A 70,279-nucleotide genomic window follows, 5' to 3' on the forward strand; every position below is an offset into this window, starting at 1 on the left:
CCGTACATTACTATTATATAATACTATTATAATATTATTTGTGTAACTATTTCTTCATAGAGGGGTTGACCGGCCTTAAAGCTGTACATCCCGCTTTATTTATTCAGAATAAATATAAGATGAAGAGAAGTATTCATCATCATTCTTTTTTGTCTGTATTCTTCGTATTGTCACTGTGTATTCAAGAGCAGGATTCACAGTACAACTAAAAGTATTACACTAGCTGTAGTCCTGTGAAAGATTCAAGATTGAGCCTTGACTGTTATTAGACTGCTTTTGGAACGCACAGTTTTGTCAAGAATCTGGTTATAAAAAACAGTCAATTGAACACAAAGATAAGACGACAATTCCTGAAAATGTACTTCTATGTTTATGGTTCTTAGAAGTTAACGCAGGAATGTCGATCTTCATCGTTTCCCAGTCGAGGCCATGACTCCAGTTAAGCTCTAGCCGGGTCTAAGTTAAGGTAGATATCGTCGAAGATTCTGAAGTTTGGTGCATAAATGTTGCCACGTCCGTCTGCAGTTACAACAACTCTGGGTCACTTCCACCTCCCCCCCCGTACCCTTTGGATATTTACCTCCAGGTCACCGTGAGCGAGTAACAAAACCCCCTCCTGTTTCTTTGTGTTGCGTAACTGCTCTTGTGTTGTATTATTGAAACGTTTGGCTCTGATTAAAGCTTCAGATGAAACGGCTAAATGCTAATGTGTGATTTCCCGACGGGGTCTTGGGGGGCTGCAGGTGTTTTGCCGAGGAGGAGGAGGAGGCGGCGTTTAAAGCGCATCAATGGCAATTAGCCGTCATTGTTTGTATTTCCTGTAACTTATCCTGGCAGGTAAACAAACCTGGTTTTCCTCCGAGCTCGGCGGCTGACATGAAAAACCTGACAGCATGCGACTGTGAACTGTGGAAAATGTTAACCGTGCGACAAATTTCGTAGTTCACGTGGTGACGTACGGCAACACTATGACTCTTTAATTCAATCCTCTCCGTCGACCTCAAGGTCCGTTCATTTACTTTCATGCTGCAGCTGATTTATCCGCCGAGTGATTCATTGAAGGGTCCTCGGGCTGGAGCGAGGGACATGGAGCAGAGAGGGTTGATGGAGGAGTCAAGGATCTGACTAAACACCAGCGTCGAGGAGGAGCTAATTGATTCTGAGGACCGTGGTTATGGTTTGAGGGTTTGTGTGTTTCTTTGTGTGTAGGATGGGATTTGTCCGATGTTTTGACTGCTTGATGCCGACCCAGACGCTAATCTGGACCTTAACTTCATAGCATTCTATCGAACAATCGTCAATACATGTGGAAAACAAAGTACAATTCTTGAAGAAATACCTGTGAAGAAAAACTATGATAATCAACGAGAGTTTCGGTTTAAGTGAGAAATATCTCTGTAAAAAAAGACAAGGAAAATATGAGGGACAAGAAAACAGATGCAAAAAATTAACTAAATGAACTCCTACATCAACACAACGATTAATTTATGCGTATAATTAATATTCATGAATTACAACAAAACATCAATATAGATACATTACGGGGGCCGCAGTAGAAAAAGTAGGACCCCGAATGTGGCCCCCAGACCTGCATAGACCCCTGGTTTACACTGTAAGAAGAAAAAAAATTGATACACTTGAATAGCTCTACATTTTTTAATTACACAGTTACACCGTTATTACTGTGCTGTTCAACAGCACCGTATTATTATATATTATCAAATAACATATGAAAAATCTAAGCTGAATGCAAATTTAATGTTTTTAGGAATTAGGTAATAAAAGTAAAGTAAAAGTAAGTAGGTCCTTTGCGGCTAAAGTAACAATGAAACCCCTCATTGTCAGGCCGATGACTGAGGACGAGAGGATACAATCGACCCCAGCATGTTTTAAAGTTGGTTTGAAAAGCAATTACGACTTCTTTACGACTTCTTCACGACTTCTTTGACTTCATCATGGGGTCTGTAAATTCTGCAACACCAGAGTCAAGTACTCGGACAATACTACAAATAAACACTTGTTCCTACAGTATCCACAACATTTTGCAATTTATAGTATTGTTTCCCCAGTACTGTTTTAATACACAGCCCTACATGACTCTGGATTTTGTTAACATTTAAAAGAAGGAGGGAGGGAAGGATGAAAAGTGGGATATACTTTCATTTGCTGCCTACAATTGTTGGATTCGCTGCTGCTGACGCTGATTCAGAAACAGTTTCCCTTCAGACTCTCCTTTATTTAAGATAATTAACTCTTTAAGTCAGAGACAGACCGTCAACTCAGGCTCGTGTCTTGAGTTAATTGCAGGTGGGAGAGAGCATCAGTGCGGGGGGATCGAGTGTTTCTATCACACACACACACACACACACACACACACACACACACACACACACACACACACACACACACACACACACACACACACACACACACACACACACTTTAGAGCAACATTCTTGCTCGTATTAGAACACGCCCACGACTCCTCGGAGCCAGACTCAATAAATGAATTACTGATTCTGATGCATGCTCACTTGCTAACCTTGTTAGCATTTGTGCTGGAGAAAACAAACCCATCCTTGTTCATCTGTGTGTGTCGGTAATGATTGTGTCATTGATGCTCGTGAGTGTGTGTGTGTGTGTGTGTGTGTGTGTTCCTCCTCCACAGGCCCGATTCATTAACCTTATGTGTACAGCAGCTCCGTGAATGTAGGTTACTGCTCAGGCAGACGAAACTCCCCAAAGGCAGAGCGCGGCATTAGCATCTCGCCAGATTACCGCGAGCGAGAATCACTACGGAAAGATGCTCCGCGTCGCACTTTTAAGAGAAAGCAACGCACCAACGCCGAGTTTCGACACAACCTGCCGCACTATTGATCAGCGACTCGGGTTTCCGTGATCCCGACGAGACGTGATGCTGGTCTTCACTCGCGGAGGCCCGGAGTCATGTGAGAAGTCGGGGAAAGATGGCGGCAGATGGCAGAAGTCCCCTCTGGGTAACAGCGCCAACCCCGGTCAACGCCGGGGGCTCTGGACCATCTGGACGGAAACGCGATGAGCGTCATCTTGGAGCAGAAGTTCCCGTTCAAGTAGCATATGAGCGGTGTCTTTTTTCTTTCAAAATAAAACATCCATTCATTTTCTACCGCTTTATCCTTTACCGGTGTAGCAGGGAATATCCCAGTATTACAGGGCGAGAGGCAGGGGACACCCTGGACAGGATGCCAGTCTGTTGCAGGACACACAAAGACAGAAAACCATTCACACACACTGTCTTACCTAAGGACATTTTTTCCCAAAGTTCTTTATCCACCTCTGTATGTTTTTGGACTGTGGGAGGAAACCGGAGTGCCCGGAGTAAACCCACGCAACACAGGGAGAACATACAAACTCCACACAGAAAGGTTGGCTCGGCCTGGAATCGAACCAGCAACCTTCTTGCTGTGAGGTGACCTCACTAACCACGGCGCCTCAAATAAAACATTAGCGATAAAAAAGAAATGCATTTTTCTTTTTGACCTCTACTGAGGTCGTCAATGAGTCGTCGATAAACTCCTTTAACCATCTGAAAACCAAGCTTCAACTCTTGCTATGCATCATGGGAAATGTCTTTCATAGTTCCTGAAAAGGCCGTTAAATACAATTTCAAAATAAAGTCGATATGAAGCGGTAAAATCTGCGATCTTATCTAGGCCGACGATTTTTGTTTATGTATTGATGCAATTTTTAACATCCAAAATCTTCATTTTAGTTGAATTAGTTAAAGCAATAGTTCAACCAAAATTCAAACTTCACTCAGTTTCTACTCACCCTCATGTCGACTAAGAGTTGGGATTATTTTTTAAGAGTAATCTGTTCCTTTTTAGAGTAATAGGCAAAAATGTTTGTTCATTTTAATGTAGTTCATTTTAGCCCAGTGGTTTTCATCTTATCTTCCACCAAAAATAAGCTTAAAAACAACCAAATACCTCCGTACTGCTCGTCTGTGGCGTCCATCTTTATTGAAGCCTCGACGAGAAGAATTGTTCCAAAAAGATTCAACAAGTCTACAACTGTCTATGGCTTTAGGTTTAGCAGATTCTCAACTATTCCCCGACACCAAACCATATTTGATAATTGTTGAAGGTGTAGAGAGCTGCATGTGGCACGTTTAAGAACAATGAGCTGTAACTGTTGCAGTGTATTATGAAACTAGAAGTTTTAATGGTTGGAGAACCTTTTGAACTGAGATAACCAATGGTACATGTTGATATTCAATAGATTGTCAAAGTATATTTTGTAACGTGTCTTTTACACAGAGGCCGTTAGCTATTTGTGCCGCTAACGCTATTGACCCATTTATGAAAAAAGTTTACGATCCCAGGTACCGTCTTTTCCAAAGACCATTGTTTCAAACTTGTTTTTTAGTTGCACCAGTTAAACAGAACAGAGGTTTTCTCAAGACGATCGTCCCAGAAACATATATATATATATATATATATATATCGAGAAAAGATGCGTTCGAAAAAGAGGTTGCTAGAAAAGTAAGTTTGAGTTTGTCAAGCAGATTCCAGTTTCATGTATGAAGGATTCCCACCATGTTGTATGGTTTGTTTTAACATTACTACGGTCCGACATGTAGTTCCCGGACGAGTGAGATGTCAACGCAGTCAATCACTCGTAAGAACTCGACACCCGCTCTGTACGAACTCATCTCTGCTGTGAAGTCGGTCTCTGACTGGACGACCGCCGAGGGAACTTGGCTCCGAGGATGGGATGAAGAAATCATCAGGGTTCAGGCGGGCGAGCCGAGCACTCATCGCTCTTCCAGTCCGGACGATTGGATCCAGACCGACCTGTCCGGCTCAGAAACTTCCCCCTGGACTGTTTTTTCGCGGAGAGTTTCAGGCTGAGGAGGGAGTGACGCTGGCGGCAGCAACAGCCACATTCCTGACGCCGCGGAGGGAAGATTCGTGAACGTACAAAGATAGATTCTGAGGTGTGTTTTCTTGAGTTCATGTTCATGACAGTTCATAAAAACACTGCAGGGGGCGCTCTGTCTGTCTCTTGTTAGGTATGTGATTGTAATTGACAAGAAAGTCAACCATTTAAATACTTCTTCTCACAATTTGATGATTTTAGGTCACAAAAGTACAACAACAAATACACTCATCTATATAACACCTGCAGTGAACCACAGTCGTATCTAAGTTGTAGGAACAACAAATAACAACTGGACCTGAAGTTGATCAATTGGAATCAGAAATGGCTTCTACGAAAGACAAAGGCCTCTAGATTATGCTTATCATACCACATAAGGTTTTGTATTATTCCATTGGTTTTATCATTTAATTAGGGAAGAAAGGTCAGATACAAAAATGATGTATAGTACAACTTACATATACATGTTTACTGTATTTTCAGAACACAAAAATAGATGGATGGATGGATGGATGGATGGATGAATGGATGGATGATGTAATCTGGAACAGCAAAGAAAGCAGTCCCAGAGTTCATTAAGATTATTTGGTTTATGCTCAATAATGTTCATGTGACTGGGCCGGCCAATCCTGGAGCACCTTGACCTTCTTTGCTTTTCAGGAACTTTGGAGGCTGAAGTATGAGAAGGTGAACCATCTTGCTGAAGAATGTGCTCTCGGCTGTGGTTTGGAATGTAATGGGCAGCAAGTAAACCTTCATGAGCCTGATATCAATTATAGCATAATATGTATATTTTTTAAATATGTTTATGTGTTTTTGATGTACATTAGGATAATGCAGATGGAGAACAAATGCTCCTCCCATGATGCAACACTAATAGACTCAGGGACTCATTCATTCCTCATGCTATTAGAATGTTTAAGTCTGAGTTTGTGGGCAGGAGTGGAGTAAAAAGACGATTCTATTCTATGTTAATCTTTGTATCCTTTCTTTTGCGTTACTTCCTTTGCTCTATGTTCTTTATATTTGCACTTTGTCATTCCTTGCACTTTGTTCTTTTTATTTGCGCTTTGTACTTGTTCTTGTTTTTACGAAACTATTGATTGCCGTGTACTCTAAAGGAGATGTAATTGTAACCCCAGCAGTATTTAACACTCAAACATGTGGGTTTGTAATCTGTACTTTGCTCAAGATAAAATTAGTTTATCAAAAAATAATTAAAAGTAAACTTAAGTACAAGTTTGAGTATAAAACCACAAGTCAAAACATCAATGAACCTTAAAAGGGTGTTGATGAGGTTTTATGGTTCAGTGTTGTTATTTTATGTGCTCAGTAGGGGGCGCTCTCAGTTTATAAATGATGTGAGGTTTCTTTCATAGCCATAGATGATCAGGCAGAGAGCGCCATCTAGTGGCTCTTGAAAATGATGACACTGTATCATGATTGAAGTCAAGAATACTGCCTCAGCTCTAGTATAAAAAGTAAATAAACTGCTATTGTAGGTTCAGTTGAAGAATACTTTAAGGTGTTCTCGGTTGGATGTGGACCTGGATCCTGAGCTCCAGTCGTGTACCTGCCCGAGCTGTCTGCTGCTCCATTTAGAGCCTCCACCGGATCGATGGCTCTCTCCAGCCGAGCAGCATCAATTATTCAGCTGATCACTCCTGCTGCTCATTAGATGACTAATCTGGGGGCGCGAGGAGGGACGGGGCCCTTTGAAACCCGAGCGCCAGCAGGGCAGGAACAGGGCGGATCTCCAGCTCCGGATTGGGACGGCTCGGATGTGGGATTAGCCATTTGTAGATCTAAGTCCTGACATCCACGAGGGCCTATAAATCTTTGATGGCATCGTATCTGCGCTTTGATGAGCCGCGGAATCGCCGCCGCGGCGCTCGTGCCGACAGCGCCGTCACGGGTGTAGCCGCCGAGCGACCGGCATCTGAGCGAGAAAGAAGATAGTCCTCGGCGGGTCACATGACACCTCCAGAACATCTGTGGTCAGCCAGACTTCTGTAGGTGCCATAAATCACCTCCAGCACCCGGTGACGCCACCTATCGGTTCCCGGGGCCCGGCGTCGACTCCGACGCATCCGTCTTGGAAAAACATTCCTCGGCGTTCTTGGAGGACAAAACAACAACACGAGGGGAAGAAAAGAAAGCAGGCGAGCAGCCCCCCAGTTCTTCCCCACTGATGGTGTAGGAGTGGGGGGCGCCTTTGATCTGCAGTGTCCCCCTGAGAGCCACGCTGAGGTGGGAGAGCAGTGTGACGGCTTTTCTACATGTTGGCTGTGATTAAAGGGAAATATGCAGGAGCGTATAGCGCTCTTCGTTTTATCTGCTCCGCGGTGCGACGCTGACGCTTGATTGGGGCCTCGATCTGTAGCGGCTCCTTCCTGCCTGCACCGGAGGTTGAGTCATTAAAAAACTTGAGGGAAGTTTGACGCGAGTTCATGGCTTGCGATACTGGGTCAAGACGCTTCGCCCGACATTAGCTCCTCCCTGGAATTCTACCAGTTCCTGATGTGAGTTTTTGTTTTAAAATATGACTTGAGCTTTGCACTTAATATTTAAAATATTATGTATTTATTCTATTTATAACATATTAGCACTATGTTTAACTTATTTATATTTACACTTTTATATACATTCATTATTATATGAAATGTTTAAAGCGCTATTTATTTATTCTGTTTATATTATACTGCACTATATTTAACTTATTTATATTTATTCTTTTATATACATTAATTATTATATGCAATGTTTAAAGCGTTATTTATTTATTCTGTTTATACTATATTGCACTTTTTTTAACTTATTTATATTTATACTTTTATATACATTAATTATTATATGCAATGTTTAAAGCGTTATTTATTTATTCTGTTTATACCATATTGCACTATTTTTAACTTATTTATATTTATACTTTTATATACATTAATTATTATATGCAATGTTTAAAGCGTTATTTATTTATTCTGTTTATATTATATTGCACTATTTTTAACTTATTTATATTTATACCTTTATATACATTAATTATTATATGCAATGTTTAAAGCATTATTTATTTATTATGTCTATACTATATTGCACTATTTTTGACTTATTAATATTAATATTTATACTTTTTATATATACTGTACATTCATTCTGCTGTTCTTTTAACGGTTGCCAAGCAACGAAATTTCATTGCCAGTTTCACTTCTGTGTTTTCTGTGCAATGACAATAAAATAAAGTCTAAAGTCAAAGTCTAAAGACTAATATGACTATAATTTAATAATAATAATAATTCATTTTATTTGATGCCGCCTTTCAAAACACCCACTCTAGTCTTGTATTGAATGTGTTAAAAGGGCAAAACAAAAACATATTTAGGGGGAAAAAAAAACTATTTTCGTTAAAATGCATTGCTAGCTTGAAAGCCAGCACAACAGGAAAACGCATTAGCTTGCTATAAAAAAGGGTTTCCAAAGTCACAAACTTTAAAAGCGCACAAAAATTGCAAGAAAATATAAAACGACAATCGCATAAATAGGAAATAACAACAAATCAGTTAAAACGAGTGCTAGCTCGAAGCTAACACCAATGGAAAATCTCATTAGCATGATAAATAACAGTATCCACAGTCACAATCTTTCAAAGTTGAAAAGCGCTATATAAATAAACATTACTTACTTACTTACTTACTTACTTAAATGGTACTAAAACAAATATAAAACGACAATCACACAATGGTAAAAAATAAATAAAACAACAATTCATTCAAAATTACTGCTAGCTTGAAGCTAACACAGATATGAGATCTCATTAGCTTGCTAATAGAATCAGTCCAATGACACAAACCTCTAAAGTTAACTATTAAGTACTCGGAAACATACATTTGTTAAGAACACCTAAGCTAGCATAAGCAGCTAGCATACGTTTTTACGTCAAATTTAAACTAATCCCACTGAAACCTAACCTGAGTGAGGAGAGTATGAAACCTATGAAGACGTCACTCAAAGTCAGTCAGGTTGTTAAAAATATTGGTTTGACAAGTCCTTCACTACAAAGGGAAAATAAAATGAAAGCTAATGATCCGACTGCAAGATAAGTGCTGAAAATATAAGAGGGAAAATCTGTGAGTGTCAAGCCATTTAATTCATGTCATTTTATAACCCGAACAAAAGCAGAGAAACAAGAGAGACAGCTCATATTTTTGAAAGACTAAAAAGTTCCTTTCTAGTCTCTTTTCGAACTTCATCACAAACTGAATGTCGGATTTGACGGAGCAGCGGAAAAACTGACGAAGGCGAATCCATATCATCTGTGAGAACAAAACTACTGTTGACCTCAAAAGGGCCGTAAAATACACTCACACGGGCACAACTAATAAGTAATTGCCGTCAGCTTCATGTCGATGTTTGGATCTCAAGACAAGCTCTAATCAGAAGCTCCATCGGTGGAGCTCGATATGTTCTGATCTGGATGGTGGAAGATGATCAAATGTTTTCTGTGGACGCCTCACTGCACACCGAGTGTCGACACAAGTCAACAAACCAGTTACACCTTTAACGTCCTTTAATCACAAGTGACTCTTCTGCTTGTGTCTCCTACAAACACTCAGGTTTCCTCCCACAGACCGAAACTGTAGAGAAGTGAACGTGTGACTCTAGATGTAAATGGTTGTCAGTGATCTGTGATACACTTTCAATTTCAATTCGATGAATTTCAGAGCAATTTCCCGAAGGAGACCTCCTGAGGGATCAATAACGTTCTATCCATCTTGACTTGTGAGTGTCCCCCGAGTAGCTGGGATAGATTACCACACAAAACGATGAAAACAGTGTATGAAAATAAAATATAGATTAGATGCAAATGGTTAAATATGAAAATTATTATTTAATTTAGCAAGAAACTCAGGAAAAGATATATAATAAATGAAACTTTTAAACATTAAAATAATAACATGGACTCGTATACATTAAAAAAATGCATTTTAAAAACTGTAATAGTTAAATGATCAGTAAGATTTGACAAAATAAATAAATATTACATGAAAAATACTTTTGTGAAAGAGAATTAAGAGTTTAGATTAAAAAACAAAAAAACAGATCACATTTATAATTAAAGAGCAAGAAAATATAAGCAGTTATGAATTATTGTATTTTGTACAAATTTGAAGTTTTAAACTTCTGTTAATTGTATCAAAATATTCAAATAGACTTCACAGTGATCACATAGAAGAAATACATAAATAAATACAAAGTAAAAAAAACTAAATCAATTAGAAAAGTCTATCAAACTCACCTAATGCTTAACAGTATTTTGTCAAAGATCTTAAATATCAAGATATCTGCGACTACAGATGGACACGAACAGGAGCAGTTCTCTGAGCGGCCACTAGAGCGCTGAAGATTAAAAATCCAACCCGAGTGAGTCAACAAGTCTCTTTATTGTCAGTTCATCACCAACCGTCACATGGACAAACATTCAACCATATTATTTCCTGTGAAACACTGAATATCTAGACAGCCCGAAAAAAAAAACATCGCGCAGGTTTGTTTGTCAGAGGTTTAGTCATTGAAGTGAGGCGAGAAGCGTTTGACCTGAAATCCTGTAACGACCTGGTTTATCTTGAAGATGAGTCGGTGAACACCAGAGCTGCACATATATATATAGTAGTAACATATAGTAGTACACATCATAGGTTTTAGTGTGTGTCAGTGAGAGTTCTGAAATGAGAAATATACGATTCTGTCACGATCCACTTCCTTCCATCATCGGCGATATTTCGGGACTTTTTTCTGAAGGTTTAACTTAAACCGAGTATTTCATTAAGAAGCTCATATTTGCAAATGAAACCTGGAAAGACATGCAGAGGTATTTATAGTTTGTGAAATAAAATAAAGAGTTATTGAAGTGGAAATTAAACTATATTTCTTTAAAAATAAATGTAGCTATCGAAGAACGTTTGTGCTTTAAGTGAGTGACGTCAGTTGTCACACTGCCACCTACAGGTGTGGAATGCAATTGTGCAACAACTGTTAAAAGATTTATTATAGAGGACTTAAAAGAGCGTCGGGATTAAAATAAATATCCGCCACTGTGGCGAGACCCTTGAGTGTGCAGCTCTAGTGCGTCACTTCCTCCACTAACAGTCCTGTCGGACACATCATGGCTTTTACTGCATCGGCGACGATATCTGCTTCATCTCTGCACAGTGACCGTGTAAATAAACGTCCATTTCTTCATATATTTGCACTATATAAGAACTTTATATTTACTTTATATATACTATAAATTTACTTTTGGTAGCTCTCCTAACAACTTCAATTACATTCCATTAACCCTGTCATCTTTTACTTCTTCTTGAAGATGAACGCTTTAGCTCCAACACACACAAAAGCATCATCACACACACACACACACACGCACACACACACATTTGTCAGTGCTGGCTCTAACTGGACGGCAACACAACAATAAATACACTTTAAATCTAGTATAAAATAGCATATAATCTGGACTTGACGATATACTTCCTCCCTCCGTGCTATAAATGGAGAGAGAGGCTGGTTGCACACGACTCCACAGGGGGCGCACAAGAGTAGGCGACGATTTCACTCCGCAAGCTCGTATGAGGTGAAAAGGTTGACACTTGTACAATCGCGAGCGTGACTCGGTTCTGGTCGTGGATCTCGCCACGATCTGGAGAATAACCCGCACTCAGAAAAGGCAACACGCCACGTGTTCAGGCGGAGAGGAGGTGTGAGCAGCAGACCTCGAGATGTTCAGTTCTTTGCAAGGATGCTGGTTAGTTTGTGCTCGCAAAACTCCAACAACAAACACAGTCTTTACAGTTTGACATCCCACCATGCAGTCCTGAGCACCTCAGCAAGACGTCCCAGGCAACTCCGAGGGGTTCCAGTGGGGGAGCCATGACACCTCAAAAGGACACGTTGAGTGGAGAGGTCTGGGGCCTCTCTGGGACGCCAACTAGCTGACCTTGGGTCAGTGAGGGAAACGGCTTTTTTTAATCTCAGATACATCTGATGTGCTCGATGGTTTGTTAACTCTTGTAAGCTTCTGTGCACGACAAGCATCACGATACACATTAAATATGACACTGACTCAAATGTTTCTTTTGGTCTAAAATCAGACTCAGTGCTCTTGTCTTCGAGGTGCAGAACCAGACCCTCCAACAATACTACTCTAAGTGATTAAACGTCTCACTTTGACACGGGACATCAAGTTTTTGCCACTGACCAAAATGCTTTTGGCGAGAAAATATAATAAAATAAAATGAAACTGTGCTCATGGGGTAAAAACCTATGGAAACACAATCCTGCCAGGCAAATAAAAGGTTAAGTTAAAAGTTACTAAAGTGTAGTAAAAACGGTTTCCCCATCAGTTAAGTGATCGTAGCCAATTGGTTAGTTCCCCCTACATTTTAGGGGCATCTTTTTCTACTAGTACGAATGGAATCCCATAGGAAATACATGTGTAAGTAAGAAGTAGAAAACCTTTAAATAAAAAAAATCATATAAATACTAAAAGCCGATCATGAACTTGAGATAAAGAAAATTGAAATTCTGAAGTGTATTAGCGACAGTGAGTCTCTTAACCGCCATCCAGATCAGTCTACGTCGACCTCATCGTGGCCGGCGAACGAGCTCAGGGCGTCCCAGAGTAGCCTGGGCTGCTCGCAGTGGTGTTGACTCTTCCAGTGCTCCCAGACGCCCTCCTTCGTGTCCAGCACCTTGCTGCACAGCACGCAGTTAAACCCCGGTCCTGCCGATAGCAGACCGCCGCCACCGCCACCTTCGTCTTGCGAGACCGCCCCGTTGTCGTTCCCCCTGTGGTGAAACGCGATGTGACGCCTCAGCTTGGAGAAGGAGAAGAACTCCTCGTCGCAGCTTCCGCACTTGACCAGGTTGCGCTTCTCGTTGAGCTGACGCCAGTAGTGGGCGGCGTGCTTGACCAGCTCGTCCTCGGCCTTACGCCCGCACCGGGAGAGCGGGGCGTCGTCGCGCTTGATCTTCACCTCCTCCCTGTGCACGTAGAGCAGGTGCATCTTCATGTCGGCGAACGTCGGAGTGATAACCTGGCAGCGGCCGCACTTGATCTGGAGCTCCACCGGATCCTCGCAATCCTGCTCGTCTGAAGTCTCGGAGGAGTTGGCCCTGTAGGGAGAGTAACGTTTAACCCTTCAACGCCAACACGGGTAGCCTGGGTTAATAGAATTGTTAATTATTCTATTAATTCTATTAACAAACATGCGTTTGTTTCTTCTCGTCTGGACTATTGTAACAGTTTGTTTTCATGTCTTAACAAGAAGGATCTGTCTCGCCTGCAGTTGATTCAGAACTCTGCAGCGAGAATTCTGACCCGCTCAAGTAGAAGAACTCACATTTCTCCGATCCTTAAAACTCTTCACTGGCTTCCAGTTTCTTTCAGCATCAACTTTAAAATTCTGGTTCTTACTTTCAGATCTATTCATGGTCAGGCTCCTCCTTACATCACTGATCTGATCCAGCCTTACACCCCAGCTCGGGCTCTGAGGTCTGTGGATCAGAATCTACTTATGGTTCCACGCACACGGCTCAGGACCAGAGGAGAGAAATCTTTTCAGGCTGTTGCTGCTAAGCTTTGGAACGATCTTCCTCTCTCTTTGCGCTTGATGGATCTACTGACTCTTTTAAGAAACATCTTAAGACGTTTCTATTTGTTCAGGCTTTTCCTTGATTTTCTGGAACTCCTGTGTTGTTCTCAGTATTATCTTGATCTTTAAAGTATGTACTTTTTTGAGTATTGTTTTGATTGTTAAAGCGCTTTGTGACCCTGGTCTGGAAAAGCGCTATACAAATAAATATTACTTACTTACTTACTTAATTCAAGAACGCAAAGTTAAGTGAGTGCTTTTGTCGCATTAGTTACTTCATTCAACACTTGATTTCTACTTCAAGACTTCCCTCACCCTTCGGCAGACGCGTGATCCTCGTGGTGGCTGATGGACGGTTCCACCGTGAGAACCACCTTGTGCACCTCTCGGAGGTGACTGAAGTACACGCCCACGTAACCGAAGGACTTCTCGCAGAATTCGCAGCCCAGAGCCCGTCGCGGTCGGACCTCGCAGTGGTGGAGCTTCATGTGCGTGCTGAGGCTGCCGGAGTGGGCGTAGGCCTTCCGACACACCGGGCAGATGTAAGGCCGGCGGTTGGTGTGGCTGTTCATGTGACTCTTCAGGTGGTGCTTGAACTGGAAGCAACGGTTGCAGGTGGCGCATCGGTAGATCGGACGACTGCCTAAATATATTTTCGTTTGGGAGGTGTTTTTTAGGGGGATCGCTACTGGGGTCCGTGTAAGAGAACAACTTAAATCATTAGCCGTCAGTGGTTGTGGCTGAGAAAGTATTAGCTCTTGATCTTTTCCATCAGCGGTGATGGCAGGTAAGCTAACCAGCTGTGAAATAGAATCCGCGACCAATATTGGCTTCGGTCGGATGCTGCGGTACTTTGAAATGTCAATCTCAGTTGGCGTTGAACTTGAGGGAACTGGCGGTTGCTTGTCAGGAACCCTTCTACGGAAGAAGGACAATGATCTTTTCCTCCGGGCCTCAAACGCATCATCTAGTGTCTTTCTTTTCCGTCCTCTTTTCTTTCCAGTTGTTTTGTGGGGAAGTCCTGTGACTGCAACTATTGCTGTCTTAGCATGTGGCTGTACAGTAGAGTTGGGTATTGGGTTGTGACACTGCGATGCTTCTGCGGTCTGGAGGGCTGACACAGGATCTAAACTCTTGTTGATACTCAACTGGTTTGGGAAAACATTTTTGTCTGTGGATAAATTAAGTGTGCCGGCTGGGATAAGGGTGGACTTTACCCTTGAGTATGGCAAGATAGGAAGTTTTCCTTTACGAGGTGAAGGAATAATTTGAACTGTTTTGCTAAAGATAGCTGGGGACAAGACGGTAATACTGCTCGGAGGCTGGGCTGCATCAGTTTTCATGTGGCTCACCCTTAGTGTGTTTTCTTCTGTGGATTTGGTTGGGGAGGTTTTATGAGCAGCTACAGAATTCTGAAGTCCCTGAATGACTCCAGTTGGAGATGCTTTTTCAGAGGCATCTGCCAGAGTCTCCAGCTTGGAAGAGGCAAACAAGACAGTGTTCTCAGGGATAAGAGCAGTCACAGAGATGTCGGATGAGGCAGGGTCGATAAGAAGGACTTGTTCAGAAGGTTCCTCTTTGGGAACTAGTGTTTCTTTTGTTGGTTTGGGGGACTTCTTTTTCTTTGAGGATGGCAGACTTGAGGACTCCGTCTGTGTTACCCTTGATAGATTCTTCCTCTTGGACCTTATCTTCTCTGAGGCAACCTTACTCCTCAGAGGCTGGTATCTTGGGATGGGCAACTTCAAATTCTTTTGAATTGAGGGAGTTTGTTGTGGTTTCTGCGGAGTCTGAGAAGGGACGGGGGGCAGCGCCACCAAAGAGAAAGTCCCATCCTGGCCTGCTATTTGCATCAGTGCATAGTTTTGAGTGGGTACAATTATGGACTTGGGGCTGGTGGCAGTGGTAGCCTCAGGGAGGGCAGAGGGAGGCTGGCAGGACAGGACCGCAGGAGATGGGGAGGGTACTGCAGCAGGAGCCTTGGGGGCTATGCTACGAAACTGGAGGCTCTTCATTGGAATGTCTTGATTTGGGATTTCCAACTGCAAAACACAAATTGACATTTTGACTTACTGTCTGAACATGACATCCATACAAACAAACAAGTATGTTATGTCCACAAAAAAACTTTGTTTTTCAAATATGTGAATCATGATAGGTAGGAGTGTAGTGTCCTGTTCCTTATTTTATTTAATTACTTGGCGTAACATATTGACTACTTATTAACTACATAAGGTAGAATTCGAACTATGCCTCATCTCTGGGGAACAAATGTAATGATAATCATGTAATGATGCATGAAAAGATTTGGTAAATTGTTATTGTTGTTGTTATTAAGTGTGTTTCCCCTCTGGGGATGAATGAAGATTTTCTATTTCTTATTTCTTATTTCTATTTTCACCCAGTACTAATGTTTAACTTAAAGAATGGAAAACACACAAACTTTGACCATTTACAGTTAGTTCACAGGCATATTTAGGATTGAAGAGGTAAGAAATCTATGAAAATGAGTTAATTTCTAAGTAGTGACAATGAGTCAAGAGACACATATTTTGAAAGTATTCTGCTTATTCACCACATGACAACCGCTTAATTACACAATCTATTAAAAAATGTCTTCAGAAGTATTTTTTATTAGATACTGAACATGGTTTTATAAACAAGCTTTACAGTGTATTATTTCTCTATACTTTTATTCATATTTGTCAATACATTCCTGTGTTTGTACAAAGAATAAATACATATTTTAATTAAGAATTAACAAAAACACCTACATCTGTACCGTTTTATACTTTGGTTACAACCTTTAATGTCATATACAGTTCTTATGAATTGTGGAAAATATGGTTAAAAAAAAAGAAGTCACTAACACACATAGTAAAGATGCTTTTAAAAGGTTAAAAAAACATGCCCTAAATAGGAGGCTGACTCAGAGAGGTAAATACCTACTTGAGATGTGCATGACACCATAAAAATACAGGCGCCTGAAGTCACATGACAAGCCATGTTATTGCCATTGTCCCTTTGGTCACACTTTGCCGACTCCCCCGGGCTACGGACCGAGTGTCCCCTTTGATTTGGGCTCAGCATGCAGCCCTGGCACATGCTGGGGCTCTGTGGTGAGCTCCTTGTACCCCCATCTCTCTTCCTGAAAGGATCAGCCAGCAGTGCGTGAAAGCTGCCCAACGGCTGGATCTTTACCAGATGAAGAGGGGCTTCCTGCCCATCTCCCCCCTTCTCTCCCGACTGGCCACCGTTACATGTACGAAAAGCCACGTGGTCGCCTCTGGACAGAAAAACTAAAGCTTTACTTTATCACCCCTTGATGGCAAATGACATTTCATGGTTATCTGAAGGGAGAAGACTTTTCCGCGGTGAGCTCGAGCCTCCCGGAATATGGCACACGTCGAGGAGAAAAAAACTGAGGTTTTTCGACTTTATTATCTCAATGTACCGTAGCCGTTCCATCCATCAATCAAAAGCCACAGGTATGACTGTTCAAACAAAGTCCTTCTCACCCCTCTTATATCAATACTGTATCTTCATATCAAAAGGTGGTCGAAATTACAGCGCTTCAAAGGCTCTAATTGTAAGCAGACTCCGGCGTTTGAGTTCCACGTTACGACCTGGCTTTCAATGACAACATTAAACAGGCGGATTTCCAGCTCCGCTCTGTTACTAATCAGCATGAAACGCAACAGTTTGTAGGTGTCACAAAAGGCAAATATTCAACATTGTAATTTGTCAAGACAAGGGGAAACCTTGGGAAAGAGACTTTATTTATCCTAGAGGAAGAAAAGAGAAACGGCAAAGGGCATATTGTTTAACAGCTGGAAGCGTTTCAGTGCGAGGGGATTATTTATACAGTACCCCTGCCGAATTACGACTCCATAAAACCGGAGATATTTCTTCCCTGCGTGGATGGTTGATTTCAGTTTGACTGTGACTCTGGCTAAAAAACAGAGCGGAGTAAAACCGCGAGAGGTGCGCTCCGGCGTGGAGTTTATGTGGCTGGAGGAACAAATGTGGCAGGGACAGCACTTGGCATTTCTATCATGGGAATGTTTACAGTGGGGCGTGAGGGAGATAAAAAGGTGAGTATCCACAGCTGGAAGGGGAAGGTGGGAGGATTACAATCCTTTAGTCACAGTTTATGTCACCCGACTATATATCAAACATGGTGGGGACTGGAAAATGTGAGGCGTCTGATGAGTGTCGGGAGTAAATTATTAAACGTATCCGGCGCTACATAAAGAGTTACTCGGACACTTATGATCCGAAACAGGAATAAAAACCAACCAGTGTTTTTTTCGCGAGTGTCAAAATGTAACTTTCTCCAGAAGGTGTCGGGATCTTTCCCTGTAGGCGCCATTAGTTTCGACAAATGTGTGCGACAACATTATAGCGGGAACAGCTTCAATGTGCTTTTTCTGGTTGACTACAGAAAAAAACTACATCAAATATGAATTGACAAGAAGAAACAAAAGGGAATGAAACTCACCGAGCTCATGAAGGATGAACGGACACAAAGAATAGGGCTGTTGCAATACGATACGTTATGATATATTCAGCTCATGATATTGTATACATTGCGATGCAATTGAATACTTTTATGGGACACTGAATGACAGCAATGTTTTGTATTTGTTACAAGCTTTTTGTTGATTGAATAGGATTGAAAAATATGTCCAAATATCAGCTTTAAAAGCTGCTTCTGCGGGCTGAACAGTATTCTATCCTCTCGTCCTCAGTCATCACCGGGATGGATTGATTGCTGTTGTCTAGCAGCTGCAAGCGTAATTGTACCACTAAATTGAACATACTCAGTGAATATTTTGTACTTTATTTGTGATTTTAAAAAAGATGATATTTTTTAAACCCTTAATGAATTTTTTTTAATTTTTTTAAAGCTGTTTAAAAAAACAACTAATCGATACAGTGTTGTTGTTATCGTTACAGAGATTGTGTATTCGTTTTCTCACATACCTACCAAAGATGGAGGCGACTTTTTTTTTTTCTTTGCTGTCCTATTATTTCCATAATAGACATTAAATACATATAAGGCTACAGTTTTGCCTCTTATCCACTATTTTCATTTGCCACCAAATCTAGAACCACCAGCAGACTGACCTACTTATTACTACATAAGGCAGGAAGTTGATTTGCTGAATACGGCAACAATCCATAAGCAAGTATCATGATGTTCGTGTTAACGGTACTTTACCATTGAGTGACAGTGAAGAATTTCCAGCTTCTTTACTAAAGGAAACTTGGAGAAATTAGTGAAAATTCATTTTAATTTGACAATTAAGCAATATTTTGAAAACAGTAATTTGACTATTTTACTGATCATGTTTTAGGTTTGTCTTAAGCTAGTACCTAATATAGATGAAGAATAATTATAGTGAATTTGACACATCAACACCTTTATAATCACATGATACTGTGTGTTATAATTAAAGAGAAATCCAAGTTAGAAACTGTATTGAGATTTTCTCAGCCTCTGAAGTACCGATGAATAAAGCTTTGAGTTTTGTATATAAAACAGAAGTTCGGGTCACAGGTTTGACTCCGTCTAGGGCTGCATTTGAAAGTAATCTCAAAGAGGTCAAGAGGTCGAGGGTCGGGGTGACGTCTAAAAAAACCTGGTGTCTGTAGAACCGGTCTGTGTCTCAGCGAGAGTGAGGGAGAGAGATTATCAGGTAAGGCCAGAAGGTGAGAGGTGAGGACTCTGTGTTTATGCAGGAGACAGGTCAGGGTTGAGGAGGAGGGCAGAGCAAAGCTGTGAAAAACTTATGTTTCCCTGAAGGCAGCACAATATTACTTAATTGAATATACTTTCTTTTGACATGATCACCAGCCTGCTGGATTTTTCTTTGGACACATTTTTACAATACTGACATTAACTTGACTTAATTAAAATCTATCTTCTGTATTTTAAAGCTGTCGTTCTCGTCACTGTGTGCTTCACGGAGCCTCAATCACCAGGTAAGAATTGAACAACCTGTGACTTAAGAGAGCTGGAATATACATCAAAGCCTTCGCTTTACAGAAAGCCAACCTTTAAGTTGTGTAATAGCAGGTGAAAAACAAGCTCAGGAACATTTGTGAGTCTTCGTTATCTCCTGCGTAGGTGAGAGCAGCACTCATCTGGGACTCCAAGATAGAGCCTGGAGATTGAGCGGCTCTGGAATTAGGTGCATGTTTGTGAGCTGGAAGGAGGAGTAAAAAAGAAAGAAGAAAAAAAAAACCCTACAGAGGCCAAGCTCCCCCGGGTTTTGGTCCAGATGAAAGGGCTGGGATCTGGGCTAGATAAGAGGGCAGAACATGGGGGGCCGGGGCCAGCCGGCTGTGAAAAGCCATGTCCGACGGCCATTTTTTCAGCGTCCTCCTCCTCCACGTCTCTCGGACACACAACCACAGCAGGGGGAACTGAAGGCGGAGGTAATAAAAACTTTTTTTCATAAAGGCCGATACAATAATGTGACACATGAGATCGTGGGTCCAGAAAAGAAATGAGAGAACATCAGTTTAAATATTTCTTCTTGCTCGCTGATCTGACAGCTGCAGGAATCTTACTTTCTGTTTATGTTTTTAAACATGTGTAGCACAAAAATATCATAGAGGTGATGTGAGTTAATCACTTTCTCAGTGTAAACAATCCATAATAAAGTATTTTGTAAGTGGGGAATCTGAAAATAAAATAAATAAAGTACAGCAGGAAGGACACAGCAAATTTCGTAATTATTTAAAAAAATAAACCGGAGGTGTTACTTATTACTTTATTTTTAAATACGTCACATTATGGGATCTCTAAGTAGGTTTTCAATTTAGACCATTTAAACCCCCCTAAGAGTAAGATATGTTATATTACATTACATCAAAGACTATTATTAAAAACAAATTGGCAAAATTTGAGGGAAATTTTAGATTTAAAAACATTTATTTAGAATTGAATGAGTTTGTTTCAATATAAGAAACTGGACATGACTCACTCAGTCTGTTGACCGGGTTTGACTAAACCAAACAAACCAAATCTCTTCTCAGCATTAAAATGTAAAAAAGGTTTGCTGCCGACTCATCACTTTTAGCAAACCAAACCTTCTTATTTCTATATATACTACATTAAGTATATAAAAAAAAAAAGTTGTGCTTTTTGTTTGATTTCACAAGAACGCTACAAGTCAATAAACAAGTTTAAATTGCAGGCTCCAAAGTGTATTCCCTCATCATGAGAGTATCCCATGGATCACAAGTATCAATTCACCCTTTTATTATTTTATTTTATTTGTGTTTCTGGTTGTATTCCGGTGAAATACATGCTAATATCCATGTAGATTGGAACCAATAATGTGATAAATGTCATTAAGTGATCAAAAAATATTATTTGGTATAGAATGTTTGTTACTTCCGAGGTGAAAATCAAACTGGCAGAGTAGCACTATCGCTTTTTCCGTATCAAAAAGGTTGGAGACCCCTAAGTAGACCCTTCAAATGGGACTGTAATGAGCCGAGTTCTACTCTTACATCGGAAGTGTAAGCATTCTTATTTATTCCATTTTGCAAAGAGAACATTGTGGCTCACATTGTTTTTAGCTTGTTAGCATTAACATGCTAATGGAGTTTTTAAGGAGAAATGTGAGTTCTTCTACTTGAGCGGGTCAGAATTCTCGCTGCAGAGTTCTGTATCAACTGCAGGCGAGACAGATCCTTCTTGATAAGACGATCTTTTTAGTATATATATTTTTTTATTGTTTAAGCGCCTTGTGACCCTGGTCTAGAAAAGTGCTATATAAATACAAATTACTTAAGTTTATGCTTAAATCAAGTATAGTTTATGCTGTAATTAAATCTGAAATACAATGGTTAGGAGTCAGAAGATTTTGTCGCCTCTAACAGAATTACATATAAGAAATTCTCAACTTCACACGTTAAATATAAATCCGACATATGCATAGATTTTCTCATTAGCAGTTCACAAGTTGTGCTGATGGAAACAAGAGTAGCAAAGATAGCTTGAAACAAGTGCACGCACACTAGTAGCGTTTTTTAAGCTCCTCATCTCCCACCAGACGAAGGTGTGGCGTAAAAGAACATCGCGGCGTAACATGGTATGAGACGCACACAGTCGTATGTCATCCACTGTCACCTGAGCGAATCAATGCCGTGAGAAATCCATTCCAATTAGAACCTGCCGCTCCCTCCTGCGTTTGGATGCAGATTGATCAATAGTGAAACCTCATCGCTCTCCATCACAATTCCACTCACACGTGTGATTCGTCCTCAATTGATGGAGTCCCGTTTTCACTTTTGGTTTTAAAACATGTAGCCAAGGTTCAGACGACAGACCGACCCGATGAGAGGAAGCCTCAATAAAATGGCCGGCGCCGCGGTCTCAAGGCAGGATGCTGTAAAACCCTGACAACCGGTGACCTTTGACCTGATGTCCGGCAAGGCCATGTGTCAGGGCCTGTATGAGGTAATGCCCTGAGCCGTCAATAACTACAGAGGCTGCAGGGTAACACACACGTGAAGGTTGCCGTGGCTCGATGTCCGACGCTTCAGGTGACACGTCGTCGTATTCAAATCCTGGCTCTCCTTGAGCGGCCACACTAACCAGACTTTGCTCAACACTGAACCTTTCTGTGACCTTTCCATTCGCCCTGACATTTGGACCCCCCTGAATAGGTCAAACATACTAAACACTGGTGGATTGAAAGATCAGGGAATGAATAAAAGCGGAACATAAACAGGCAAAGTCACAGTCGGAGGTTTGGTGTAGACTCTGTATTAAACAAAGATTTTATTTACTTCACAAGCCTTTTGAGTCATTAAAATAAAAGTCAGTGACGGTGGATGGATGGATCGAGGTTAAACGGATTGATGAATGGATGGATAGAGGAATGTGTGATGGATGGATGGATAGATGAGATGATGGATGGATACAAGATGAATAATAGATGACAGGGAAAATGGAAAGATGGATGGATGATATGTAATACATGGATGGATAAAGGAACAAGAGGAAAATGGATTGATGGAAAAAGTGATATATATGATAGATAGATGATGGATGAAAAAATAAAATGGGTACGGATTGATAAATCAATGGTTATACAGTAGATGGATTCATTTATTGATGTGGATTGATGATGCATGGATGGATGAAAGATGGATTCATTCATGATAGATGGATGGATAATAGATGATGGATGGATGGAAAGGTAGTTGAATAGGTAGCTGACAGATGGATGGATGGCTGGATGAATATGAGGATGGATAGATAGAGGAGATGATTGATGGATAAAAGATAAACTAATGATGACAGGGAAACTGGAAAGATGGATGGATGGATGCATAGATTTTAAATGGATGAATAGATAAATGGTTAGATGACCAAATGGATGGACGGATAGATGATAGGATGGATACATGAATGATTAGAGGATGGATGGATAAAGGAATGATAGGGGGATGGGTGGAAGGAAGGATTTTAGAGATAGACACAGACAGACAGACCGATAGACAGAAAATGGAAAATTGGATGGATGCATGGATGGATGATAGATTAGAGGATGGATACAAGTGATAGATGAAAAAATAATATCGGTATGGATGGATGATAGATGGATTAATTTGTGATTGATGGATGGATAATAGAAAGATAGTTGAATAGGTAGCTAATAGATAGATGGATGGATGGATGAATAGGGGGATGGATGGATAGATTATATGATTGATGGATAAAAGATGGATGAATGGGAAAATGGTAAGATGGATGGATGCATAGATTTTAAATGGTCAGATGAACAAATGGATGGATGGATGGATGGATGAGATAGAGATAGATAGAGAGATAGATAACGCTGAAAAGTTTTGCCTACGTTCCCTCTCCAAACTTTCTCCATCTTCCATACTATCATTATCCCAAGCATCCGCTATCAAAGAGTCTGGCAGGCCTTTGATTCTCACTTCTCCCTCTCTCTTCCTGTTCCCACCCTTCCCCTCTCCTCTCCTCTCTCCACCTTTCCAGCTCTCTTTCATTCTCACCTCCCCTTCGGTCTGTACCTGAGTAAATAAACAGTGTTGTGTCGGATGCTAATTAGAGCCGGTTCAGGGACACCACGGGCCCAGAGATGGATCAACAGCCTCGTGGGGAGGAGACCGGGAAGAGATAGAAGGAAGAGATAGAAGGATGAGGTAGAAGGATGGGTGGAGCTAACCCGCCTCAAGGGCAACACAACACAGACGCCAGAACGCCAGGTTAGCAGTGAAGGACGGACCAGAGGTTGGGAATCGGTGAAGGCAGTAGAGATCGACTGCCCCAGCGACTCCCTTTAATGACTCGATGATCAAAGATTCACATGAAAATGTGCCATCATCTGTAAAAAGAGGTCAAAACTAAGACTTCTTTACTCCACACATGGTAAGCAGGTAGAGGCAGCTTTAATGCACTTGTGTAGCTTAACCGGATCACTTAACACTATGTTCTTTTCCTGTGACTCAAGGATCGATTCTTCCACTCTTGCACTGGTACACTTGTACTTCCGTTTATTGTTGTTGATTCATGCATCTTTATTTGATTTATTATGGTTTTTGTTTAAGCGTAATATGCAATATATGTCTGCAGTATCTGTGAATGTCCCTCAACGCTTTAAGGAATGTTTTATTACCCTGACATTCCCTATGGGTCCTGTCAAACCTGCAGTAAAACCTCCAGAGGACCCCCTGCTGATAGGAGCCATCATTGAGAAGTGTTTCCCGGGGAGTATCATTTTTGGGGAAAAAAATAGACAAGAATAGATAAAAAAAATGGTGGGGATTCAAATTATATATATAAGTCAGTGTAATCCTTTTATATTAATAAGGTTTGTTTGCATGTTGACTACTGACCTCTCAGGGGCACAAAGAGGGAAGAAGTCCTCCATGAAAACTGAAATACGTCCATTTTGATGAAAAGTAAACCATATATATTACACAACAAACAGGATATTGTTATTTGTAAGGAGGCACCACAGGGTCAAGAAGTAGAAAGTGTATTTTAAATGGGTCAATACAATTTATTTCATATTTAATACATAATAGATAACGATGATCTCATAATCCGCCTGAATTGATTCACCATTTAAATATGATGTCAATAAACGAACTGTCAATATGGAAAGTATTTGTCGCAGACTCATTGGAAAATGTGTTAAATCAGTAATTTTTCTCATCAATTTACGCACAATTCCACGTATTGAGAGAGTGAAAATAAGTTTTTTTCCCCCCATACTTTGGGACATTTGAAAAAAAAATGTACATAAGTATTCACACTCTTTATTTAGTACTTAGTTGAGGCTATGTCTAGGAACTTCTTACATTACTTAATCACGGAGGCTACTGTGCTCTTTGGAATTTTTAATGAAACCAAATGTTCCAACGATCCGGAGTCTCGGAATTCTACTGACAATTCCTCGGACTTCATGGTTTGGTTTTTGCTCCGTCATGAACTGTGAGGTCTTATGTAGAAATCATGTCCACTCAAGTGAATTATCCACAGGATCACTGGTCCAGTTTAGAAACATATCAAGGTCAATCAGTGGAAACGGTATTTAAGGACAGTATTGAGGGCCAAAGCAGAGACTTATGTATCTGTGAGATTTCAGTGTTATATTATTAAAAACATCACTTCATCATGATGGGATGTACTGGTTAGATTGATGAGGAAAAAAAATTGAAATGTACTGACAAAATATAGTCTTCATAACAAACATTTTGTTGACTGAATCTGACACATAAAGTGGTAAAGAAAATAAAGGAAAGTATAACCAAGTAAAGATAGAAAAGAAAAAACCCTGAATTTACTGTACAGTGGTATGAAAAAGTTTGACCACCCCAGTACATTTTCATGATTTTCCTTTATAAATCATTGGTTGTTTGGATAAAAAAAATCCAGATAAATATCTTATAGGAGACAAACACAGTGATATTTGAGAAGTGAAATAAAGTTTATATGATATACAGAAAGTGTGCAAGAATTATTTAACCAAAATTAGGCATGTGCATAAATCCAGGCGCCCTTATATCTTGTTGATTTTAATACCTTTAGCACTAATTATTGGAAATCAAAATTGGTTTGGTAACCTCAGTGACCCTTGACCTCCATACATAGGTGAGTCCAATCATGAGAAAGGGTATTTAAGGAGCCAATTGTAAGTGTTTCTCCTCTTTGCATCTTCTCTGAAGAGTGGCAACATGGGAGCCTCAAAACAACTCTCAAATGACCTGAAAACAATGATTGTTCAACATCATGGTTTAGGGGAAGGATATAGAAAGCTATCTCAGAGATTTAAGCTCTCAGTTTCAACTGTGAGGAACATTGTGAGGAAATGGAAGACCACAGGCACAGTTCTAGTTAAGGCCCGGAGTGGCAGATCAAGGAAAATCTCAGATAAACAGAGGTGCAGGATGGTAAGAACCGTCACAGTCAACCCACAGACCAGATCCAAAGACCTGCAACATCAACTTGCTGCAGATGGTGTCACTGTGCATCGTTCAACTATTCAGCGTACTTTACACAAGGAGATGCTTTATGGAAGAGTAATGCGGAAAAAGCCTTTTCTCTGCACGCTTGAGTTATGCTAAAGCACATTTGGACAAGCCAGTTTCATTTTGGAATAAGGTGCTGTGGACTGATGAAACTAAAATAGAGTTATTTGGGCATAAAAATGTAGTAAAATGTGGTGGTGGTTCCATCATGCTGTGTGGCCAGTGCTGTGTGGCCAGTGAAGGGACGGGGAATCTTGTTAAAGTTGAGGGGCGCATGGATTCCTCTCAATATCATCAGATTCTGGAGAACAATGTCCAGGAATCAGTAACAAAGTTAAAGTTGTGCTGGGGCTGGATCTTTCAACAAGACAATGCTCAAAATCTACTAAGGCGTTCATGCAGAGGAACAAGTATAACGTTCTGGAATGACTTCTCAGTCCCCAGACCTGAATATTATTGAAAATGTATGGTGTGATATAAAGCGGGCGGTCCATGAAACCATCAAACCTGACTGAGCTTGAGAGGATCTGTAAAGAAGAATGGTCCAAAATACCTAATTGGAAGCTATAGGAAGTGTTTAGATGCTGTTATTTCTGAAGAAGGAGGATGCACAAAATACTGAGTAATTTTTTCTTTTGTGATGCCTAAATTTATGCACATGCCTTATTTTGTTCAAATAATTCTTGCACACTTTCTGTAAATCATATGAACTTTATTTCACTTCTCAAATATCACTGTGTTTGTCTCCTATAAGATATATTTAACTGGATTTGTTTATCCTAACAACCAATGATTTATAAAGGAAAATCATGAAAATGTACAGGGGTGCCCAAACTTTTTCATACCACTGTATGTATATATATATATATATATAATAATGTGTAAAATATGAATAATGTATGTATGTTTAATTTTATAAAACAAAGTTATCTGTGAGAAACTGTTACACTTCTACTGAGACCCTCCGAGGGCCTCATAGATACAGTTAAAGGGTCAGTTTATAGCTCCTGAACTTCATATTGCACAGACTGATGTAAAAATACGAATGATATAAAGGTACTTAATGCAGGTGGGACTGACCCTCACTCTCATGACTTGATGCAAAAACAAGACCACAAGATGAACTCACTATTATCCCGGGGGTTCTGATTAAGACGCTTTATGATCCCAGATTATATCCAGATTATTTTCTGGAACAGGTGCCGAGGGAACCTTTCTACTTCTGAGCTCTTAATCTCACGTGAAGTCCTGCGTAAACAACTGCAGAGACACAATAGTCGCGTGTGAGAGAGATTTCAGAAAGAAAGAGAAAAAAATTAAAAAAAACAGGAAAATGTGATGGCTTGACTGACGAGCTATTTTCAAAACGAGGTCAGCGCGAGTCGTGGGATTGCTTCCTCCTGGGAGACGCAGGCCCACACGGAAGCAGCGCCGGCGAGTAGCGGGGCTACTTCCATTCAATCCAGTCAACAGACGACGACAACAAAGATGTGTTTCCAGACCGTGATCGTCATTATTTCAAAGTCTCGGAGCAGCTCGGGTGCCATTACAAGCCAGCGACGGCGTCGAGGAGAAACTTTGGTCGAGGCGGTTGATTGACAGCTACTAAAAGAAGGAGAGCGTTTGGATCCCTTTTACCAGCGGCGGTTGGACTCCCGCCACCTTGTCTTTGTAACGGCCACAGAACATGGAGCCGACTGAAAGATTGATGGCATGAATCTTTAAAAAGGTGTTTACCTGCTGGATGAGTCACTCCCTCTGGCTCCGCCTCCTTCCTCGGTGGTGCCCGGCGGATGGTCCCGTCCCTCCTTCCCCACACCGCCCCTAAAAACAAGAAGAGTTCCTCTTCAGGTCCATCATAATGACTCAGACACCTTAAGATAGTAGAAGCCAGACCATAGTTAAAAGTAGGTAGGACTAGGACATGTGGGGAAACGCATACTTGTGTTATTAGAGTTAAAAAGTAATCCCTGATCATCTTCATCTCCCTCGAATAAACATGAATTACTCGTTTTAAAACGGTAATCCATACTGATTGGTCTCAATTACAGACTGGTTTTATGTTTAATTATTTGGAATGAGCGGCCATTTTATTAGCAATAAAGCTCATGAAAGGTTGGACATTATTTCCAGGAACACCTTTTATTACACTATTAAAATCCTCTTCAACCTTTGATTGAAGTATTTTAATTCTCTAATAGAGACTTAAAAAAATAGTTTCTTTATTAGTCTTATACTAATAAATACTTTAATTTACTTGCAGCAGTTTGTACTCCGGTTTTTATTAAACTAATCTGTAGACTTAAGAAACTCGTTTATCCATCAATATGTGAAATATCACAATTTCTTCTTTATTTATAGTTGCTCTTTACCTTAAAGTGTATATATATATATATATATATATTATGTTATGGAAAGCTCTATGAGTATTTCTGTGAGGATAATTTCCAATGAAATGAGATGGATTGCGTTGTGCTTGGAGCAGACGTGTTTCCCTCAAGATAGTACCAGAGTGAGTCTATTGTGCTTTTAAGCAAGGTATTTGAATATTAAAATCTATTGGAAAAGGTCTTTTTTGTGAAGTCCAAAAAACTTGTTACAGTTTTCTATTTGTACCTAGTTTATATTAGGATGATGCTAGATTTGCATTATGATATTTCACAAAATAAATAAAGAATTGCATATAAAATTGTACTATTGACACGGTTCAACGGTTTCCATTGTCGTTCGACGATAGATTTCAACAACAAAACAACAATCCTTCATGATGGCTTGAATACCTTTCCGCTTATAGTATTAGCATTAGCATGTAGCTTTTATTAGCTGGGTTTTAACTACATTTGTTCGCTAAGCAATGCGATATTTCTGTACAGTCATCCCTCGCTATGTCGCCGTTCACTGATCGCGGCCTTGCCGTTTTTTTTTTTATGCCGTACAGTATGAACGCGTCCTGATTGTTACACCTATAACATATATATATATATATATATATATATATATATATTTTATCTATTGGGCAACGGATCGAGGGAAGGTTGTCTCAACTACAATGTTCCTTTTGTCAATGCAGAGGAAAAAAAAGAAAATAATCGAAAATATCCATAAGTCAATTTTAGAGTCCACTCTTTATCGTACACGATATATCATGATACTGTAGGAACAAGCATAGATTCGTAGTATTGTCGAGTACTCGACCCTGACGTTGCAGAATTTACAGACCACATGACTCTTGACAAAGTCACGAGTCATTTGTTTTAAAAAACAGAATATGCCCAAACACCAGCTTCAAAAGCTGCTGGAGTCTACCTATATCCTCTCATCCTCAGTCATTGGCAGCATCTTGCGGGATTTGATCATTCCCCAACCTGTGTTGGATATAACGACTGCTGCCATCTAGCAGCCGGGAGTTTAATTGCAACAAAAAAACAAACAAACACGTGAAGCTTGTTAATTGTAAATACAAAAACGTATACATTATATATGGATTGATTTATTTTACACAGACTTAATTGAAATACAAACCATGAAAATAAAATAGGATTTGAAAGCAAAAACAAATACAAATTTGCAGAAAGGAAAATCAATAAAGTTCTGTTGAATATCGACACAGTGTTGTGAAAATATTGTTGTGATTTTTAAGTGTATCGATATTTTCTCCCACCCCTCTGCATTCTGGGAAAACACCTCCAGCAGCAGCATTTGAGGCTCTTATTCTTTATTTTGGTTGTCATGCTAGCCGAGCCGCAACTTAAAAGGTAACACTAGTGGAACTCGCGAGCACACACACACACACACACACACATACACACACACACACACCCTCTCTCTAAATGCTTGTCCCGTTGGCTCTCCGTTAAGCCGACTGAACGCACCGTTTAGCCAACAGTGTCTCGGCAGTCGGGGACACCGACTGCCCACTCAGTCGGATCCAGCCGTATTAAATAAATAAGGAGCGCTCTTGAGTGTAAATTATTCATTTAACATGCCTTATCCTCTTCCAACAACCTTGTTAGAGCAGCTCAGGGGGGGCGGCGGGCGGGGGGGCAGACACCGCCGCTCATGTGCGACTCAGCAGAACTGGCGGTGCATCTCTGAGATCTCGGGGCGCTCACGTCGTCGGGGGGCTAATTTGGCCTGACACCTCCTTTTGTCGGCGGCGGAAAAGAGCCGCGTACACACGACGCTTGTTCACGTGGGTATAAACTCTGAACGAACACAGGCGTGAAGTCAAGCAGCACATGGAAGTGGATTTTCGTTTTTAAACAGAGAAAAATCTTCTCTCTTGTCTGGCTAAATTATTGAGCAGTGGGAGACCAGGACACGCGACTCCGGCTGTGTCGCCTGAACTCACCTCCGACAAAACAGCTATTAAGTCCAAACTAATCAGCGCTCGAGAAGATTTATCGCCCCAAAGAACTGCACACATCACGGAGGACGAGCGGAGACGGATCAGCAACAGTGGTCGGGGGCTCGCTGATGCACTCGAGGAGGTCGGCCCCACGTGATCGGGTCCAGATCAACAACATGACTTAAGTGGTTCATGCTGGTTCTAAGAAGATCGTTAAAGATCCTCGCCGGTTTTATCTGCAGCGCACACCTGGGTGGACGGTTGACCCGAAGCACACCTGGTCCAACATGTGGCGTCAACGATGGACAGTGGACATGTTGGACAAAATGGAGAGGAAGACAAATAATGGACTTCATGGACGTGGCACGTGAGGACATGAGGCTTATGGGATGTCAAACGCCCAATCGACTGGCAGAGACTTGGAGAGGAGCTTAGCTGAATTTAATATAGTGTTAGCCACGTGTTCGACTCTGCAACTTCCACTAAAGGTTTCTAGATCTGGGAACCCCTGAAGCTGAAATGTGCTTTTTAAGTTAATTAGCTTGTTGTATGGAAAATAAAATGTAGATTCTTTTTTTACATTTTCTTTTTTTATTATTTCAATATTTTATTTCACAGGATTTGTTGAAAAATAATGAAGAGGGACTTTTTTGTTTTTGTTTTATTATACAAATAAAAATCATGTTAATATTAAATATTTAACTTGTATATGCCAACTTAAATAGTATTTTATTATGTTTACATGTAATTATTATATTTGAACTTAATTCCATTTTGTAAATGTACCCACATTACAACATATTTCAGTGTTTTCTTTTGCAACTCTTACTCCAAAAAATATGTTTTATAGAATAAGATTACTTTTAAATGTTAAAGTTCAGAATGTCTTTGCTAGAATGTTAAAATCATTTTTTCCCCCAATTTCTTCTATACTTATAAAATATGTATTTTGCTCAATGTTGTGTCTTTCTTTCCCATCGTCAGAGAGGACAATAACATCTATTATAGTGGAAATACTGGTTCATCATTGCAGAAGTACTGTCTGACAATGTAACTCACTCTTTCACTGTTTAATAATTTATAAATCTTTAGTTTTTTAAAAGAAATAGGTTCAAGAAATGGATTAAAAGTGCGGACATTTTTTTTCCGTGGTCACGAGCAGCAGCAGCAAATGAAACAGATAACAAAAAAAAAAACAGTGACTGTGTGAAAAGCAGGCAAATGCCATCTAGAAAGCAAGAATGTGTCTTACTCCTGATGCAGTCATGTGACCCTCCTCTTCCTCCTCCTCTTCCTCCTCCTCCTCCTCCTCCTCCTCTTCTTCTACCCAAACGGCTGTGTGCGCTGCCAAGCTGCAGGGATCCACCGCCAGTCTGGTCCCGCCTCTCTCGGGCTCCTGGCCAACATAGCAATGTCAATGATTACACTTGTGATTAAAGCTTTCCACTTCAAACAGGCCTGATGTTTATTCTGACTCTGATATGGCCAATGGGATAAAGAGTGGGCCGGCCTGTGTGTGTCTGTGTGTGTGTGTGTGTCTGTGTGTGTGTAATGAGGGTGGGATGTGTGCAACAAGCTCAGCAGACGCACAATCATAATGACACACTGGATGCCATTCTGCATACAACAGTCGACTCACTCGTCCTCCTCCAGGGTCAATTGCAGTGTGTTGTTGTACAGTGAGAGGCCATTATTAGGAGGGTGGGGGGGGGGCAGCCTGATGGTTTCCCTGCTCGTCTCGCCGAATATGTTCCCCTCGACTGTCGCTCTTCTCCGGAGCCAAAGTAATTCAATCAGTTGGGAGCAGCAGTAAGTCAGTGGATGTGTTTACACGAGCGCACACCTACAGTAATGACTCATTAGACTTCCTGAACACACACCAAGACCTGCACCAGGACCTGCACCAGGACCTGCACCAGGCCCGTTCTACCCACCTGTAGCCCACACTTACTGAACCTTTGACTCCAACATATTTTTACTACCCTCTTATGAACTTCCCCTTTTTTCATCTTGCTGACTACGCCCGTTTTATTTCCACCTCGTCCACCCTTCACCGTCTTGACCACATATTTTGTTGGACCTCAAATACTTCTACTAGGGCTGGCCAGTATTGTACAAAACAAAACAACTTTTTATTAGTTTTTGTTGGATTATTTGTTTCTTTTTCTGGTTATTTTTTTATGGGGCTACCGTAAATTATAGTTTTTCTTTAAAGGTCAACTAATGTGTGTGATTTAAGTGTGTCTTAAATTGATCGTGGATCCTCTATCGGTGTGTGTTTGTACTAAACTCTCTTTACACTGAAATATTTACATCAGAAAATGTGATCACTGAAAACACTTAAATCTTCTTTACCATAACCACGCCGGCTCTGCTTTGATAGGTCAAGCATTAAAGTTTGTCACAGCGCGTCATCAATCCCGGAGGTTTCCACCTCCTAAGGAGTCGTTGTATAAACAAAGCGGGACGGATAACAGCTGGCTGGAGGAGGAGGGAAGGTCATTATTACGTAGTAATGGAATCTGCTCTCGTAACCTCTTGTTCGCCCAGATTTCAGACAGCGGAGAATTTTATAAAGTAATGAGTTGAAAACATGGTCATGATGAGAGACTCACTGCATCTTGGAGAGAAAGACTTCAAAATGTCAAACACGGAGTCAGAGAAAGTTGGGTTTTCACATTAGTCAACCTTAAAATAGCCCATTTTAAATGTATTTTAAAATAATGTTTTGCTACATTGACAGATGTAAATAACTAAAACTAGAATCCAATTTTTTTTCAGTCAAAGTCTTTATCGAACATATTTTTCAAACTTAATATAATTCGCAGAAGTCGAAGAACCTCCAAGTTCTTGCCTCTGTTTGAATCGTCACTGTGTACACGCTTAGGTATCATATCGGAATGAAAAAAGTTTTTTTTTGTTTTGGGTTCAAACCAGTATATGGTACAGGCCCAACCTCTTCTACTTATTTTCCCTATTTAAACAACCAAAGATAACACGTAAATGTTGTTAGAGATAGTGATTGAGATGTTTGGCTAGCTGCTAGCATTAGCCTCAGTGCTACTGTTATCTTTCTTGTGTTTTATTTTGAACAGATTCTACTCTAATCTCCAGTATTGTTCCAGTATTTTACGGATAGATACATAGCTACAAATACTCAAAGCTAAAGCATCAACAAGATACAGCTGCTAACCTTTCTTCCGAGAGTTCAACTTACAAAGTTCTTGATATAATGTACTTTTCCGTGGTTTCATAATGAAGTATGATTCACATTGAATGTGTGTATGTGCTGTGCTGTTTATTTTTAGGCCTTGAAACACATCGGATTAAAGTTGGTCTAACACGTCAAGCGTTCGTACATGTTTAATTGTGTAATTGTGATTTAAATCAATGTAGAACACGTTAGTTAGAAAGTACGTCAAATGCAATTACGCTCGACTAATCCTCTTATCAATCAGTTGGATAGTTTTCTAAATGGACTCACAGCGGTGGAGTTTTAAAGTCGGCTGAACGAAACCGGTCATTGAGATTTACTTCTCATCGGGGAGTCAAATTACAGCGTGTCGAAGGTAGGAAATTATATTTCTTAATTGGCCACTTGGAGCCAATCTACAGATGGGGAAAAAAACAAGAGCTTTAACCAAACCAGGCATGAGTTATAAGAGAAGTTTGACTCTATCGAGGCGTCAAAAACACTTTTCCCAGGTACGCCTCCTGCGGTTTAAAAGGGAAGTTAATCGAGTAGGTGTTTTTTCAGGTAAAGCCATGACATCATCAGTCAGAAGAGTTCAAAGACTTACAGTAAAACTTCCCACTGATCAACTATTTCTAGGCCGAGCCTCTCAGGGTCTGCTGCACCTCCAAGGAGAAGGCAAAGTTATTCAGATACCTTGATAAACAAGGCGGCTCCTCCATATTTCAGGAACCCGGGCAGGACGGGGAGAGCGCCGAGCTACAGCTGCAGCCTGAATTAGCCAGGACCACATGAAGAACCCTCGTCTCTATTCCAAGTCGGGGTGGGAAAATTACAGGCCTGCTCGCTCTACTCTAGCATTAAACCTCAATTAGTGCATGAGTTCACCGGTGATGTCGATACCCAGGGACCCGGGAGCTTTGGAAATAAGCGGTGCTTGGCTTTATGGAGACAGGCGCTCGCACTTCAAACTCTCAGACTCTTTCAGCACATGTGGAAAGTTGTTGAAACCGAGTGAGATGGTGTTCTTGAAAAAACAAAACCGGCGACCGGTTTGGCTAAATTTACCAGGAATTTTAATCCCGAGTCGTGACTGAAGTTTTCCCAGGAGACCAGAGGTCAGTCAGGCAGGACAATAAAAACTCCTGTTTGACCTCCCGTGACCCTATAGGAGACAGGAGTATAGTGGGCGGGGCTACAGGCCTCCTGCTTTCTCTTTATGCAACCGACTCATTCCAGCACCGTCCAGGTTAGATAACACGAAACTAACACCTGATCGATGATCAATTAAAATTTCTATTTAACTTTTTCATCGTTTTAATGGGAGTTCACTTACTTTGTCAACTGTTTCAACATGTTGTGATTTTCAAAAGAAGGTTATTCGGGTGTAAATCAAACGAAATAATATTATTCTTATAAAATTATCAAAATGTTTTGCCACCTGTCAAATTGCCTGGAAATTATTTTATTTGACTTAAAATATATTGTTCTTTAAACACAAGGAAAGTTCTGTGTGAATAAGAAATGCTTCTTGGGCAAATGTGGGCTGCACGATTGCACTTTTCCATTTGCAGTTATACACGAAAAAAAGACAAATAATAATTAAGTTATTTTTAAAATAACCAAATTAACATTTTTTTTTTTTTTTTTAAGATATGGAGGTATTTAAAAGTAGTGTAAAAACATTGAAGAAACTAGAAACTAGAAAGAATATTCAAGTTAACTTAATGGGTTTAATATTTGTTTTGCAAGAAATTGGAGAAAAAAAAAAACGTGAGTTGCTAAAAGCACATCAAGAAGAAAAAAAAGGCCTTGTAGAATTAATAATGGAATGACAATGAATACTAAAAAAAAGTTTCTCTTTCAAAATTGAACCTGAAACTTTTATAATTGGTTTTAGAATTTCACTTGAAAGGACCAGATGAGGTCCACGGCACTACCTCAACTCAACTTCTGGTCATGACTGGATTCTTAGCAGACAGACGTACATTCCGGCATCTTGTTTAAAACAACTTGAACTTTCTGTATCAACTCCTGGAACTCAAGACCACCACCGTCACTAAACCCTTACCTCGGGCAACACAATCAAAACAAGTGGCACGATTTTCTCCACTACTTCTACTTCCTTTACTTCACTTCTGAGACCAATTCATGTCCCAAACATTGAACCCTGGTCTCTTGGTCTGAGCCTCCATGATGGTTAAAAGTTGTGTTTCTTAATAACCATTACAGTACCAAAGAGTTCTCAGACTTTAACACTGTTCCATGAGCAGCCTTCGATGACTAATGTTCCTTGAGTAGTTTGATTTATAATCATATGAGAAAATCATATGAAAGCTATTCTTATCAGATGTATAGTATTACCCACGACCACCAGAAACCAAGGTTTATTTCCATCCAGTTCCAGATCGTTCTCAGAGAAATACCTGCAGGATGATGTCAGTTTCCGGACATTAAAAATCACCGCGAGATGTAATATGTTTTCTTAACCATGAGAGATGACGGACAAATACACCAGATGAAGGCTGAGATTGTTGTAATCTGGTACGATTCCCTTAAACACGTCCACGCTCTCTCCAACATAAACACGGCGCTGGAGGGCCGAGGCCGGAGTCGATGTGGTCCGAAAAAAAAAAAAGAAAAGTTCCCCCCGGTGCTGTGAGAGCTGCCGTTTCTTTGGAAGGGAGCGAGTGTAGCAACATGGCAACGCTCCGGGGCAGTGCCGCCTACCTTTGCTCCTCATTGTAACAGAGAGCGTGTGAATTATGCATGGACGCTTCCAGCCACTTCCTTGCAGACATACATCAGGAGCTGTGTACCTCCACCTGAAGACAAAAATCTCCCTCACATCTTCAAAGAGAAGCAAATCTGGTCGTACTCGGCGAGTACCACCCAGTGGGTTTGAGAAAAGGGGGCTCTCGCACAGGTGCAGGCGAGCGGGGATTGGGCCCCACAGTTCTCAAAAAGTGGAACAACGTTTTCTTTTCTTTTTTCTTCTCCTTCCTTCAGTGCAGAGCTCTGACAAAAAAAAACTTCAAGTAGGGGGCGGGGAGGTGAGGGGAGATTGAGATCAAAAGCCCACCATTTCTTGTGAGCGGACCCAATCAGCCAAGAGGGCCAAGGAAAGACAAGCGCTTCCCCTTTTAAATTGATCCCACCGAGACCCTCAAGGTTCCCCTCGCAGGACGTGCAAAAATGCAATAAAAATCCGGCCCCGTGGATCTGACAGGGAACTGGGAGGGGAGAGGCGAAGAAGAAAGACTGTTTTGGGGAGCTTGAGACGCAGAAAGAACAGAGGAAGTAAGGAGGGAGACAAGCCGGTTGAAGCAGATCAAGGAAGACGAGAAGGTGGGCTCGTTCTCCAGAGGGGTAGAGGGTGTGTGTGGGGGGGGGGGGGTATCAGAGCGCCGATGTGTGCCAGCAAAAGAAAGCAGCCGGGGTTGCTATCAAACTATCAGACCTCACGTCTGATGATGAGCTCGCTCGTATCTTCATTCTGCCCGGGTCCTGGCACCGAGACTCTGGATGGTTTTTAGCGCTGGCCTGAGATCTGACTCTGGATCAGTCGGCCCTAGTTTTCCGCTGCATATTGAGCCTCAAAGGAAGAGGCGCTATCAGCGCAACCCAGAGACCCCACAGCCTGCCAGACACACACACCGAGCACCAGGCCTGGTGTCCACACACACACACACACACACACACACACACACACACACACACACACACACACACACACACACACACACACACACACACACACACACACACACACACACACACACACACACACACACACACACACACACACACACACACACACACACACACACACACACACACACACACAAACACAAACTCCATGCCTGTTGGGGAGGTGGTCTCTGCTTCCATTAGAGGTTCAACATCATTGATGTCGGATCGGATTAGACGTCATTAGAGTCAGTGAAACTTCTATTTCTTCTTTTTCAGAACTTTTTTTGCTCAATCAAACCTGAAAAACTGCCGTCAACACTAAGAACGATCTATGGTTTTCACAAGAAAGTTCGGTCGGGGAAGAAAGATTGACATCAGAATTCAAAAGAGCTTCTGCATTAAGAGGTCTTTAGTGGGTAAATGAGAAAGTGCGTCGACAGAATAAATTATCCACCGGCGACTCCATCCCCTCACTTTTAAACAGCTCTCACGTACAAGCAGTGAAGAGCTTTTAAAAAATGATCCCTTAATTTCATCGAACAGTTTTGATAACGTTGAAGCGTGAAGGGGAAAAAACAGGTTTTATTCTTTGATTTTTACTGTCAAAATTAGACAGGTTTACTCATACATACTTGTTTACTTATAATTCAATTGAATAAATATTATATTGAAAGGTCAAATTATTATTTTTTAAGGCTGAACGATTTATATCAAAAAAATGTCAAGATTGCGATATTGGCACGTATCGAAAACATCTGCAATAATTTTTCATTTATTATTGTATAAACCAAGCATTTCTTTAACCAATCAGGCGCGACCTTAAACACGCACTTTGCCCAATTCTATAAAGTTGTCAATTTGTACTTCTATGTCTCGTTGTTGTTTACGTCTCCGTCTGTCTGTGAACTGTGCGGCGCATCTTGCTAGGCTAGGTTGCTATGGCGACACGTCTTGCCGGCGGGCTGATCCTTTGCTAAAGCAACATATTGTAAGAACTTTTCATCTCGTCTTTGTTGTTTTCAGCATTTTTATAAGATTGTGAACTTCCAAACAAGTGTAAACCTGTCCTCTTCACCATATGCTAATGAGCTAAGTTGTTAGCTTAATTTATAAAGTGTTATGTGTGCGTGTACAAGGAGGTGGATTTATTATTGATTTGGTGATATCGCGACGCGCCGGCAGCTCCTCTCTGATGTCGCTCAGTTTCACGGGAAACCGATGCAAGCCCCCATATAAGTGATATTTTTCTCCGATCATGTCGGCACCGAAGCACGGAAATAGGCTGCGCATGCACGCCGGCTACATTTTTAGGTGAAAGAAAAAAATATCGCAATACTATCGATATCGCAATTCAAGACACCAATATCGCACTTATTTCCAATATCATGCAACGCTAGTTTCAAAATGACTGATTTTATTTTTAAACATAGAGCTTGATATTCTTATTTCAAGAATTCAACATTAAAACTCTTTTAATTAATTTGTTTTTACTTCATTTTCTGGAAATACTGTAATAAAAGTGCCACCAGACAATACAATACTAATTAAAAAAAAAAAAATAATTTATAAAATTAGAAAATCTATTTTGTATTAGTCCTTCATATAAACCTTCGATATAGAAATTATTAAATTATATATATATAAAAAAAAAAAACAATGCTTAGAAAAAGGATTTTCAATTCAACCATTCCAAATATATGCTTCCATCCTAGATACTTCCATAGGTTTGTAGAAACTACAAACTGTCTTCAGTAAAGTCGCAATTGCCGCTACTGCACAAGAATAACTTACAACCTCATAAATAAGCAGATCTCTACTAATTCCATTAAAGTGGCTTTAGGGCAGACCCCCCCCCCACACACACACACAGCATCACTCTGCCCCCCCACATCCCCCTGTGGAAGCTCTTTCCCCCCCCCGTTGATAAATGCCCTGAAATCACGCAACTATTCAACATCAATATTTTGACATTTCATTCAGCTGACTCTCCAGAAGAAGTCATTTATTTAATTAGCTGAATGGAAATTGGCAGCAGAGGCCAATCCGAAGTTACGTGACCGCCGCTCACTTGCCACAGGTAACCTTTTTAGAGGGAATCAGCGTGGAGAATTGATCGCTGAGAGCGCAAACTCATCACGAGTGCTAATTTTCAGAAGCGTTGCGCGGCGGCGTGAGGAAGTAAGAGGCTCTATTTATAACAGGAGGGGATTATCCTGTCATTAAAATAAAGAGCCGAGGAGAAGAATCAATTTTAGGGCTTTAAAAGCTGACAAACACAGTTCAACTGCTCTCGGCTCATCCTGCAAAACTGCTGGAAAGTGTGAAGACGCCTCGAAATGTTCTTAAAAGGTAAAGTAGGAAACGTCTTCCAGGAACACCTGATGTTCAAACCCCTTAATTAAATGCACAATAATAAAACAAGCATTTTTCTGGTGTGGCGCATCCAAGACTGCAAAAACCACATGTCAGAGTTCAATTGATTCGATACGTCTATGAATCTCTCCGTCAGTCTAGTGGTATCTTGAGACATAGCTTATGGGGATCTAAAGGTAGGGAATTGGACTGAAGCCCTTTTCAAAGTATTTTCAAAAATCCCCTACCTTGACTTGAATGACATTAAGGCTTTTGTTCTTAAGCTAAACACACTGAAGCACCATTTTGATAGTTGTATTTGACTTATAACGGCAAGATTCTATCAAGCCGTCCAAGTAGGTCCTAAGTAGGATGGTCTCTTAACGGATTCTCTCGGTATCTCCAGGTGTTCTAATGGTATTGTGGGCTATACCGCTCGATTAGGTGACGGAAAACAATAGTATTAATTGTTTAACAATAGGCATCTGCAGTAGAATTGTTGGCCCGCCTCCTTGGCTTGAAACAAATAACTAAAACTAATCAAATTGGATTTTGTGGAATGCAATGTATAGCATCTTCTTATTAACGCATGGCTTCATAGTGCGTATGATATCATATTGGTGACACCCATGGGTAACTCTTAGGTATAGGAATACCTCATTTTTAATGGGGGGTTTGTTTTCTCTGCTGGGAGTCGCAAGGTTGATCGTTCAGTGATGTCACTCTATAATCCAAGAGGTTGGCAGTCGGTCATCGTCACAATTTTTTACTGTGGGCTCGGCTAGCTTGGAACTGGAGTGAAGCAGGTACTCAAAATAGTATCTGTGTACCGTGCTAATGGAAACGCAACAAAAGATGAGTAGAGTTGAGTACAATAGGGCTAAGAAGAGCCTTTTGGAAAGGACCAAAAGTCGGTGATTTCTTCTGCTACAATTGGTGTATTATTAAGGGGTTTATAAGGTCGACCCAAAAGACACAATCCCCACAGTGTCTACACACAGCTGGACACGCTCAACAGGTAGCTTTAAAGGGCCTCCTCCCAGTGGTCGGTCCATTCTTACAAGTCGGCTGAACCACTTCGACTTCTCTTGACCAACAGGAGTACCTAAGAGCGCTCAAGAGTGAAGTTGGTGAACATGTCTTCCCCTGCACTCAAGAGTATATTTGGAGACCGTCACGTTGTTTATTGTGATTGCGTCTCTAATGTGTCGCCGCGACGTGTTTATGAGCGACGGCGTAAACACGATCGATAAAGTGCCAGAACATGACAAACATTAAACATGTAAGATTTAAAACACGAGGAGTTCCAGAGTCACTCGACAATCCTGCTTAGATAAGACATGTAATAAAAAAAAGAGGAAGCGCATTACACTAATTTATCTCGTCCGCCCGAGTGCTTTGACAGCTCCATTGATGCCGACGTCTCTTTAACATGAGGTTAGTGGGAGTTTGGCCTCCCCTCAGTCGTTTGTAAGCTTCTGAGCCTGGAAATGATTAGGCCTGGGAGGGCAATTAGCCCATCGCGGTGCTATATATAGTCCACTTGGCCCGGTACGGCTCCTGGGTCAGATCCACGCCACGGCGTTCAGGCGAGCATGTTCTCTCAATCTGGACTGTTTTTATGAGCGATGCGAAGGCTGCGCTGACTCAGATGGGCGGCCATAACTCAGCCGTCGATCAGGTGTCTCGGGAGGACGGGAATGGGAGTGGGAAGCATCAGAGGAACGAAAGCACATGTTCGACTCTCCGCCGTCAGGATTACGAGGCCTGTTTCCGCGGACGTCCACTGACTCATCGTTATTCATTTCGACAGAATTTTTTTTGTCTTGTGTTGCTCGGTGGTTTCTCACGACCCTAGCCTTGGGTTTAATCGCCAACAAACATCTCAAATGTTACCATGGTTGGGAAATCACGCTTTTTTCCCACAGCCTTGCAACAACTGTGAGCGATGCAAAGAATGCTTTTCCTGTTTTACAACCTCCTGTCCTTCCATATACCTTCTCCCACTCTCAGGGAAAAAATAGAGATTTGGAGAGATTGTTACCACGAAGCAGGAGGTTCTCCCACTCTTTCACCTGGGACAGCTGTTTGACAGCAGAGGCAAACTGGGAAGGTTACAAGAGCCTGGGAATGTTTAACATCAAGAGAGCAATCAGAACATTGCAGGGGCTCGGGGAATTGGACAGGAAATATGGAGAGTAACCCCTTCCTGCCTGGGAGGAAAGAGAAGAGGAAGTGATTTCAGTTATGGGAGCCGTCGCAGCCGACTGAAAACGAGCCTGTTGATATAGGTTAACTCACTCGCTCGTCTTCCTGCCCTCCTATATTGACCACCTTCCTTCTGCAAAGGTAACAGATACCGGGCGACACGAACGTTCCTTTCCTCTCGAACATGCCACTGCAAGGTCGAGGAGAAGCATTTTAAAAACAATAACTTGTAGCCAGAAATATGAATTTATGTACATTCACTCATGAGGTTTAACTTGAAAGTTGACAATAACAATAAACTGCTACGATAGTCTGTCCTATACGGTACATTTAGGTACTGGAAACTGTGACTACTTTGTCAGTTGTTAACATATGTTTTATCCTTAAAACATTTGAACAGAGTCTTCTTTCTGAGGCTGAAAATAAGGACTCCCTGTGCTCGCGAGCATTCCAGGTCCATCAGGTCATCAATCTCCCACCTGTCGAGGATATTTCGGATTGTTTTCTCAGAAGCAGTTATTTCCCACTTTACTGACATTTTGCTGTTGTTGCGAAAGGTCCTGACCCTCAATTATCAGGATTGCAAAGAAGCGGGAAAATCCATAAAAATAAACCATCAAATCGAATCCATACATTTCAATTTTTGCCATTTTTATTCTTAAAATATACAGAACAAATTGTCTACATCCCCCACAACATGACCTCGGGAGGTAGAATTTATGGATTATATTTAATATATATATAAAAAAAACAAATTAATTTTTTGATGTGAAACTTTGGACAAGAACACATCTTAACACACTTAACTTAAAGGACAAATAGATCAAAAATCACATGCATGTCGTCGCTCTGATTGGAAAACTGCTCAAGTTTCTCCAGCAGGTTACAGCTTCATTCGTAAGAGTAACGGCTGAAGCCAAACATAAGAGGAAGTGCTTTGGCACGACACGGAGCTCAGGGCAAATTACACAAGACAACTCAGGAAACAGGAGTTTGTTTTGTATGCCATGCAGAGAACACTTCTCACCTTTGAGTTACGCTAAGAGAGACCAGAACCGGGCTCTGGTGTGCAAGTCCGCTGTTGCGAATTTGAGTCATCACGCAGATTTTGACTAGAATAAAATGGCCCGTTTTGCTAAAAAAAAAAAGATTACAAAATCTGGTTCATCATCTCTTTTTTACAAGACTAACAAATCTTTTTTTGGTATAGAATTTACATAAGACTTTTACATCTCAATTTAGACCCGAAGCCTCCGCACACAACACTGTGGAATAAAGAATTCTGAAAGAGACGTCGAACGTTCTCTGCCTCGTTGCATTCCTGCAGCGCATGATTATGTAAAACGTAAATTAAATGCAAAGACACAAGTGTAGGCGAACAGATTTGAAACTGCTGGTTTGAACTTATCTATGCAAACATGCAGCCCTCAGGTTATGTAAAAAAATAAATTTGTGTTTTCCAAGCGCATCTTCTCCATACAGGTCACTAGAGTCGGGCAAAGGACAGAAAATGTTGTTCTGTACAAGAGATTCTACAGAAAGATCCAGGTCCTGAACTTTGGTAATGACCAATGGAAAACAAGCTCATCACCTGGAGCCCATTTTTATGTATAAATGTATAACCAACGATCAGGTTTTCATAGAGCCTCTTAAAAGTCTACTGGATTGAAGCAACATTGAAGAACATTCATTCTTTTAAAATTGGGAAATTTCTGTGTTTATGCTAAGCTGTTTAAGAGACTCTTAACTTGGGATCTGATGGCCTACATACAAATCACTGAAAATTATTTAAGTTACAAGAACATTCTTTCTGTTTGTCATGGTGGGGAAGAAGGATGTATTGACATATTTTTGTCCCAGAAGAATTTCACTCCCAAGTGGACCTTTATCATCTGATAGATGCTCAGAACAGAACCTAATCTATAATGTCTTGTGAGAAGGCACATCCTGTCCAATGGGAATTTCTTTTGGTGGGGGGCAACTAGGAGAAAACACCCTTATCAGTCAAGGATAGATATTGAAAATGGTATTTCCATTAAGGGGAAATCTGGTTGTATAAAAGTCAAAGCCACAGACACCTAGAAAGAAACTTCATAGATGATTTTAAAAACATGTCCAATGTTGGACAAACACATTCTCTGGTAATTTTGTAATAATGATGGAGAATGTCTGAGTTTTAATCCTGCGAATTACCTACTGTAATTCACCAAACACAGACGTCAGGTAATGATACTAATCCCGTGTGAATACGAATGTCTGTTTGTAATTCTGAATGGCGCATAAATGCAACTGTAACGGACTTCTAGGCACTCGCCATTGTGTTAATATTTACTTCCGCTGTTTTATTTTGAAGGGGTTGAAAAGGAAGTAGATCGAGTTTGTTGTTGTAAAGAAGTAAAGAAGACATGCGCGCTGCACAGCTACAAACTAAGTTCCAGTCTCGTTGTTTCCCACACAAATACACTCGGTTACACTACAGTAACAGACAGTGTCTCTTCTGTAAGAATAAAGTTGGGGGCAAATTCATGTTCAGGGCAGCGCTCTCGCTGTTGAGTTGAGGAGAGAAACGAAAGAAAATTAACCATTGTCCATTTATCTTCTTTAAACGAAGAACAATTGGTTACAGTAACTTTCCCTTTCAGTAATTGCACTCCTTTAGCATCTGTATCTCTTCTGTTGGTAAAAATGACTATTTTACAGACGTCGCTTATCTCGTGTGAATGTACTTAAAATAACACAGAGGAGGTCATTTACAAAACACTGAGGTCCCCAGGTAATAATTATCCCGTGCAAAAAGGTCTTTAGTCGCACACCGAACAAGATATATATTCACCAAAATAGAAGTATGATTGTGATGTTTTTTTATTCTTGGGAGGCTCAGTGTACTGAATTGTCATCTGTATTCGTTCTACATCCAACACATCCAACTACTTCCCTTCAACATCAGTTTTACTCTTATTATGAGTATCCATTTCTAATGTTACCTTAAACATACTGTATCTCTGCAGGTCAACAACACATAGGTTCATCTTCTTTGATTTGGCTAACCATCTGAAGCCACTTTAAAGGGTCTAAAGGACCAGGTTTGGCCCCGTGTACCACGAGTTCGGTGAAGAAACACACTGCATTTCTGTCGTATTGTTCGAGTTATTGCGACGCCTGGACATGATTTCTGGTTCGAAGCTTCACGTCAACGTGACACGCTACCGTGGACATGTGAGGTCATCGTGTCAGACACGGGGCCCGGATCGTGCCGGGGCCCAAGCACGACCTTGATGTGACATTATTTACAGCACAACAACGGGCTCTGGATGACTCATGCGAGACTGATGGAGCACATTTGAATGTGACCCGCTGGACCATTGTCTCTTCAACTCATGTCTCCGATGAGCACATCGCGGCGCTTTATGAATCGAAAGGAGCTTTCCTTTATATGGTCTTTTGAACGTATAGACAATTCCAGATTTCCTCTCGAGGCGAAGATTACCATCTTAATTACTTGGTTAATTAGTAGGAACTCACAGGAGAAGCTTCGGTCTATTGAAAGTCTCGGAGACGAACCTCCTGACGGTGTTTCCTTCCATCACAAAGACTAAACAATTCTCTCCGCGAAACCCTTCAGAGCCTCTTCTGGGGATTAACACTAGACTTTTCGATCTTGTTATTCGCCCTCTACACTTCACCTGGATACAGATTCATATCTATTGGTTCCCAATGATGGAGAGAAAAAGAGTAGAAAGAGAAAAAAATGGGAATTTCTTTCGGTGGGGGGCAACTAGGAGAAAACACCCTTATCAGTCAAGGATAAATATTGAAAATGGTATTTCCCTTAAGGTGAAATCTGGTTGTATAAAAGTCAAAGCCACAGACACCTAGAAAGAAACTTCATAGATGATTTTGCAAACATATCCAATGTTGGACAAACACATTCTCTGGTCATTTGTGATAATTGCGGAGAATGTCTGAGTTTTAATCCTGTGATTTGTAATGTAATAATTCCGCCGCAAATTACCTTCTGTAATTCACCAAATACAGACGTCGGGTGATGATACTAATCCTGTGTGAATACGAATATCTGTGTTTGTTATTCTGAATGCTGCATATATGCCACTGTAACGGACTTCTAGGCACTCGCCATTGTGTTAATATTTACTTCCGCTGTTTTATTTTGAAGGGGTTGCAAGGTAAGTAGATCGAGTTCGTTGTTGTTGGGGGTGTCGTGTTCCACATGACGAAAGTAAGACTATTGAAAGTCTCGGAGACGAAACCCCTCAGAGAATCTCCTGGGGATTAACAGTAGACTTTTCCATCTTGTTATTCGCCCTCTACACTTCACCTGGATACAGATTCATATTTATTGGTTCCCAATGATGGAGAGAAAAAGAGTAGAAAGAGAAAAAGTATCGTCTGTCAGTACATGATGGATACAGTGCCGGCTTGGTGAGTGGAACTTCTGCAGATCAATGAAGCGTTCGGCTGATCGTAAAAGAAAGTGCCAGGAAAAGAAAAGTCAAACGTTGATGTTGGAAAAAGTGTCGAGTGAGCATCTCCAGCAGGAATAGTGTCTGCGACTACAGGCCGTCACTCATCTTCACGGATGCAGCATCAGCTGGAACCTCATCCATGACTGGCAGCCTCCTCCGGCCCATCATGAACATGAACATGCGGCGCACGAGCGCAGGAGATCTGGGCCGGTCGGGCCCCGAGTTGAGAGCAGAGAAAGGAAAAAGGTTAGGTGAGGTCCAGCTCCGGCAGCTGCTTGCCATTACTGGACCTCGCCCTCCTCCCCCTCCTCGCAGGAAATGAGCAATCAGTTAGCAGTGACAGGTACATGCTGAAGCATCGCTGCTGCGCAACATGGAGAAGGAACGGATTAGAGCAGTTTAAACGTCAACCTTAAACCTCCACCGATATCTTTGTCAAGATTAGTACATGTCACGGACGTTTTAATGCATCCTGGAGGGCCGGAGGGGACGCGCTTTATGACGTCGCGAGCTCCGAAAGACTCGCATTCGCAAAAATAAAATGTTTCAATCGGTATCGAAAAAAAAGCACATGACTCAACAGGTTCTGGTCGACCCACGCCACTGAGGAACAGTACGAGCGAAAATTCATTATTGCTGCAATGAAAATACGCATCTGTTGACCGAGTATAAAGGTTTTACTTATTCATATTTTCTAAATTAAAATGATTATCTACAGTCTGAAAGACAATGAGGCTTGAATGTTGAAACACAAATCAGTAGAGTTTACCAAAATAAATGTCATCACTGAAGAATTTGGGTCAAATTTAGCACTTTTTTGTTGAAAAAAAGGATTTTTGCTTTCAGAAATAACAAAAGGTTCCAAATGTGAATGCTAAATGTACATTTAAGAGTACTTTGAATTTGAATTTGTAGAAAAATATACAGTATTTGTAGTAAATCATATATAGACTTAAAATTATATGATTTTTAAGGGGACACTGGGCTTAGTTGTTATTATTGATTAATGAATTATGATGTGCATCTATTCAATATCAACTAATTTTTGTGTAATACATCACCTGGCGATTAAATTAAAGATAAAGTATAGACGGCAACATGATCATTATGTTTAACATACAGTTGAGGCCAAAAGTTTGGACACAGCTTCTCATTCAATACCTTTTCTTGACAACAATGATCAATGAATGCAACAAAACTATGAATGAACACATGCGGAACTATGTACTCTTTAAGACAATTTAGACACCTAAAATGTTTTTAACCTTTTAGGGTTTGGCAGGGATTTGTTGGTCTAGTTAGTTACGATGTGCAGAAGACAGCCCTATTGGACAACCTTAGATTTCATTTTAATGGAAAGAACCAATCTTTTGAAAGCAGTGGACATCATCACGTTTAAGAAATTAGGATCAGTCGGTCCGAACAATTGCAAAAGCTTTCCCATAGCGCTGAAGGCGAGTCCTTGGCCTGTACTGTAGTTGAACTGGAGTAGAACCACCACCTTCAAGGTAACACAGATTTTAAAGACAATTAAAACGCCAAAGAATCGACAAACAACCTGCTTTCTACGCAGGCGTCGCCCTAGACACCCGTTGACACGGCATAAACACACTCAAACATCAATGTGCTCACACATAGCAACACTTTTGGTTGGCTCAAAACGCAGCAGCCCCTTAAAAGTTAAATGTTTCTTTCTTGCACAGTTATCAAAACTTCCCGAATTTAAAAATAACAACTGTTTATTCAAATTAATAATACAATATCTAGTAATGGTCTGACAAATGCGAGCATTGCACATGGAGGTATTAGATCCAAACAACAACAAAAAAAGTCAATTTAAAGGTAGAAATGAGCAGAAACTCGCTGCATGTTTCTCAAGACGGACAGTTTTGTTGCTCCACACTCTCTTTGTAATGAGAGGGAGGCGAGTGCTGCGTCAGCATGTAACAGATGTCCACATATAGACGCGCAGTAAGCAGGAGTCAGCATGGAGTTTCGCTTGTTGATCGTCGTGACAAAACCTGGAAAAGCCTCGCGGCTCCACGGTTCTAACCTTTTCCCTCCGCGCTCGAATGTTCTGCTGTCCGACGCGCTTCCTCGCTGAGGAACGGCTAAAGAGGAGCGACATAAAAGCCACGCCGCCTCGTGTTCAATTAGCCAGGATTACACTGGAATATGCTGGCTTGCAGGGAGAAGGGAAAACATTAGTGATGGCAAAAAAAAAAAAGCGGAGTTAAAATCCACAAGAGTGTGTAACGATTGCTCAGGAGCCCGACGTCATAAATCAAAGCAAGATGTCCGACGATCGCTCAGTGGCTTTTTACTCAGCAGCCGTTCATCAAGGGCTGGTGGGAACTTTCTGCACACTCATGCTTTGGCTCAAGAATGGACTGATCCCATCTACTCGGGGACACGTCCAGAGGGATGAGATGAGACCGACGTTAATTGGCCGGCGAGGCCGTCGTAGCGCTCGCCTGTCAGTTTTACGAGCGAAGGGCGGCGCGGGATCCAGAAGACGTTTTACCCGTCAGGGGAGACGGGACACGGGAACCGTGAAATTATAGGCGCTGCGAAGTGCCAATCCATTTAGGACACAAGGAAAAACAAAAACAGACTTCGAAAATAATCTTCTAGCACTGCAACCTAAATGGAAGCAGACGTTACGCCGGGTTGTCTTGTGGCAGCGTGGAATTGGAAACGCAGCTCCGGAGCTACCGCACCATTTTCCAGGCAGTCTGGAGCGCCTCCACTGACCAGGGGCGTCTGTGGTCGAGCGGGGCTCGTCCACAGGTCCCGACAGGCAGAACCTGGAGGGGAGGAATGACTGAGTAATGGCAGGGTAACATGATCCAGGGCTGGAAGGAGTGGGAGCGATGGCCCGACGCCTGAACCAGAGCGGTAAGACGGGCGAGCGGCAGACGAGCGTGTTTGCGAGACATACATGTGGTTTAGCCGAGAGGCTAGCAAGGGAGGTGGGCAGCTCCGGAGCCACGCCCTTCACGAGACACGGCGAAGATTCAGATTCAGCCAATTAACAGCAAGATAGTCGTCATAGCAAAGAAAATAATACATTTCAAGTGAAGGTTTACCTTCAGAAGTTTTTACTTCTGTCCGCCTTCTCCGTGATGTGCGTTGACAGTTCTTGCACAAAAAAGCACCAGAACCATTAAATCTACTTTCACAGTCTTCTGATGAAAAACATCTGTTAAAGTAAATCAAAAATAATGAACGTTGATTTTAACATTTCAAATGTTGAAACTTTAAATTTGTTTATTGACATATTTTAGATTTTTTTTATTGTTTATTGTATCATTTTTAAGAATAGTTTGTGTATTGAAAGATTGAATAATAATGACATTTAAAAAATATTTATTTAATCAGAATTAATTACTAAAAAATAAAAAAATAGATGTACTTATTCCAATTATTAAATACATTTTCTAAATTAAATTGATAGCCTTTTAAATCCAGTATTGTCGTGTGTCACTATTATACCAACATTTTATATTTAATTCAAAATGCTAGAAATAAAAATAAATTAAAAATAAATGTGCACATTTATATTTGTTTAATTGGAATTAGAACTCAATGTTAAAAATTTCTAATTAATTTTGAAAGTGATCAAGTTTCTCAAATCGATTCAAAATAAAAGATTGTAAAAATAAACCTTTACATGAGTTTCAATATTTGAAATTCAACAATTCAATATTCTGATGCCACTATTATACTTTCATAGCCATCTTTCTATCCAAGCTAAATTTGTGGTGTTTTTTTAGAAACACTGCTTGCTTTTAAGATTGTTGATTTATGATTATTATTGTTACTTATTATTGGACTTCAGTGATTCGGGTCCCACTAAGAGACAGTTTTTGAAGAAGCCAAATCAAAGTTTTTTACTCAGGTTAAGGTCAGTAGTACGCGTTTTAAAGAAAAAAAGTTTTTAGTTTTTAGTTGCCCAGACATTTTGGCAGAAAATGTGTATTCCCAAATTGCCAGTTATATTTTGACAAAATACTTATTTATACATATATCTTGCATTATTAAATACTATATAGATATTTTTAAGGTGACGAATGCTTCAGGAATCCCTGCAAAAATGAAAATGTACAATACATTTAATGATATTTAGAACAAATATCTGTTTACATCAGTGAAAAAGTCAAACATTTACATTGGTGGACGTATAACTCAAAACAACCATGGCTGCCAAGACTTAAAGATATTCAGATATTCATCCGAGTTAATAAGATTAAAGATTTACGCCCATTAACCTGTCAGCAGGACAGATGTGTCCGACTGAGCGCCAGGAAGTGTGTGGCCAGAGATATTTCATTGCAGCACAGCAGACTGTCTTCTACACTCACCAGTACAGTGCTCTTGTTAAAACACAGGACGCTTGATTTCTCCACCACAGTAACAGCAGATTACACCTATACTGATGCTCTTATTCTTGGCTTGTTTTTTCTTCATCCACTTTCATGCCCTTAAAAAACTTTGTCAAACCTCTTTGGGAGCAAAAGTATCTTAGCAGATCTCTCAGATATCAATGATGCCATAGATGTGAGCACATACATCAACTACAAGCACATGTGCTTGCAAGGAAAACAATGAAACTCTGGAGCCCATTATCAGACTTTCAGTACAGACAGCAGTGGACGGTGGAAAAACTGAATCTGCACTGAAGCGGATTATTTGCAAAAACGTATTCAAGCGGATTTATTATGTTGATCGGTTCAATTTCAATTTATTAAATGTACTTCTAAACTCTGCAGACGCTCTTCATTTTCCACGTTCACCCCAGTTTCATCGGGTCAAAACAGACCAGTGTCATCGGGTCAAAACAGACCAGTTTCATCGGGTCAAAACAGACCAGTTTCATCGGGTCAAAACAGACCAGTTTCATCGGGTCAAACAGGCCAGTTTCATCGGGTCAAACAGACCAGTTTCATCGGGTCAAACAGACCAGTTTCATCGGGTCAAACAGGCCAGTTTCATCGGGTCAAACAGGCCAGTTTCATCGGGTCAAACAGACCAGTTTCATCGGGTCAAAACAGACCAGTTTCATCTGGTCAAACGGACCAGTTTCATCTGGTCAAACGGACCAGTTTCGTCGGGTCAAACGGACCATTTTCATCGGGTCAAACGGACCAGTTTCATCGGGTCAAACGGACCAGTTTCATCGGGTCAAACAGACCAGTTTCATCGGGTCAAAACGACCAGTTTCATCGGGTCAAAACGACCAGTTTCATCGGGTCAAAACAGACCAGTTTCATCAGGACAAACCAGACCGGTTTCATCGGGTCAAAACAGACCAGTTTCATCGGGTCAAACAGACCAGTTTCATCGGGTCAAACTGACCAGTTTCATCGGGTCAAACAGACCAGTTTCATCGGTTCAAACAGACCAGTTTCATCGGGTAAAACAGACCAGTTTCATCGGGTCAAACAGACCAGTTTCATCGGTTCAAACAGACCAGTTTCATCGGGTCAAACAGACCAGTTTCATCGGGTCAAACAGACCAGTTTCATCGGTTCAAACAGACCAGTTTCATCGGGTCAAACAGACCAGTTTCATCGGGTCAAAACAGACCAGTTTCATCGGGTCAAACAGACCAGTTTCATCGGTTCAAACAGACCAGTTTCATCGGGTCAAACAGACCAGTTTCATCGGGTCAAACAGACCAGTTTCATCGGGTCAAACAGACCAGTTTCATCGGTTCAAACAGACCAGTTTCATCGGGTCAAACGGACCAGTTTCATCGGGTCAAACGGACCAGTTTCATCGGGTCAAAGGGACCAGTTTCATCGGGTCGAACGGACCAGTTTCATTGGGTCACAGACCAGTTTCATCGGGTCAAAACGACCAGTTTCATCGGGTCAAAACGACCAGTTTCATCGGGTCAAAACAGACCAGTTTCATCAGGACAAACCAGACCGGTTTCATCGGGTCAAAACAGACCAGTTTCATCGGGTCAAACAGACCAGTTTCATCGGGTCAAACAGACCAGTTTCATCGGGTCAAACAGACCAGTTTCATCGGTTCAAACAGACCAGTTTCATCGGGTAAAACAGACCAGTTTCATCGGGTCAAACAGACCAGTTTCATCGGTTCAAACAGACCAGTTTCATCGGGTCAAACAGACCAGTTTCATCGGGTCAAACAGACCAGTTTCATCGGTTCAAACAGACCAGTTTCATCGGGTCAAACAGACCAGTTTCATCGGGTCAAAACAGACCAGTTTCATCGGGTCAAACAGACCAGTTTCATCGGGTCAAACAGACCAGTTTCATCGGTTCAAACAGACCAGTTTCATCGGGTCAAACAGACCAGTTTCATCGGGTCAAACAGACCAGTTTCATCGGTTCAAACAGACCAGTTTCATCGGGTCAAACAGACCAGTTTCATCGGGTCAAAACAGACCAGTTTCATCGGGTCAAACAGGCCAGTTTAATCGGGTCAAACAGACCACGCAAAGTACAAACACAAGGGTTGAAGCATAATACATTAGATGAATCTACTAACTTCCCTCCAAACCTAGCGTTATGCAATTCACGCAGTTGTTCTTGTGTTTTTTCTGCGTCCATCGTTTTCATCGCGATCGACTGTCAAACTTTTGGATTAACAACAAATGTGCGTCAACTGCTGTGAAGAGACACAATAAACATCCACGGCGATCCCAGAACATTCCGGCCGAACACAACAAAGGAGCAGCTTGATGGGTGAAGCCAGCGTTGGTGCACTTTTGTTTCATGATGTCATTCACATCTGCAAGAAGGTCACCGTCCACGGAAGAATGCAACGCTCTCCAAGTGCTGCACTCGTTATTCGGAACCACAAGTGACAACCTGCCAGACGAGGCACAGCTCTGAAGACTTAAGTACAGGTATTGTAAAATGGCGATACAGAAATAGACACTTGCTAATGTGAAAAGCATCAACCCCGGACGCTCTTTCACTTCCACCGTCGGCCCACAGTCGTCGGAGAACGAAAGCCTCCATTACATGACGAGCGTGTGCAGCACCGCACGAGCCACAGTGTTGTCAGGTTGCTGGACGTGGTCTCGGGGATTTGGAGGGTTCACGTCGGTTCGGAGACCTCACACCTTCCATAACAGCTGACTTTGCAAAAAAGGCGTCTTTGTTTTTGCCAAAACTAATTTCAGAAATCAAAACGGCTCGATATTGGAGTCGCTGGCACACCGAGCCGTTCTGGACCTGGGAGGACTTCAGAATGACCCAGTACAGAATTTAAAACTTCAATCCGAAGCTGGATGAAGGTTCATAGAAATGTTTTGATAGTTTTCCTTATTATTTAGCCTGAATCTCAGTGTGACATGGAGGCTACAGCGACACAGAGTCCATTGCCAGAGTAAACAGCATAAGTTAACTCAGAGTAAAAAACACTTTAAAACACGAATTTGAAAATGTTATTTTTTTTTTAATAATTATATTAAAAACACACAATCACTTAAGTATTATTTTTATTTGACATTTTTTCAATAGGCTATGTCTACATAATAATAATGCTACATTTCCATTAGTTTATAATATTAGTTTAGTTTATTTGTTTTATAATATTCATCATTTATTTATTATTAACGTTTCATGTTTTTTTAAAGAAACCTCACAATGTTTTTACTATTAAGTGATGCAACAGACAAATGTTTTTTAAGAAACGTGCAACAACTCACAACATTATTGAAAATAAAATACATAATTATTGAATATTATAAATACAATTTCACTATACGATTTTAGTGCAATATTTATGTCATATAACCCAGCATGCTAGGGATTTAATACAGGTCACCACTGACAGTGACACACACGACATAGTACCGGCAAGAAAACCACATAAACTCGAACCAGGGACCTTTTCAATTTATCAGGTTTACAACAATAAAATATATATATATATATTTTATATATATATATACAGCTACCAGTCGAGAAACCCATCAACAGAACAAGAGAACAACCTTCCAAACGACCATCTGGTAATCTTTATATACTTAATTACAGTAATGTACTTCCACACAAGTAATAAACATCCAACAATATGACATATAAACATAAATAATCATTTCAACTGGTTTTATTGAGCATCCTGGCAGAACAAGCTGCAACACCGAAGTCCCGGGTTTACAATTTCTACCTGATAGTTCCCAAAAATTGAAGCCAAGCCTAGAACTTTTTGCTCATAATGCCTAAAATAATAATCTGCCTCAGTTCCCCGCAGCCTCCGAAAAAATCCTGTAACAGTCCCTCAGTTGTTCAGGCTTTGGATGTCATTTGCATCAACTGTTTCTTGGAAACAAGACACAAGCATTTAACCAAGGGACTATTACTGAACCACATCCTCCCATTTTTCATCCACAATATGGTCTCCATTCATTATTCAGACAAGAGATGCACTTTCCTTGTTCCTCCGCTCTCCACGTCCTCGGTCTGCACTTAACCGACAGGACGTCAGCCAACTACACTTGAAAGTACCTGCGGCAAGAACGGCTTTCTCCAAAAACTTTGAGGTTTCGATCAATCAAGCTAAACATGGCCTAATGGACTTTTAATTCCCAATTACGTTTTCCTTGAGTTGGATCTTTTCGCAACAAGTGTACTTTGTTTTAAGAGTCAAGAAGTAAGTAAGTAAGTCATTTTTATTTGTATAGCGCTTTTCTAGACCAGGGTCACAAAGCACTTAAACAATCAAAACAATATTCAATAAAGTATACACTTTAAAGGTCAAGATAAAACTGATAACACAACAGGAGTTCAAGAAAATCAAGGAAAAGCCTGAACAAAAAGAAACGTCTTAAGATGTTTCTTGAAGGAGTCAGTAGATCCATCAAGCGTAAAGAGAGAGGAAGATCGTTCCAAAGCTTAGGGGCAAAAGCCTGGAAGGATTTCTCTCCTCTGGTCCTGAACCGTGTTCAGGAACCATCAGTAGATTCTGATCCACAGACCTCAGAGCCCGAGCTGGGGTGTAAGGCTGGATCAGATCAGTGATGTAAGGAGGAGTCTGACCATGAATAGATCTGAAAGTAAGAAGCAGAATTTTAAAGTTGATCCTGAAAGAAACTGGAAGCCAGTGAAGAGTTTTAAGGATCGGAGAAATGTGAGTTCTTCTACTAGAGCGATGTGATTAAGTGATGGACCCAAAATGGTTGGGGCTTTTTAAAATTGATAGTTTCTGACCCACAAAAAAAAGGAAATGATTTCTTATATTTTAAGTCAAACCGTCCATCATGCCATGCTCCGTTTTGACCCTGTTGGTCCAAAAGAGGATTCTCGTCCCGGCAATAATACGTTTGTTGCGGTGGATTCCAGTCTCTATCCGGGCCGAGACATCAAAGCCACGAGTGGCGCCTGAGCCCGGGAGTCTGGTGTGGACGTGTGCTCCCATACGTTACATGATCCTGGGCACGATGTCGCGGAAATGTTAGACAAGCATCTACGTTTCCTCCCTGCTCTTTCTACTCTCCTCATCAGGCCACATGTGAAACCACAGAGGAACCGCGCTCCGGCCAGAGTCAATGTTCCCGCCAGTCACGTGACCCCCTGTTTACATAAATGCCAGCCTCGGATGCCAACGCCTCGCTCAGGCTCGACAGGAACCGACAACACGGCGGTAAACATCGTGTCATTCTTAAAAATGACCAGCGAAAGCTTTGTTGACGGTCCAAAAACGTCTACCCTGCTCACACAAACATGGACTCGCTTCCTAAGACTCTCAGCCACACAGTTGAATACCTGCCTGGACCTGTGCTGTGTCGCAAATCACATACTAGCGTACTCAGAGTTAGTATTTTTAGTGCGTTAGTGCGTCTCAATTCTTAGTATGCAAAATTTAGTGCGCCATGCACACTAAATTGGCGTACTAACACGCCCACAAAACTGAGCATGGTTCGATGGACACTAACCACACTAAACAGCCGCCATCTTAATGACGTTTTAAACGGAAGTTACGTCATATATAAATGCATATATATTCATATACTTACAGGTGCATTTTCAGCAGCAGAAGGATAAACACGTCTTCGCTGCTGATACCGGCTTAAATATCTCGCGATTATTTAGATTCTCATATTTTCTTTATTTCTTTTTCCAAACTTGCAAAACTTGCTGCCAGCAGGTGTCGATAGTGTTCCTACAGCTGGTTGAAACATTGTTAAATAGTAGTAGAAGAAGAAGCTGTCATGTGATTTCCGGTTAGTGTGTAGCAGCAGTGTTGGATTTGAGACATACTATCTGTGGAGAATTTGCGTACTAGTTAGTACGTACACTAAACTGATGCATACTAACTTGTAGTATACTAAGAGTAGTATGCGATTTGAGACACAGCACTGGTCCTGAGAACCCACCACAGAGCTGGAGGTTGACGTGAAGTAGTCTTTGAGTAGCATAAACATCTTACTGGCCTTTAACTACATGATGTGACGACGTTGTCTTTAGGATCTGGAAAACGACTAGTTCTGAGACACCGGTGTACGTAGCATTTCGGTCCGACCCACTATCTCAGACCGAGCACTTCCTCCGTCTATTTAGAGGTTTTATGAGTCAACGAAATTTCAACTGAGCGATTAAATGACACTTTGAACCAAGATTAAAAATCGATGTTGACGAGAACACGCATGTGACCCGACGGAACCCAGGGTTTCGAATTTCACCACGGCAACCACGCCCGTGATCGTCCTCCAAACTTGCCGCAATGCCCTAAAAAAATGTAAGTACGTAAGTCATTTTTATTTGTATAGCGCTTTTCTAGACCAGGGTCACAAAGCGCTTAAACAATCAAAAAAATATTCAATAAAATATAAACTTTAAAGGTCAAGATAACACTGAGTACAACACAGGAGTTCCAGAAAATCAAGGAAAAGCCTGAATAAACTAATGTCTTTAGATGTTTCTTGAAGGAGTCAGTAGATCCATCAAGCGTACCCGTGTTTACGGCGACAACTTAACTTAAAAGCCGCGAACGCCCTTGGCTTTTAATTTGTTAATAAATACTGGTAGCGTAATTGTTTCGTCGAATGAACGTAATAAAATCAACCCGACTTTTATTTAACATTTTCAACCGTTCATTATCTAACGATAAAAAGGTAAACAACATGGGAGCCAGCAGCCATTTTGGAAGCTTGGGTCAAAGGTTAACTGACGGAGTGATACAATACATAAGCGTCTCGAAGGAGGTAAAGGTGTCCAATGAATTTTGGTCCGGCAGCCATCTTTAAAAATGCCGAGCAAGGAAAGTTTTAAAAAGACGAGGAATTACAGGCTGTTCTAGAAAAATTTAACAAAATACACAACTTTTTAAAGTTTATTTCATTGTTTAAATGCAGTGCTAAACATACTTAGTGGTTTGTTTTGCCCTCGGAAGTCGCCAGTTGCTGAAATCCTGTTAGTCATTTTACCGAAATAATCACGCCGACCAAAACGGTAATAACACCAGGGCTGACATGTCTAGTGATGCACCAGCTATGCTAACCAGGCTAACCAGGGTCATGCTAAATCAAGCTATTTAATTGACTGTAAAGGTAGCTTAGCACGATTAAGATAAACTATGCTCTACCTAATGGTCTCAGGTGTGGAAATAACATTAGAAGTCTGACAAAAATGTGGTTTTATCAGCCGTCATGTGAATTTGGTGACGGCACAGAGATTGTCAGACGATCTACCAACAGAACATTGAGATTTGATGTTTAAATATTGCACAAAAAGTAAACAGGCATCCTTGTTTAAAGAAAGGGGGTCAAACCATTTCAAGCTTCAGCTGAAAAGGTATTGTCAGAGTTTAATGTAGTTTCTGTGAATATATCAAAACTACAAAACTGGAAAAACCCTTTTGCCAACAGTGAGGACCAAACAAAATACTCACAATGAACAAAGTGTTGAAGTTTCTGTTTTGCACACAAGGCCAGATGGCGTTATAAAATCTATTCAGTCATCAAATCACACGGGCTGCGAAGGCTTTGTTGGCGTCTTCAGGAACGTTTTGTTTTGAATAAAAGTGGGCGGCAAAAGTACAAACTCTCGATCGCACCTTGAAAGCAAAACCGAGAACGCCCTCTGGAACGCGGCGTGAAATTTCCCCTCCGTTGCAGCCCAAAAATCCATCTTCACATCAACGCAGCTGAACCCGATCTTTTTGACTCGAAATCTTTACAGCGATCTTTGGTAAAACACCTCGCGGCTCTATGACCTTCTCTTTTCATCACTTCTAGTTACCCTGGAAACTGACACTGGATCAGCTCTAGCGTCGGAAAGCCACGGAACCCTGCCTGCCAATTTCTGCTTCTGCCGGCCAGCTATAGAAACCACAACTTCGGCAACATTTCCATTCAACACAGACGCTAATATGTATAAGTCACAGAGGTCTGAGCTAATCCTGACATTTTCCTTCCTTTCAGTTCGATGATGAAGTACTGGTCGGCATCAGTGGGTCAAGAATGGTGAAAAAGGGTTTCGGTGATTGCAGTGAATGCAGGACGAAATTGCACATGGAAAACAAGTTGTTGCTATAACTATATTTAGGTGCACAATCTTCATCTTTCTGTATGTTGTCAAGCAATTTCACACATAATCACTGCAGAGCAGGAATCATTGATGCGACTCAAGCTGAGCCAATCAGAGCACAGGATACTGAGCGATACTGATTGTAGCATAAATTGTGTTTTGTACAAAAACACTTGAAAAAACCAGCTGAAGCAACGAAGTCCTCATTGACCATGAGTTGAAGTTTGTCCTCCATAATTTGCAATATATTTGTTGAATCTATTAATATTTTCTATTATTATTGTATGCGCTTACAAAATCCTTATTTTAATCATAATAAGATATCATTCTAAATTCTAAAATAAAATAAAAAATCCTATACTAGGTAAAATAACTAACATAACCATGAAAAAAACAAGTCTGAAATATTATTTTTAAAAGCAGGCAACATTCAAATTCATCTGCTGTGTGTAGATTTATTCACACCACGTACGGAAAGTGCTATGATGGGCTTTGGACAAAAAAAAAGATGATAAATAAAGAATCTAATGATTTGAACAATCTTTTTTGATCAATTAATAAAATTGTATTTATCATTATAATTGAATTATTAAAACAGATTCTGATAAACCACGGCATCAAAACATCTCTTTCAATGCATTAAATCCAAAAACACATTTCACAAGTTATGTTTAGAAATTAACTAGAAATGTATAACAATTAGTCAAAAATCTTGGTTAGCGTTTTATTTAAAGAAATCCATTTTTTTTTAGTTTTACTCTGACCTCACAAGGGTCGCATAAATAAAGTCAACACTTTGCCTGGTTTTGTTGCTGGATAAATGGGAAGCATGTTAAGTAAAAAAAAAGTTTAAATAATAAATCTGAATAATAAAATAAACATAACATACAACATATATTGTCTCATTAACCAATATGCTAAAAAAAAATGTTCTGGAGTTAAGGAATAAAAGAATAAAGAAATAAAGTTAATTGATTAGGTTTTAAAATGTTTTCTTTTAATATAAGCTGAGAATTTTAGAAAATAATAATATATTATAAAACTTTCCTGGTCAGCAGTGTCTAAAGAAACACTAACACATAAAAGTGAGGTGCATGAAGGGAAACACATCTACATCACTACTCCATACATCAAATGAATTGCCTAAAAAACAATTGCTATTGGAAAATATATATATCGTCAGTGCAGTATTCGATCCTGCAGGGATCGATACATCATCTCATGCACCACAGCATCATCTCTGCCATGATGCGTTCACGGTCCGTCAGACTTTAAAGCTTCAGCCCTCAGGCCTGCTCTGCAAAAATAAAAATAAAACCAACAGCAACTGCATGACATATCCACGTCACAAATCATTACACCGCCAAATGCACGTGTGACGTCATGTCAGGTGAATGCTTCTGCGCGTGAGTGTGTTCAACTTTGAGGGTCTTCTTCAGACGAGGGTCTGCAGAGATGCAGAGAAGCCGCCGACGCTCGCTTTTTTTTTTTTTTTTTTTTTTTTTGGAAGGGGGAGCTTTAATGTCAACGCACACAAGCAGCAGCTTCTGGGAAAACGTTGCATAAACTGTGAATGAGTCTCACCTGTATCCCTGTTAAGTGGCGCAGACCTTCAGTGTGCGGACAGGCTCATTTTGGATAAAAACCCAGCAAAGCGTCGAGAATCAGAAGTAGTTTCTGTTCAGCCATCTTGGGCCACGTCATTATCTTCTACCAGTGGGGGGGAGAGAAGCTAGTTTATACATTAGCCACGTCGCGCTACTGGGTATATACTGAAAAGTCGTTCTTAAAGTAGTCACAGCTACTCTTATTAACATGTAATTAGTAGCAAATAAAAATAAAGGGAACTTGTAAAAAAATGCGTTTTTAAACTTCAACTAAATAAGCACCCGCGGATGAAAGAGTTGGTTCAGTCCGACGCGCTCCCCAAAAGCAGCCAATCAGCTGCTCGCAGAATGTCAACACAGCATACTGTGGAAGTTCACACAAGTCTTTGGACACTGAGGTGGGTCTAATTTCAGGGAGTGATCTACAATTAAACACAGTGTATTATTGGACTTGCAACTATCTTAAATGATAAAACTGATATATATATCAATTGTATCTACATTTTCTATTTTTATTTGGGCAGTGAGAGTTGTCTGTTACTAATAAAAACTCATATAAATACTTTTTTCTCAGTAGTACTGCTTATAACACATTTCCATTGATACACAAACGCACTATATGAGTGGAACACATAAATGGTGTGATGTCATATGACTAATGACAAGATGAACCACAGCATTACGAACAAGTATTAAAAATATCTGACACCAAGTGGAATAAAAGACTTTCACAGAGATGATGTGTTTATATACTCAAGTGCGTTCATGGTTTAGGAATGAACTGTATCACAATCTTCATCTATATATTTACTCGCTATTATTTCCTTCATCTATTGTCTTTCCACGTGGACTTGCAAATGTGTTTTTCAAAATGTTTTCATTTATTGCTCGTGAATCCTTATATAAAGATTTCTTTATGCCATTTTATACATTCACCTGCAAAATCAACTGATATAAATATTTATATACTATATAAATATATGAACTACTTACACATTCCTTGGTGAAGGCTCCAAGTTGCAGTTTATCTAACGTGCTAAGTGCTGTTTTAAAATGTACTGAAGAAATAGCATTTTAATCATCTACTCCTGTAAAGTGACCACATCCAGCTGGAAATCAATCCCAGCAATAGATAGATAGCAGGTGCCTATAAAAAAAGTATATAAGACAGAGCAAACTCAGATTTCCTACATTAAAACACCCTATAGAACAGGAGTGGGCAAAAGAAAAACCTCAGGTGGCCACATTATATACTGTTAGCCAAAAGAAAGAACAAACCAAAAATAAAGGGAATTCTTAAATAAGCTTTGGTGTTAATCTGATTGTATATCACTTAATTTTAATATGTATTTTATTTAGATTTCTATTTGTTTTAAGAATCAGATTAAATATATTTCTAAATAAAAAGTGTATCAAACACATTATGCCATAAAATGCAATAGATTTTAAGTTTAAAAAATATGTTTTGTAATATTTAGTTTAATATAAATTCCATTTTACATTATGATAGAAAAGCTTTTTATTTTCTAAAAATTAAAAAAAATGTCCAAGAAAAAGAAAAGAGAGAAAAAAATAAAAATAATTTAAACAAGTTACATGTAAAGCTGTACTAGTATCAAAATTGTTAGATAGCCATTGGAAACAACACTTTGCCCTGGTCTGCTATAGAAAGTGACGACATTCTTGTTTGCACACTTGTTTCTTCCCTGAATCACAATAAGCAAAATAAGGCCATAACTATGAACCAGTTTTTGTAGCCTAATCCATTAAGGTGTCCTCTAGGGATCTGATGGTTCCTTCCTGGTTTGAGGCTCACCTATATCCTGTACATAAGATTTAAAAACATGTCTGATGATGCAACCATTGGACCAAAAGATGATATAAGAACAACATAAAGAAGGCAACAGTACAAATAATGAAAAAAACACACTGGTTCACGTCTTGTCTGTGTCGTAGCGCTCAAGGCGGCACAAGTGCTAATGAAGTCCTTATTAATTATGGAAATATGTTACAGGGTGACACATACAAACACAACCTTAGCCTGGTGTGTGTGTGTGTGTGTGTGTGTTCACTCTTTGTGCAGTCAGGCGCGGGGTTGTTGGCTTTGCACTTTGACTCACCCCAGGCTACACATGTCCTCCTTTGTTAACACTGTCACAGGCCACAGCGTATCGTTTGTGGCAGGTGGCGACGCTCTCGCCACGTTTGTTTGTTTGTGCGCACAGTTGACTGACAGGATGACGGAAAAAAAGACACAATTAGTTCTGTGTCTGATTGTGTCAATGGTTGTACCTTTGCCAAGGAGTCGCTAAATCTGGTTTATGTTTTTTTTTATTTGTGTTTGTAAAGTGTTAATGCATTTAAATAACATTTATAGGAATGGCTAGACATTTGATGCAGATCTGTAAGACTTTAAAAACCTTTTCCAAACTGTCATTAAAGGTCAACTAATGTGAAACTTAACTCTCATGACTCACATGTTTCAAATTTCGAATCCTTCATCTCCAAGATGCAGTCCCTATACATGAAAATGTTACAACTTTAGAGTAGTGTAGAGACAGTGTAGACACTGATGATACAATAGAACTACCAAGAACTATTTAAGACACACTTAAATCAAGACATTAGTTGCCGTTTATGTCCATCATTCTCACACAGTTAATACACTTTCAAAAACCTACATCATTTTAACTACATGAAATTATTAATAACTCATCCAGTAAAATCTATTACAGCTCCTCTGATCTCGCTGCATCCCCACCCTCGTCCATGACGTCGTCTTCTTCCTTAACCCAAGATTCCTTTAGTTCAACTTTTAAAGCTAAAGTTAGCACCTTCCACCGGCTTTTCGGTTTAGCGGCGGGCCAGAGGTGCTGAGCGTTCAGTTGACATGAGGCTTGAACTAGATCCTACATTTAAAATTATATAAAAAAATCATCAAAACACTTCACTTTGAAGCACAATGCCTCTATTATCAATCAAAATAAAAAGTACAGTTTTGGGAACAGACGAAGAAACTTAACTCAGGAGTCCCAGGACCAACAGAACACAGCAGTATGACATTAGACATTTAAATGTGCAGTACTGATGCAAAAAAATAATCTGCCGACATCAAGACCATAGAAGATAAACCGCGATATATCGAGATACCTATTATAACCTGGTAATAGTTGCGCTCTCTTTCAAACACCGTCCACACACCACTGCTGGTAGATTAAAAGGATCCAGAACATCTTGACAAACTACCACAGTATGTTGGGACGGATGAGTGTCAATATAAGTTGATACTGTGATCCACCTGCTCATATCTGTCACTCTATTTTTTGTCGGAAACTACCATGCAACCATCGACATCCATGCATGAATGCTCAGCAACAGAGACAGTTTATTGTCCAAATGTCAACATCCTGTATGTGTTCCTTTTACGGGTCGTTTCGAGACACATCTGAGGAACATCTTCTGAATTAAGTTTCTTTAAACCCACCTATCGCTTCCACTGACAAGTGGCCTCCGTTGGAGGAACATTATACAGTTTTAACTTATTGTATGCAGAGCCTAGTGACGAGAAACTCAAAGGTCCATTCATAAAAAAAATCAACTTAAAGTCTTTGCCAAGAAAAGATGTCACTCAACAACATGTCATCCTTTTTTTTGTGAGTGTCAACATTTTGACCAACATTAGTTTAATAGCAAACCATCTAATACTACAATTTGCTCTTTCATTTCGATCTTGTTTGGCATCTATCTTGATATGTGTGTGTGTTTAGGGAGGCAGGAAAGGTCTTTACTTTATAATCAATAGGGATCTTTAGATGGAGGCCAAATAGAATTAAAAGTTGCTTTAGGATAATGACAGTATCGACCGACTCTCACTTAAGCATTTCAGGTTAATTTCAGCCTGTGAGTCGGTGGAGAAGATAAGATCCGACTCTTGTGCAGATCATTTCTCACAGGATTAGCTGTGTGTGCAGAGGAAGTGTATGAGAAAACTGGCGCTAAGTTGTGAAATTTAATTGAATTAAGAAAAATGTGGAAGTTTAACAGAAAAAAAACACTTTCTTGGAGAAACAGAGACTAATTCTATTTAATGGCTACGTATCTAGCAGGGCTGTCAGGAGCAACCAGGCCAAAAAAAGGGGTGGAAGTTGAAAAATAAAAAATATCTTAGCCCTGAGACAGACTGGAGTCCTGTCCAGGGTGTCCCCTGCCTCTCTCATAAGGGATAAAGCGGTATAAAATGAATGTATAAAAAAAACTTCTGCTAAGAAAGCACATTGTTTCTTACCAGTATGTGTCGCTTTTCACAACTGAAATATTGACATCAGAAAATGTTCTTGAGCCCCGCCCACTGATTTTTTTTTACTGGAGATGAAATCTTGTTTATCATAACCACACCCACTCTGCTATGATTGGTCAAACATCAAGGTTTGTACCCGAATGTCATCAATCCCTAAAGTCATTAGTCATTGTATAAACAAAGCGAGGCATGATTACAGCTGGCTGCTCGAGTGAAGCCATTATTACATGATAATAGACTCTGCTCTTATAACCTCTCATTCGCCAAGATTTTAGAAAGGGGAGGATCTTTATAACGTAATTACTTCAAAATATCGTCATGACCCTCATCATGACGATATGATATTTTCATACAGATCTAAGTGCTAACAGCCCAATTAAAACTAGCTTGACTGTTTTTCAATTATTAAAAATGTAATAACATTAATTAAAATGGCTCTGAGTCAGTTTTCTAAGGCACGACAGAGTTTAATGATTTCAGAACTCTGTTGTAGATTTTATTTTCAAAATGTCCCAAAGAAAACACTTGAAGGAATAAAGACAACCTGTCCTTACCATAACTTATTTGTAGTTATCAACCGGAGAAAGATAAACGTACGAAGGGATGTTTTTAATTCTCATTGAGGAAGCAATTAATCCACCTCTTCCTGCTATCGTATGATGATGCGTCATGTGGGTGTTTGGCTGAAGTCTGGTATCGATGCAAAAGGGAAAAAAACATGGTGGAGAAGAGAGAGGAAACATCAGATAAAAAAAAGACTAAAATAGGACCAGGAAGTAAGCCTTGAGTAACACACACGGCTGGTCCATCCACACTGGGTAATTACTCACTTAGAAATCTTACGTCAATAACTAACTTAACTCAAACTTTCTGTACAGACACAAGTATTTTCTGACCATGTTGAATGTAAAAATCTATGAGGTATCTGAAAATGCTACCTATTCAAAATGTTTTAACTGTTGCAGTACAAAACGGGACCGTGTTCATCCAGTAAGTGTGGCACATATTCTCGAACTCCTGTGTTGTTCTCAGTATTATCTTGATCTTTAAAGTTTGTACTTTTTTGAGTATTGTTTTGATTGTCTAAAACCTGCTCTCGAAAAGCGCTATATAAATAAATATTACTTACTTACTTACTTACTTACATACAATAAGGTCATAGGTCAGAGATGAACCAAATGTCTGATTTATAGTTTTAAAAAATCAGACTCTAGATGGAAAACCTTTTGATCATCTTTCTTGAAATGTGTTCCAGTTTCCTTACTCAGAAGAAAAAAACTTGACACACTCAGGTCAGTGCGTACATGAGTTTCGCAACACCGAGCGATCATAGCTCGGCTGCCGTGGAGTCAAAAGTTCCTTCCCTCCCGACATCACACTTTGTTTCCTCTCTCATTCCTCTGTGGGCTGAAGTCGGCGAGCTCACTCATTATGTCAGACGCTAAGGTGTTTTGATGTTTGGAGATGAAAATGCTCTGGATGAAATATTCATTCCTTTAGTTGGCTTAATTATGTATGTGTCCACTGTCAGGACGAACGCTGGCGCTCCTGTGAGCGATGTTTCGAGCGTACCTTCCACCGCCACCGGCAGAGAATGCATTATCTCCTTATTACCGCCGCGCTTCACGTACACTCACGGGCAACCTCATGGAAATATTAAAACGAAGAGGTTGCACACCTCAGTGGACACGCTGAATAAGCATGAGCGTCTGTGGACCGTGAATTGTCATGTTTGATTGTTGTTTTTCAGTCTCAGGATCTTCTCAAACCCAGCAACAAAAACTGACTTTGAGTATCTGAAGACGGGTTTTCATCAGTCGTTTCAGAGAAACCAACAGGATATCTGCTCTTATCTGCTTCTCTGAGATTGTTGATAATTTGAGAGGTTTTCTCTGAAGAGTTGCGTGTGAGTGTGTGTGTCCAAGTGTTGGTGTTACAGGGCTGAGCATGTAAACATGTATCTGGAGTGTGTTTGCGTGATGTCGGTGATCATGTGTCGCTCCTAAGTATGTCTGGGTTTGCATTTTTAATCGACTGTGTGCATGTGCCGTGTGTCTGTCTAGCATAAGTTTAAGTATGTATTTAAGTGCTCAAGAGTGTTTTAGGGTATGGCCTGGTAACTACACTACATAAATATAAACTGTATGTACATTTGCACAAACTTGTCTGTGTACAGTTGTTGTTTGTTTAATTGGGGGGATGCCTCTGGACAAACCAAGAGGACAAGAGTTTTTGTCTCCCATGTAGACTATATGGTCTGATATCTTTGACGCACATTTTTCAAACCAATTCATGGTCGTGGCCAATTCGTAAAAAAAATGCAGTTTTTTCACAAAGAAGCGAAGTTCAGGCAGGTTGAATTATGATTGGGTAATGAAACGTCTTCCATTTATTTGAGGTCACGGCGGATAATACGCACTCACTTGTAATTCAAACTTCATCACTCGAATTGCTTTTAGAACCGGGTTGTAAATATGTTTTTTAATGCCTTGAAAGTCTGTTTTTTTGTCTGGGTGTGACTTCCGATCTTTCTGCAGCCAGCCTTTAGTGAACTGCAACTTTTTGCCCTTCCACATAGGCTTCATAGTTTTTAAATGTTGCTTCCTTGGTCTCCTTCTTGGTCTTATATCTACACAAGGGATACCTCAAACACATTTGTTTTCTGGCCACCGGGTCTTCTTGACCCAGAGACCACACAAGGGTTAAGAGGTTTCCGTGGAGAGGAAAGTCTAGACCTCTTTGTTGTGTCTGCTGCCACCAAAACACAGTAAATAAGTCATTTTTATTTATATAGCGCTTTTCCAGACCAAGGTCACAAAGTGCTTAAACAATCAGAACAATATTCAATAAAGTATATACTTTAAAGATCAAGATAAAACTGATAACACAACAGGAGTTCCAGAAAATCAAGGAAAAGCCTGAACAAATAAAAATGTCTTAAGATGTTTCTTAAAGGAGTCAGTAGATCATCAAACACAGAGATGGTTCCAAAGCTTAGGAGCAACAGTCTGGAAGGATTTCTCACCGTGTTCAGGAACCATCAGAAGATTCTGATCCACAGACCTCAGAGCCCGAGCTGGGGTGAAAGGCTGGATCAGTGATGTAAGGAGGAGCCTGACCATGAATAGCTCTGAAAGTAAGAACCAGTATAGAATTCTGAAAGTTCTACGAATGATTTGTAGTGAAAACTATCGTAATTTTTGATAGTACTTAAACATAGAATAACAATACATTGCCCATATATTTAAAACCAAACAATAAATCCTCATAATCATAATTACAAAAACAACAAACATTAAAAGTGTTGATGCAAAGCTATACATTTTTTTTTTAACAGGCCGACTGACTCTTATGGGCCTCGCACTCGTGGAGCAACCCCCTCCTGTAAAGGTGTGGGTGGTCACACGAGAACCTGGAGTCTCCAGACCCTGAACTGTGAAATTACATCAGTCTCAGGCGCACGACGATCCAAATAAGAAACAGTCGCGTCGAGCTGAAGACAATCTGCTAGTGCAAGAAAGAAGCGACATGAGGACTTGTTGTTGTGAGATGGGAGTGGAGGTGAAATATTTTGTAACGGCGGTTTAACACGAAACTGGAACATCAACCAACCACACAGGGTTCCCCCCGGGGTGTTACAGATGTTAGCGCACAACTGAACTCTTTCAAATGTGACTCCGGTGAGCTGAGAGGCGGGGGACGCATTAATTGTGTAAAGGTCACTCGACATTTAAGAGCTCCTACCTCGTGTGATGGTTTGTATTTCTTCTGCAGGAAAAAAAAGAAATGTCAAAGCGGGATTAAAAATGTTAGCGACACGATGCAACAGTTCAGCGTGTGAATGTAAATGTCTTGATGATGAAAACAAACCTGATTTAAAAAAAACATTTTAGAAGGAAACCAATGGATTAAAAGACCTAAAACAAGTTATTAAACTTTATTTCCTGTCTTCGGGGTTGTAAGGCCAATTCCTTCTAAGGCCTAAGTCTAAAGTCTAAAAGCGACCACAGTAGCCGCTCTGCCTCCTCGACATCACTGGTGTCGGTGTCTCCTAAACTCCGGTGAGACTCGTGAAGCGATGACCTCATCCGCAGTTAAAACACTCTCCACTGCGACGTACCGACGGCAACTTCAAGATGGCGCCAAGCACAACACCTGTGATGCGCCTGGACACACCGGACCGCCTGGACGCATGAGCAGTAAAATACGCTGCGAGTCGACTCCAAAAACTACACGGGATTGGAGCGTCTTGCTTTTGAAGGCGGCGCAGAAGATCCAGCGCACGTCGGTCCTGGAGGCCAACACAAGTATGTATCTTGGCCTCCTGTGCAGCGGCAGAGTTATGTTTAGCAGCAGGTGAGGAACCTTTAGATCTTTACAGTAATGGAGGGAGAACTGTCAGTCAAACGCTCGACGATTCACACTTTTACCATTTTAATGATTTCTCTAGAGGGCGCTATATATAGTGTAGCTAGGTAACAGCTTCTTCTCTTGTCCAAACCAATGTCCAAAAGTCTATGGACTTTAATAATAATAGTAGGAAGTACATAATATTCTTGGGGTCGACCAGTTGGTGAGGAAGAATATGAAGACGGAAGTTGCGAGTTTGCCTTCTGGCTCAGCTCTAGTAAGTAAGTAAGTAAGTAAGTAAGTAATATTTATTTATATAGCGCTTTTCGAGACCAGGGTCACAAAGCGCTTAAACAATCAAAACAATACTCAAAAAAGTACATACTTTAAAGATCAAGATAATACTGAGAACAACACAGGAGTTCGAGAAATTCAAGGAAAAGCCTGAACAAATAGAAACGTCTTAAGATGTTTCTTAAAGGAGTCAGTAGATCCATCAAGTGCAAAGAGAGAGGAAGATCGTTCCAAAGCTTAGGAGCAACAGCCTGAAAAGATTTCTCTCCTCTGGTCCTGAGCCGTGTGCGAGGAACCATAAGTAGATTCTGATCCACAGACCTCAGAGCCCGAGCTGGGGTGTAAGGCTGGATCAGATCAGTGATGTAAGGAGGAGCCTGACCATGAATAGATCTCATGATCCTTAAAACTCTTCACTGGCTGCCAGTTCATTTCAGGATCAATTTTAAAATTCTGGTTCTTACTTTCAGATCTATTCATGGTCAGACCTTCCATCAGTGATCTGATCCAGACTTACACCCCAGCTCTACAAATATAAATTACTTACTTACTTACTTGCTCTTAAATCTGTAAAACGTAAGAGAATAGCATTAGTTTTCCCTTTTTAAATCAAACATGTATATATACAGTATATATATATATATATATATATATATATATATATATATATATATATATATATATATATATATATATATATATATATATATTTTTTTTTAAGCTTTGACAGTGGCACTTTCAGGGTACCTAGAATTAAAGACAGAGTTGTTCTCCTGCATAGACGACCTACAAGCTACGCAGTAGTTTAACACACATTTCTCTGTCGCTCTATGACATTT

At 40.5% G+C, this 70,279-nt stretch overlaps 1 protein-coding gene across 2 annotated transcripts; it reads right to left on the minus strand.

The window, feature by feature from the left end:
• Positions 1–10,342: 10,342 nt before the first annotated feature.
• Positions 10,343–60,599, minus strand: znf438 (zinc finger protein 438). Of its 2 annotated transcripts, none has more exons than XM_087788738.1 (4): positions 60,477–60,599; positions 27,840–27,926; positions 13,887–15,613; positions 10,343–13,092 (listed from the first exon to the last, which is right to left on the minus strand). In XM_087788738.1, exons 3-4 carry the CDS (start codon positions 15,584–15,586, stop codon positions 12,546–12,548), a joined length of 2,247 nt encoding a protein of 748 aa, XP_087644864.1. In that variant the 5' UTR covers positions 15,587–15,613; positions 27,840–27,926; positions 60,477–60,599; the 3' UTR covers positions 10,343–12,545. The 2 variants fall into 2 exon arrangements, with proteins under 2 accessions (XP_087644864.1, XP_087644863.1); XM_087788737.1 differs by lacking the exon at positions 60,477–60,599 and adding an exon at positions 31,703–31,994.
• Positions 60,600–70,279: the final 9,680 nt, after the last annotated feature.

This window comes from Callionymus lyra, chromosome 4 (genome assembly GCF_982586985.1).
Source record: "Callionymus lyra chromosome 4, fCalLyr1.hap1.1, whole genome shotgun sequence".
Classification (NCBI taxonomy): Eukaryota; Metazoa; Chordata; class Actinopteri; order Syngnathiformes; family Callionymidae; genus Callionymus; species Callionymus lyra.

What these genes read in the sequence shown, in the direction of transcription:
- znf438 (XM_087788738.1), bottom strand. Translation starts at nt 15,586, where the DNA reads ATGAAGAGCCTCCAGTTTCGTAGCATAGCCCCCAAGGCTCCTGCTGCA. An exon ending in GATCACGCGTCTGCCGAAGG is followed by an intron (nt 13,093 to 13,886) that starts GTGAGGGAAGTC and finishes CTCTCCCTACAG; the next exon opens with GGCCAACTCCTCCGAGACTT.